This window comes from Euphorbia lathyris, chromosome 1, assembly GCF_963576675.1.
Source record: "Euphorbia lathyris chromosome 1, ddEupLath1.1, whole genome shotgun sequence".
NCBI classification, from domain to species: Eukaryota; Viridiplantae; Streptophyta; class Magnoliopsida; order Malpighiales; family Euphorbiaceae; genus Euphorbia; species Euphorbia lathyris.
The window spans coordinates 74,185,018-74,257,106 of NC_088910.1; the positions used below are offsets into that span (position 1 = coordinate 74,185,018).

At 36.2% G+C, this 72,089-nt stretch overlaps 4 protein-coding genes and 1 long non-coding RNA gene across 7 annotated transcripts; 1 reads left to right on the top strand and 4 right to left on the bottom strand.

Moving 5' to 3' along the window:
- The first annotated feature begins 7,266 nt into the window (after positions 1 to 7,266).
- LOC136202165 (NADH dehydrogenase [ubiquinone] iron-sulfur protein 1, mitochondrial) lies at positions 7,267 to 12,897 on the top strand. Its single transcript, XM_065992671.1, has 5 exons — positions 7,267 to 7,862; positions 8,761 to 9,007; positions 10,157 to 10,451; positions 11,175 to 11,549; positions 11,791 to 12,897. The coding sequence occupies exons 1-5, from the start codon at positions 7,463 to 7,465 to the stop codon at positions 12,688 to 12,690; spliced, it is 2,217 nt and encodes a 738-aa protein (XP_065848743.1). The 5' UTR covers positions 7,267 to 7,462; the 3' UTR covers positions 12,691 to 12,897.
- A 526-nt stretch (positions 12,898 to 13,423) lies between these two features.
- On the bottom strand, positions 13,424 to 14,371 carry LOC136210563 (chaperone protein dnaJ 11, chloroplastic-like). The gene has a single exon (XM_066001889.1). It carries the CDS (start codon positions 14,234 to 14,236, stop codon positions 13,709 to 13,711), a length of 528 nt encoding a protein of 175 aa, XP_065857961.1. The 5' UTR covers positions 14,237 to 14,371; the 3' UTR covers positions 13,424 to 13,708.
- A 1,537-nt stretch (positions 14,372 to 15,908) lies between these two features.
- On the bottom strand, positions 15,909 to 17,740 carry LOC136202175 (UDP-glycosyltransferase 73C25-like). The gene has a single exon (XM_065992679.1). The coding sequence runs from the start codon at positions 17,624 to 17,626 to the stop codon at positions 16,160 to 16,162; it is 1,467 nt and encodes a 488-aa protein (XP_065848751.1). The 5' UTR covers positions 17,627 to 17,740; the 3' UTR covers positions 15,909 to 16,159.
- Positions 17,741 to 19,359: 1,619 nt separating this feature from the next.
- Positions 19,360 to 20,936, bottom strand: LOC136210573 (uncharacterized). 2 transcript variants are annotated; one of them, XM_066001901.1, is made up of 2 exons: positions 20,873 to 20,936; positions 19,360 to 20,074 (listed from the first exon to the last, which is right to left on the bottom strand). In XM_066001901.1, exon 2 carries the CDS (start codon positions 20,071 to 20,073, stop codon positions 19,642 to 19,644), a length of 432 nt encoding a protein of 143 aa, XP_065857973.1. In that variant the 5' UTR covers position 20,074; positions 20,873 to 20,936; the 3' UTR covers positions 19,360 to 19,641. The 2 variants fall into 2 exon arrangements, with proteins under 2 accessions (XP_065857973.1, XP_065857976.1); XM_066001904.1 differs by lacking the exon at positions 20,873 to 20,936 and adding an exon at positions 20,706 to 20,859.
- Positions 20,937 to 53,798: 32,862 nt separating this feature from the next.
- LOC136202194 (uncharacterized) lies at positions 53,799 to 56,154 on the bottom strand. 2 transcript variants are annotated; one of them, XR_010674352.1, is made up of 6 exons: positions 55,906 to 56,154; positions 55,601 to 55,821; positions 55,426 to 55,514; positions 54,247 to 54,323; positions 53,981 to 54,160; positions 53,799 to 53,854 (listed from the first exon to the last, which is right to left on the bottom strand). It is a non-coding gene; the product is annotated as an uncharacterized lncRNA (long non-coding RNA). The 2 variants fall into 2 exon arrangements; XR_010674353.1 differs by having other exon boundaries at positions 53,810 to 53,903; positions 54,247 to 55,514.
- Between the last annotated feature and the right edge of the window lie 15,935 nt (positions 56,155 to 72,089).

A 72,089-nucleotide genomic window follows, 5' to 3' on the forward strand; every position in this document is an offset into this window, starting at 1 on the left:
CGGTCAGCGGCAGATATCTTCCTGCAGGGTTAGTTTCGTCGAACTCAACATGTACTGGCTCTTCTAAAACTTGAGTTCGTTTATTGAAAACTCTGTATGCTTTGCTGTTTGTTGAGTAGCCTAAAAAGATAGCTTCATCAGCTTTTGAGTCAAATTTAGCTAGGCTATCTTTAGTGTTTAAAATAAAACATTTACAGCCAAAGGCACGAAAGTATCCAATGTTGGGCTTTCGTCCTTTCCAAAGCTCATAGGGGGTTTTCTTTAGTATAGGTCTAACAAGAGCCCTATTAAGAATATAGCATGCTGTGTTAACAGCTTCTCCCCAAAAGTACTTTGGAAGCCTATGCTCACTCAGCATTGTCCTGGCTATTTCAACCAGTGTTCTGTTCTTCCTTTCAACAACCCCATTTTGTTGAGGCGTTCTAGGAGCAAAAAAGTTATGGTCAATGCCGCTGGCTTCACAGAATTCAACAAACTGTTGGTTTTTGAATTCTCCACCATTATCACTTCGGATGTGAGCTAGTTTTAGGTCTTTATCATTTTCAAATTTTCTAACCAAATTTGAAAATGTCTCAAAGGTCTCATCCTTGCTACTCAGCAAGATGACCCAAGTGTACCGAGAGAAGTCATCTACAATGACCAAGGAAAATCTTCTTCCACCCAGACTCAGCGGCTGGACTGGACCGAAGAGATCCAAGTGTAGTAATTCTAACGGACGCTTAGTTGAGACAATGTTTTTGCTATAAAAAGATTGTTTGGTTTGTTTTCCAGCTTGGCAAGCGTGGCATAATTGATCTTTTTCAAATTTAAGTTCAAGCAGTCCCTCAACCAATTGCTTTCTTGCTAATTTGGCCAGGAGGTCCATGCTTACATGACCAAGTCTCCTGTGCTATAGCCAGGAATTTTCTTCCTTTGATACTAAGCATACAGTTTTTGAAAACTTTTTCTCTAAGTCTAGCATAAAGACATTATCTATGCGAGGGGCAGTTAAAATTAACTTATTTGATTTACCCTCGTATATTTTACATCCAGTATCATCAAATATAACTTTTCTCCCATTGTCACATAGTTGAGCTACGCTGAGTAAGTTATATTTGAGTCCGCTGACTAGGGAGACAGATTCAATAGTAGGATTACCTCCAATGGTTCCTGACCCTACTATCTTACCCTTCTTGTTGTCTCCAAAACTTACGCTTCCTCCTCGTTTATGCTCAAACATGATGAATTGAGTTTCATCACCAGTCATATGCCTCGAGCATGCGCTGTCAATATACCACATCTTTGACTTCTCAGCACACCTCAGGCTTACCTGCATTGTAACTAGTTGCTTTTAGGTACCCAATTCTTTTTGGGTCCTGGCTTGTTAGGTTTAACAGGTAAAGCATCATATTTTATTTTATGGCGGCATACTTCGACAGTATGGCCATTCTTTCCACAGAAGTCACAGCTGACCTTCTATTTAGGTTGTCTCACTAACTGGTCAGCACCCCAGTGCTGAGCATGCCAGCACACCTTTGTGGTGTGACCTTTCTTCCCACAGAAGTCACACTGGACATTCCGCTGGGGATTCCATCTCTGCTGAGTACCTTGGTACTGAGTTCTCAGAGGAATGTTTCTTTTATTTGGAACCTTTAATTGGTTCTGGATAGTTGTGACGTCCTTTCTCAGTTTCTTTGAAACTGATTGGACTTCAGAGACAGACTCATGTATGATCTTCATGTTGTCATGCAAAGTTGAGTTGTCCTGAAGAAGGTATCTGAGGTCACTCAGCTTGACCTCTTCAACCTCGTCACATCGCCTGCTGAGTGCTCTAATTTTCTTATTACACTTTTTGACAAGTGTATAGAGATCACTCAGGGCATTACCCATTTCGTTTCTGAGCTGGGAAAGTGGTATTACCTCATTTGATTGCTCCTCATCGTCAGATACAACGGAGGGGTCAGCATACTCAGAGACGCACGGCTCAGCAAGTTCGTCAGCCATGAAGCATATCTTCGCTGACTCGGTGGCCTCAGCTTCTGTTGATGAAGACTCATCACTATCGCTCCATGTAGCCACCATTGCCTTTTTGCCGTTCTTCTTATCTTTCCTCAGCGTGGGGCAGCTTGACTTTATGTGGCCAGTTTGATGACATTCAAAGCATGTAATGGGCTTTGAGTTGTCTTTCTTGTATTTGCTGTCGCTGGACTCAGCTTTATACTTATCAAACTTTCTATAAGGCTTTTTAGAATATTTGTCATTTTTCCTGAACAGCCTTTTCATCTTCCTTGTGAACATAGCCATCTCTTCATCATCTGTTGAGCTCCCATCAGTGGAGTCAGCTTTCATGACAAGAGATTTCTGCTTCTTGTCTTCAGACTTTTCCTTCACCTCGAAGTTTTTCATTGATATCTCATAGGTCAGCAACGAGCCGATGAGTTCGTCATATTTGTAGGTGGTTAAGTCCTGAGCTTCCTCAACAGCGGTCTTCTTTGCTTGCCAGTCTTTAGGAAGACTCCTGAGTATCTTTTTTACTTGTTCTTCCTCAGTGAAGATTTTTCCAAGTCTCTTGAGCTCATTTATAATGTTGGTAAACCTTGCATTCATGTCAGATATGCCCTCATCATTGTTCATCTCGAACAACTTGTACAGTCTCATCTGCTGGTTCACCTTGGACTCCTTTACTTTATTAGTTCCTTCGTAGGTGACCTCCAGCTTCTTCCAGATCTCTTGTGCCGACTCACAACCTGAAATTTTATTATATTCTGCAGCATCGAGCGCACAGTGAAGCATATTAATAGCCGAAGCGTGATTTTGAAGCTTCTTGAGATCATCCTCTGTCCATTTGGCCTCAGCTTTTACAACTGTTTGGCCAGCCACAACTTCGACAGGTACAAATGGGCCTTGCACTATAGATAGCCAGGCACTCATATTTGTAGCCTGAATGAAATTTTTCATCCTATTCTTCTAGAAGGTATAGTTAGACCCGAAGAATATGGGAGGTCGAGTGATGGACAGCCCCTCAGGCAATATCTGAGTTGTTTGGTTTCCTGGGAGAAACCGAGTACTGTTTTCGCCCATAGTGGGGATCAGCTCAAGGTTGTTAAACCTTTTACAGTGAGCTTTTAGGCTCTGATACCACTTGTTGGTCCCTTATAATGTTACAAGTATAGTTCCAAGGGGGGGGTTAGGAACTATTTAAACTTTTTAAGGTTTAGGGCAGACTTCTTTTCTTAAGAGAAAAGGTTTTAACAGCGGCGCTGAGTAAACAGCAAGATACTGGCTTAGTCAACTGGTGACTAGGTCAGTTTCTTAACTTGAGTTAGGAGATAGCACTTAGAGTCTATTCCTGAGCTCAGATGTTTGATGCGCACAACTCAGCTTGACCTCTTTACTTGGTCAGTTTTTGGTTATTTAAGCAAGCAATATATATAAGGAGTTTAAGGTAAGAAATGCGTTACTCAGCAGATTTATCCAGGTTCGGCTTCTAAGCCTACGTCCTGTCCCCGGAACACGTTCCGAGCTTTCAAATCCTCTACTGAGCTCTTTAAAGGTAGAGCCTCAAACCTTTTACAATCTTAGCAACTGAGTATAACAAGAGTACCTTCCTCTATACCTCTACTCAATCCTAATCTCTCGCTGAGTACTATAACCGAGTACTCAACCTCTCCTTTCTAATCTCTAGAAATGATAAGTGTTTGTCCTAAAAAATGATTGCTAAGACACCTTAGATGATTGAATAATCACTCTAGACTTTTACACAAAAGATATGAAATTTAGTGTAAGATTGCTTTGCTTTTTGCTTGCAGAACTTGCGTAGAAATTTGGTCAGCGTAATGGCTTGATCAAGTTCTGTGTGGAATAAAGCAACTGATGACACTATTTATAGAGACGTCTTGAGGCATCGATCATTTCGAATTTCGAAATAACCGTTGGAGGGAAACAGCTTCCTGTCGTTGTCATCCTGACTTGCTCAGAGCTCTCGGCCAATCAGATTTGAGTATCTTCTGTCCTCGATCAGCTTTTGGTCAGCTCGGCAGAATGTCTCTCCTTTTATGGTAAAGTCAACTGGACAGCATACTGTGTCGTCTGAACTTTACCCAAAGTGGAAACACTTTGTCTGGAAGTTTTCCTTAGCCAGCTGCTGTCTTGTACGCTTTGTCGAATCAACTCAGCAGCTTCGTTCCGAAGTTGTTCCCTGAAGGTCTTCTAGATCCTTCTTCCGCTGAGTTGTGTTTTGTCCATAACGACAACGTTTTGACATACGCGGGCCGAGTTGCTTTAAACTGTTTGACTTGGGCTTTGACTTCCGTATTGGGCTTGGGCCTTTTAATCCTTGTGTCTTATAAACAATTTAACTCAACATTGAACAAACACATTAGTAAAATAAATCAAAGCATTTAAACTTAGTGTATTTAGAATATTATACTTAAACAATTTTGTCAAATCAAAATTATGTGGAAAGGTGTTTCAACAAGTGAAAGTCACTAATCCTGGAAGTATGGTGAAGATGAAGACAGAATTAACTCTAATACATGGGGACAGAAATGAGATGACGGATGCATCAGATATAGGCAATCTTCCTAGAGAAATAGTTATGTTTAATTATTTGTATTACAGGTTGGCCGCACAAAAACAAGGATATTTCTCTGGTATTAGACCTTTAATTTGTCTTGATGGTTGCCATTTGAAGAGCTATATGGGAGGACATATACTGTCTGCTATAGCAAAAGATGGGAATGAGAACATGTTCCCTCTTGCTTTGGCTGTTATGGGTTCAGAATGCAAAGAATCATGGTCTTGGTTCTTAGGATTACTTCAAGATGATTTTGGAAATGTGAAAGAGACTGGCTGGGTTTTTATGTCTGATCAACAAAAGGTGATATTTATACTTGTTTCATTCATGCATATTATTCATTACTACTGAATACGAACACGAGTTGATTAATGTTGTTATTGGTTTTTTTATTTGCAGGGCTTGGTTGAGTCATTCAAGGAGTTGATGCCTAATGTTGAACACAGACATTGTGTAATATGTACGAGAACATGAAGAAGTTATTCAAAGGTTTGGAATACAAGACATTTTTGTGGGATGCCGCTTCTGCTGGAACGGTCAAGCTTTGGGAGCATCATATGAGCAAATTGAAGGAGTTTGACCAACAAGCTTATGATTGGGTCATGCAACATGATCCTAAAACATGGGCCAGGTGCAATTTCAGTCTGAGGGCGAAGTCAGATGCACTTCAAAACAATATGTGTGAGTCCTTCAATGCATATATTAAAGATGCTAGATGTCTGCCTATTATTTCAATGGTAGAAAGTGTTAGGAAAAATTTAATGAAGAGACATTATATAAAATTTCTTGGTATGCAAAGGTATAGTGGGGAAATATGCCCTAAGATTCAAGAAAAGTTAGAACAATTGAAATTATCAAGTAGGACTTGTTCTAGTACATCTGCTGGTCCTAAATTATATGAAGTCTCAAGCTTCAATAAATGTGTTTCAGTAGATTTAAATTCTAGGACATGCACATGTAGAATGTGGGATTTGTCAGGTATGTGGACAAGTACTTCCATAAGTCCACATACTTAGATGTATACAGCCATACATTCAAGCATGTACCTTCTAAGGAAGAGTGGGAGAGGACTCAATACCCAGATATCCACCCCTGGATTGTTCAAAAGCCACCTGGTAGGCCTAAAAAGAGAAGAATTAGACAGCCAAATGAGCCTAGGAACCCCTATAAGGTTTCTAGGGCAGAGGGTGCTATCAAATGTGGTAAATGCAATCAATATGGACATAATGCAAGGGGATGCAAAGCTGGTATAACTGAGGAAACTCCATCGCAAAGAAGGAGGCGCAAAAGGGCTTGTCAAAATGTACAGGTTATGCCATTTATAGTTTGTGCTAATAAAGTTGAATTTGTGCCCATAAAATACTGCTCTTAGTGAATAATTCATGTTTTTTTTCTCATTCTTAACACTTTAAACTGTATTCACAGATGAATGCTACTACTTCTCAGCCTACACCAATGCACAATGCTATTGCTTCTCAACCTACACCAATGCACAATGTTACTGTTTCTGCTAAAACGCGAAGGGTACAAAGCCAACCGATGGCATTGGTTTCGTTTGATGCAATTTAATTTCAGTTTTGGATTAAGGACCCATTTCTTTTACATAGCTCTTTATTTATGTGGTATTTTGTTATACAGCGCATGAGAGGAGGAGGTAGCAGAAAAACCAGATGTAGAAGTTCTGGAAATCAAGCTAGAGGTTCTGGAAATCTAGGTAGAGGTTCTTCGAATCCAAGTATGCCATCAACCTCATCGTTGCCTTCACAACAATTCAGACCTCCTAGTAGAGTATCTTGTCTTGAAGGATTATCTGAAAGATTTGGGCTTCCGAGGCCATCAGAAAATTAGTGGCTAAAGTTGTAGTGTTTTTTTGTGTGATTGAAGTTGTAATCTTTTTTTTTGGACAAGGTAGCACTTTATGGCAAACACCATACATCAGTTGCCAATTTGTTTATCTTTTTTTTTGGGACAAAGTAGCAATCAGGAGCTCAAACAATTATGCCTTTGCCAATTATTTAAGCAAAGTTTTGGGTAGATTAACATTTTGGAACATAATGTATTCATATTTTGATATGCGATTTGGGAAGTTTATGAAATCTAATGAATTCATATTTTGATATTTTTATGCCTAATTGCATATTATTCTCAGTTTTCACAATTTGGGTTGAGGAAGAATCTGGAGAATGTGGAGTTAGGGTTCACAATTTAGATCATATGTTCTTAAAAAAGAAAAGAATATGGAGATTAAGGTTCATGAATTTGAGGGAGAAGGTGGAGTTAGGATTCATGATTTTGTGCCTCTTCCTTAATTTTGCAAACGGAGAAAAGTACAATCCTTTATTTGCTAAAAACACAAAGCACAAGAATCTACTTACAAAAAAGTGAAACCACATGCACTTATATGAAATTAACCTTTTAAATTTATATACCGATTTTTTAAAATGGCAAAATTACCCTTGGACACGTTATCGATTCTGACTCCGTTTGTGTCTCTTCCTTAATTCCGCAAACGGAGAAAAATATAGTCCTTTATTTGCTTAAAAACAAAACACAAGAACCTATCTGCAAAAAAGTGAAACCACGGGACACTCATATGAAATTAACCCAAATAAATAAATGAAGATAAAATATGAAAATACATGTGAGAAATAACTAATGTAATTATTTACTTGTTCAAAAACCAATGATAAGAAGCCGCATACATTTAGGAAATCGGGTCGGCCAAAACCGAAAACAAACAAACATAGGCCCATCCATCCATGCGGACAACACACGCCTGAATTTGATCTCTCCTCCACAGTCATCACTCATCAGAGCTCCATCCTCCGTCTTCGTCTTCCTCTTCATCAGATCTTCAATTTCTCATTCATCCTTCAAAAACCTGACTTCTTTTGTACAGTTAAAGAGATGGGCCTAGGGTTATTAGCTTCAAGGGTCATCAGACCTCACACTAACCCTAGAAACCTTTTCCTTCTTCGCTCCATCGTCACCAAGCCCGAGCTTCAATCCCCTGAAGCTGCCGCTGCTGCTGCTTCCTCACCTGACCCCACTCCTCGATCCCCTCTTGCTGGTGCCCGCGTTCATTTCCCTAATCCCGATGATGCCATCGAGGTCTTTGTTGATGGTTACCCTGTCAAAATTCCCAAGGGCTTCACCGTTTTACAAGCCTGTGAAGTCGCTGGCGTTGACATTCCTCGCTTTTGCTACCATAGTCGTCTCTCCATCGCCGGAAACTGCCGTATGTGCCTTGTTGAGGTCGAGAAGTCGCCTAAGCCTGTTGCGTCTTGTGCCATGCCTGCTCTTCCTGGTTAGGTTTCTCGGCTTATGATTCAATTCGGTTTAGATTATAGCTTCGTATTGGGATCATGAATTTTCACTCCATATTTGACTCTCTCTCTATTTCTCTATGTGTGTGTATATATTTCGGATGTGTTAGTTTTTCTTTTTCACCTCTTGCTCTTAATGCTGTACACTTCCATGCACATATGTTGTTTGGTGATATACTTGATCCATAATTAGTCATCTATCTGGTAATTTCAGTTTCTGTTTCTACCAACGACTGAATCATGTCTTTTTCATTCTTACCCTCAACTCATTAAAATTTGTATTTTTTTTTTAATTATCTCGTCATTTGTATGATTCAGACTTTAGTTCGAAATCTCACTTATCAGATTCCATTGTGGAAGACACAATTTTTTCTGAAGAATTAGCCATGATATATCTGCGTAAACTTAGCTAACCTCTTTTTTCCCAGCTTAGCTTCTAAAGGTCGTGGCATTTGGTTATGATTTCTTTAGTGTTTTTTGTTTAAGATTTGTGGATGAATGTTGTAGCATTTTCAAAATTTCTGATCAATTGCTACTGCATACCAAATCCTCTAGAGCTTATACTCTAAATCTGTTTCAGTTTTAATTCCACATTCTGATGGCTAACTATATTTTTCTTTACACTTTATGACATGTTAATCTGTTAAGCTGGCAGCTTCCCTTGTTTATGAAGCGGTAGTTTGTCCTCCTTTTAATTTCCCTCTGCTTTTTCCCACCTCCTGGTTTCTTTTGTGTTTTAATAATGTCCTATTTTGATTTAGTATATAACTACTTATATTTAGATTTTATGGTTACCCATTATAATATATTTTATATTCCTTGTATTTTGATTAGTTCTTTTGATACTGATACAAGACGTTTTTTTTAATTGCATTTTAGGGATGAAAATTAAGACAGACACACCTGTGGCAAAGAAGGCACGGGAAGGGGTGATGGAGTTTTTGCTAATGAATCATCCCTTGGACTGTCCAATTTGTGATCAAGGTGGAGAGTGTGATCTTCAGGATCAGTCGATGGCATTTGGTTCTGATCGTGGCCGGTTTACTGAAATGAAGCGGTCTGTGGTTGATAAGAATCTTGGTCCCTTGGTGAAGACTGTGATGACTCGGTGTATCCAGTGCACAAGGTCTGCATCATAACATTTTTTTTTCCTCATAAAATAAATCTGATGTTTTTTTTTGGTGCTAAATAATTGTTTTAGTAAAAGAGTACAAAGATTCTGTTTGTAGTTTTTGTTGAATCATGAAAACTATTTTATATAAAAAAAAAAACCTACAGGCTGATCATTGCCAATCATTTTTCTTCACCTTTGGACTTTTTTTTATAACAGCATCCTTCCTTAGCATTGGCATTCCTTTTGTACACTGTTGACTAATGTTCCATATCAATAACCATTGCCTTATTTATGTAGTGGATATTATTTCTAGAATTACGAGTATATTAGATGATCATTATGTTCCAATATGAAAGATATTTGAAAGAAAAAACTCTTTTTGTTAACAAGGTAGCTCATAAATTTTATAAGAGCATTGTGGAGCTCTTTTGTAAAAAATATGCTTTTGTGTGGATGCTTATGTGCTGAGATTATCTTTTCATCTAGGGTTAAATGCCTTAACTTGGACATACAAACACATTTTTTTCCTTCCCATTCTTTATGTATGAGATTGCAATTTAGCTTTCTTGATGCTATTTTGATTCTTCTAATTTCTCCAAGTCCCCAACTTATTGAGAAATCCAACATTTTAAATTTAATTTTATACTTTATTATTATTTTCCGATTACCTTGCCAAATTTGTTGTCTTTTTTGTTTGATTTTATTTTTATAGATAACATCCTATGTGGTTTTTCCAATTCAGTTTTATAATTTGCATCAATGTATTGTTTTTTAGGAATTGGGATTTGATGTTTGCTTTTGCTCGAGTGCTATATTATGGTCGATTATCTACGCTATATAATCGTGTGTAGGAATTGTATCGTTGCTTATAATGAGATTACGGTAAATGATTTCATTTGTAAGTTTGGCTGAGGTTCATTTTCTTTCTTCATCTTATTTGGTCAACCTTTTGGATTTCCTGATGGGCATTGTAATTTAGGGATTGTAATCATGTTCTCGAAATTTGTGATAATCAAGTTTAGCCAAGCGTACTGGAATATTTTATGATTGCTGATTTTGGTAGTGTTGCTATTTGGGTCTAATCCAGTCAAGTATAATAATGCACAGAACAAGTCTTGGACTGAACTGCACTTGTTTGTTTATGAATTTTGTGTCCAATAGGTGTGTCAGATTTGCAAGTGAAGTTGCTGGTGTCCAGGATCTTGGCATGTTAGGTCGTGGAAGTGGAGAAGAGATTGGGACTTACGTAGAAAAGCTCATGACTAGTGAACTTTCTGGAAATGTGATAGATATCTGTCCTGTTGGGGCCCTTACCTCAAAACCTTTTGCATTTAAGGCCCGAAATTGGGAGTTGAAAGGGACAGAGAGCATTGATGTTACAGATGCAGTTGGATCCAATATTAAGATTGATAGCAGAGGTCCAGAGGTCTTGCGGATTACTCCACGACTCAACGAGGTATACTTAGCAGGCATCATCAATTTCATTACTTGCTTATTTCTTGGTTTTGTCGGTCAAAGCATCAAATAAATGCCTATCTAAATGCAGTTTTCTATGTACTAGCTGGAATTATCTGAGGAGGTGGCTATATTGCTTTATATTCTATAAAGGAAATATAACTGTTTATTGTCGAATGCTTGGATAGGTGATAAAATTCTATTAGCTGATAAAGTTCTACGAACTTGGTTGCTTATGACAGCACTGGGCCATCGATGATTTGGCATTTGTTATATTTTATTGAATGGTAACACTATGATGGACAAAATGAATGATAACTTAGGATTTTAGATTTTTTTTTTCCTGAAGTTTGCTAGATAATTATCTTAAGTTTCTACATCAGACACTAGTTGTAGCCAAAACTCCCTGTTGATTTGGGTGTTCAAGGAGAGAGTATCATTTGGTAGGAAGTTCTGTTTTGTGATTGACTGCGAAGCATGTTGAATAGAAGCTTCTAAGCTAAATCCTTTCTTTACTAAAATTCAATGCTTTTCAAAATGCAACTAATATTCAAATGCGCCTCTATTTGGAACTGTGTATATTACTAAATTTCAACTTGGATGGCAATGGATGGTTGACTGGGAATAAAGATACAAATATTTAATATATTTTTTTGTTATTTTATTCTTTTAAGCATCTTTCTCGGATGAGTTCATAATTCATCCTTGGATTGCTCTTTTTCAGGACATAAATGAAGAATGGATCTCCGACAAGACTCGGTTTTGTTATGATGGTCTGAAGAGACAGAGATTAAGTGATCCTATGGTCCGTGGATCTGATGGGCGCTTTAAGGTTGTGAGCTGGCGTGATGCCTTAGCTATAGTTGCTGAGATCATACACCAAGTTAAACCAGAGGAAATTGTTGGAATTGCTGGAAAGCTGTCTGATGCTGAGTCCATGATGGCACTGAAAGATTTCTTGAATAAGATGGGGTCAAATAATGTGCTGTGCGAAGGCAATGGCGCTAGCCCAAATGCTGATCTTCGATCTGGTTATATCATGAATAGTGGGATTAGTGGTCTTGAGAAGGCAGATGTGTTCCTCTTGGTTGGTACGCAGGTATGCATTAACATGTTTAATTTTGTTATGTTACTTTTCCTTTTGTCTCAGAACTCATTTCATACAATGAATACTTCTATTGCTTGATTACAAATCTTCTTATAATATGTAAAATGCTTGTTTTGTGGGGAAGTTTTAGTCAGGATAATGGAAAGGTCGCATGGTAGTTACGATAACTATTCTGATGATGTGTGGATACTAAGCTGGTTATATTATCTAAAGTTTTCTAATGAATTGCCAGCCAAGAGTAGAAGCTGCCATGGTAAACGCCAGAATTCGCAAGACAGTTCGTGCAAATAATGCTAAGGTTGGCTACGTGGGGCCAGCCACTGATTTCAACTACGACTGTGAGCATCTTGGCACTGACCCACAGACTCTTGTTGAAATTGCTGAGGGCCGCCATCCCTTTTCTTCAGCGATCTTAAATGCCAAAAACCCAGCAATAATTATTGGTGCTGGAATATTTGAGAGAGCAGACAAGGATGCAATTTTTTCTGCTGCAGAGACAATCGCTAAGAAAGGAAATGTTGTGAGATCTGACTGGAATGGTTTCAATGTGTTGCTTCTCAATGCCGCCCAAGCCGCAGCACTTGACCTCGGACTTGTTCCAGAATCCAGTGAGAGTGTCAAGTCAGCCAAGTTTGTGTATTTGATGGGTGCTGATGATGTGGATTTGGAGAAGCTGCCAAAAGATGCCTTCGTGATATATCAGGGGCACCATGGGGATCGTGGTGTACATCGTGCTAATGTCATTTTACCAGCATCAGCATTCAGCGAAAAGGAAGGAACTTATGTGAATACAGAAGGGTGTGCACAACAGACTTTACCTGCAGTTCCAACAGTGGGCGACTCCAGAGATGACTGGAAAATAATCCGAGCTCTCTCTGAAGTAGTAGGAATACGCTTGCCCTATGATACAGTTGGGGCAATCCGCTCTCGGATTAGGAACGTAGCGCCAAACCTTTTGAGTGTAGATGAGAGAGAACCAGCTACTTTTGACGCTTCACTGAAGCCGGAGTGTACCCAGAAGATAAGTTCGACGCCATTCAAAGCTGTGATAGAGAATTTTTACATGACCGATCCCATTACCAGGGCATCAAAGATAATGGCACAATGCAGTGCACTGCTATCAAAGAAGTGAATGCTGTGTTTTTAATCTTTTTAATAAACTTGCAGATATATGCTTTTATTTGATTCTTCATTAAGTAGATGTGAGGCTCTGGTTTGGTAAGGGCCAAAACTTTTGGAACATTGGGAGCAAAAATAAAGTTTTTAGGTTTCCGTTATTTCCCTGTAACAACCCTGTAATTGTAAAACAATTTTTCCTGTAAGCTGCATTTTGCTCGGCTTTTTTTTTTTTTTTTTTTTTGTAGAAAATGCTCAAGTATGCAGCAGAATCTGCATCTGTTACAGATTTTTGTTGTTTATAAAGATGTTGAACTCTTGAAGAAATGAGATGTACCTTGGTACAAGTTAGAAGAAAAGATCAGTTATTGGACAACCTTTGTATGAAATAAACTATAGTTTTTAGAAGTTTCAACATTATTTTTTAGGTAATTTACAACTAAAGTTTTGGTCTTGATCATACTATTCTTTTAAATAGGTTATAGGGAAAAGTACAAAAATAAACCTTGTGGTTTGGCCCATTTTCGAAGTGCACCCCTGTGGTTTAAAAGTTTGCAAGTCGGTATCTTGAACTTCATTCCGTTAGCAAAGAGGGGTAAAATTGACTAACGGTGTTAAAAGTCAAAGGGAAAATAGTTAATTTGGTCTTTATATTTAATAATTTTATAAATTAAGCATCCTTATTATCTAACTATCACAAACAAATCCCAAAATAAAAAATAAAAATTCAATTATACCATCTTCTCCGTTACTCTTTAATTTTTTTCTTTCTCTCTCATCTTTTTTTAATTTTTTTCTTTCTAAAATCAAGTTTCTCCCCCTAAAATTGAAGGACTTAATTTTGTAATTCAAACAGGCTATAAAATGGCGCCTGCTTCCATCATACAACACTACTCTGGCTGGACTAAAATGCATTAATACTCACAAATCAGACCACGCTGAATTAATTAATCTAAGCTATCCTAATCTATTGATCAACACTAATCAATTACAATTCTATCAAAACCAGATTGTTTAATTTCCCCCAATTTTCTCTACCAGCACTGATCGGTTTCCCATCCCCTCCTTGGAGATCGGAAAAATCCAGAAGCTGCTGCATAACTCGCTACTGTGGCTGCACTCGCTGATTTCATATACGGAGAACTACTCATCGGCCGTGCTTCCCGGAACAGTGAGCGATCATACTCAGATCGTTTCTCCGGATCGGAAAGAGTTTCATAAGCTTCCTGTATTTTCATGAACTCGTAAGCTCTGTTCTCCTTTTGATCTTCAGCTGCGACGTCGGGATGTAAAACTCTCGCCAGTTTCCGATATGCAGATTTGATCTCTCCAAAAGAGGCGCCATTCTCAATCCCTAAAACTTCATACAACGATCCAGGCGATGCAATGCGGGAGGAGGAGGATGTTCTCTCGGCGGTGCTATTGGCGGAACCGGCAGAGACACGGATTGGACGGAAATTGACACGAGAGGGGAGATAATGGAGTTCGTCGGAGGGAAATTTTAAGCCGGAGAAACTAGCGGCGGAGGAAGTGAGAGAGGGAATAGAAGAAATGGAAGCCATGGTGATATTTTCTGTTGGATAAAGGATGAATTGGAATATATAGGAAGATTGGGGATTTATTTAACCATGGACTTATCTTCAATATCAATTTGAACTTATTGAACTGTGATTCCAGAGATTATTGAACTCTTAATGTTAGTTGATTTATTATGATTGTTTAATGGGAAGAAATTATTGAACTTTGATTGTAGAGAGAGAAACTTGATTTTAGAGAGAGAAAAATTAAAAAAGATGAGAGAGAAAGAAAAAAATTAAAAAGTAATGGAGAAGATGGTATAATTGAATTTTTATTTTTTATTTTGGGGTTTGTTTGTGATAGTTAGATAATAAGGATGCTTAATTTATAAAATTATTAAATATAAGGACCAAATTAACTATTTTCTCTTTGACTTTTAACACCGTTAATCAATTTTACCCCTCTTTGCTAACGGAATGAAGTTCAAGACACCGACTTGCAAACTTTTAAACCACAGGGGTGTACTTCGAAAATGGGCCAAACCACATGGTTTATTTTTGTACTTTTCCCTAGGTTATATATTAAATACATGCCAATTATATACTGGTGTGTTATTTTTATTGTTTCTGAAATGTTTGTTGGCCTATTATTTTTTTTTTTTGAAACCAACCGAAGGATATATTAATCAATATGAACCGAATCAATACAAAGCGCACCACCTAACCAACTAGGGGCGGTAAAGGAATGAAAAACGTGAGCATTGGAACGGGCTTGACGTGCTATAACATGAGCAGCCCCATTCGCTACACGCGGAGTAAACGAAACTACAAAGTCGTTCCTATTTGCAAGCAGATACTTACAATCAGAGATAATGCCTCCAAACTCGGACCTATCGTCTTTTCCGACGTTAAAACTATCAACAACATTTTTGGCGTCACTCTCAAAAATCACGTTACAACAGTTCATCGAGAGAACCCAAATAATAGCACTCCGCAGCGAAAGTACTTCAGCAATCCGAGGATCAGCAGACAAGGAAAACAGCTCGCTACGCAAGGCCATAAACGAACCATCTGAACTGCGCAAAAGAGCACCAGCCCCGCACTGCTGCTGTTCGGTGAAAATGGCTCCATCCACGTTGCACTTAATCCAACCAGGAGGAGGCCGCTGCCAGGAAACCGTGCTCGAGCTTCTACTGCTACGGACCAAACCAGCAGAACGACGCTGCTGTTGCTGCTGCCGACGCCAATCGCTCACGAAGAATTCTGCATTTGTAATTGCAGGAACAGGAAGTTGAAATTTTTGCTTCCAAACCAAATCGTTGCGCTGATTCCAAATAGACCACAGGGTTAAACCAACTTTTACACCCAACTCCATATCAGAAACTGCAAAAATCTGCAGCAAAGCCTCATCTTCCACAGAAAGGATTTAATTTTTGGGGGCAGATCTGTCTCCCAAATCCGCTTCCAACCTGTGTTTATAACTGAACTCACCACACTGTTGTCTGTAAGTACCCTGTACCCAGATTTACTAGAGTAGATACCAGATCGCGTGAAATGCCATATCTGTTTATCTTCCACAGCACGAAACGGTATGATGCAACCCCAATAACAGCAGCTTCAGATGGTAAAAGTAAAAATAATCTAGTAAGTTTAGGCCTATTATTAATCTAGGCCGATCTTACATTTTAGCTTCTTAATTTTATTTTGTTCTATGATAAGAAAAGTAAAGTAGTCAGATTTTATTGAAGAAAAATACAATTATGCTTGATCTCATATTGTGTAGCTTATAATCTCTCATCACAAAATACATATTTTTGTGCTTAATATGCTTTATCCTTGATATAAAAAGAGAGATTTATGTTAAATTGTAAAGTAAAAGGTTTTTAATAAAAACAGGGGAGATACTATTTTGGTATTGATTGTGTTAATATTTATGTAAATTGGCTGTAAAATGAATATTTTACATCATCAGTTTGGTTGGTGAATCTGATGCATGATGTCTTGGATTAAGAGTTGTATATCAATATAAGAAGAGCCTCCTTCTTGTGTTGCCCTGTTTGCCATTTCCCCAAGTTGTTTAGCTCTTCTTCTTCTCCCTTCCTTTTCTTCTCCTCCTTCCATTAACATATTAATACCCTTTACTATATCTTCCTTCTTCACCAACACCTCAAGCTGCTCTTCTTCTCCCAATTTCTGAGCCCCAACAACACTGACACCAATCTTAATCACTTGAACAACAACCTTCTCATTACAAAATTGGTCTGCAAAAAGTGGCCAAGTAACCATAGGCAACCCTGCACTTATTCCCTCTAATGTTGAATTCCACCCACAATGTGTCAAAAAACCTCCAATTGCAGGGTGTGACAGAATCAGTACTTGTGGTGCCCAACCTTTGATCACCATTCCTCTTTCTTTTATTCTCTCTTCAAATCCACTTTCTGATATCCATTTCTCTATTTCTTTTGATTTTTCACCTCCTCTTAAAACCCATATAAATGGTCTATTTGATTCCTCTAACCCTAGCCCAAGCTCCACCATTTGTGGAGTCATTAGATTACTAATGCTTCCAAGACAAACATATATTACAGTTTGTTTCTCCCAAGAATCAAGCCATTTGATGCATTCTTGTTCATTGTATGATGTCCTGTTACCTCTTTCAGCTTTGTCCAACATATCTTTATTACATAAGGAAACAGGACCAATACACCAAACCCTTTTGTTCCCCTTTGCTTTTTTGTATTCTTTGATATATGCTGATTCCAGTTCTTCAAATGTGTTTATAATTAAGCCATATGACTTCTCTTCTGCTTCCTTCATAGAATTATTGAACTCTTCCATATCCTGATTATTGGGAGGAGGAAGAGGAAGTTGCAGTTTTGTGAGCTGAATACTGTCAGTGTCAGGCAATCCAGGAACTGTGAAACATTCAGTTTCAGAAGTTATGGTCTCTAAAACATTAGAAACCATTACATTGTGGATACATAACATACAAAAGCAGGAAAATCCAATGAAAGAAATTCTTGGAATTGCCCATTTCTTGGCTATGTTAATAGTCCAAGGCAGAAGCATGTCGGAAATTATGCAGCTGGGCCGGGGATTTAGCTCTTGAAAGAGTTGGAATGCTTGCTGCTCAAGCTCACAGGCTGCTGTCAAAAAGATGTGGCTCTTGTCTAGTGATGGAAGCATGTCGACGTTTTCGCATCCTTGAGGCAATCCTGGTTTTCCTGAAGGAAACTGAAGCTGGAAAAGTCGAATTTTGAGGCCGGATTTTGTGGCTCGATCCAGGATTGGTTTGAATCTAGCAGCATTGAGAGGTGTGGTGAGTATGGTGACAAATGAGTTGTGTTGTGCTAATAGTCTAGCAATGTCTATAAGGGGAATCATATGGCCCTGTGCCATCAAAGGGAACAGCACGAAATGAAGTTGAGACCCCATTGAAATGTGAAAAAGGAAGAAGATACTACAGTTGAAGTATATTTTGAAATGGTTGTGGATACTGTATCTATATGTATGTGGTCAAGAAGGAGAAGCAATTTTATGTGGATAATCAATACACAAAAAATTCTCAAGTTTAGAGTATATGTACGACGGCGAAGGCAAAAGTTGTCATCCTCTTGTTTGGACTCCAAAATAGATTGAATATCATCTTCTTGTTTGGGATTAGATTCTCTCAACTTATCTTGTTATCTAATCTCAACCATTCCATCCATGCAAAATAATTACTTCATATTTAATGCTCCAATATATATACATTACTAATTCCTATAGTTTAAATATTTAAACTCACTTTTCATTAATATTTGACATCACAATAACTATTATCTTTTCCATTTTTATTGAATAACTTATCATTTTACCCCTAACGTCTAAAATGGTGCAATTTTCCTCTAATGTTTCCGAAAAAGAGCAAATTTACCCCTAATGTGCGTCATTTTATCACTAATTAGTAACATATTACAACCATATGAATAGACATTAATTTTTTTAACAAAAAGAAAAATTAAAAAATTATACTTATTCTGTACGACTTAGACAAAAAAAAAGACAAGTATTTCAGGAAATTTAAAAATATTAATCTCTAATTCTATTATTAAATCATAAAAAAATATGAATCTTTTTTTTAGAACCAATTGAATTGATAGGCAACTGATGCAAAATAATGAGCAAAATATTTGTTTTTGATATCTGAAATTGATCTAACTGTCAACGTTAGGGACAAATTTGCTTTTGGCTGCCAATGTTAGAAGTAAAATTGCACCATTTTAGATGTTAGGAATTGCTCTTAACTATCAACGTTAGAGGTATTTTTGCACATATCACTTTATTATAAAGACACACCATCTCCATATTTACTATGAAAATTATTTGTGAATATCAATGTCTTTTAAGTGCACTACTCCTTTTAATTTACATTTGATATATATATCGCATTTGTTTCATATTATTTGTCACATTCGGCAATCACACATTTAAAAATGGTTGATTTGTATTAAATTATAAAAAATATACTAAAATATCAATTGACCTCTCCTTATTAATAATCCTTATTTTCTGTAACATTCAGCAAGTTACACCACTCTTCATACATCAAAAACTTAAAATAACAAAAAGAGTAATTAATGCTAAATTCATTAACAAGGGTTTATAGAATAAATTTCCATTGAAAACTTACTGGCACATGATATGAAACAAACAAATCTCTATTTTACAAATAATATGGAACAGAATGAGTATTTAACAATTTAAAAGCAATTATTTTTATATGTCCAATGTGGTGTTAAAAGTATAAAACTCATTTTGAATTATAAAAAAAAAAAACAGTTTCAACGAAGAAGACAATTGTCTTCGTAGTTCATGCAATCCCTTCGCAATGTATGAGATTGCAAAGGTACTCCTTCATTCAATTGTTTTCGCAGTCATGAAAAACCTTCCGCAGTCAATTGTGTAGTTGCTTTCAGTGCAGAAGGTTTTTAATGACTGCGAAACTATCGAGCTGTTAAAATAAGAGGATTTCTAACACATTCAATCATGCAAACACATCTCAAATAAGTTTCCAATGCATAAACATGTTACTAAACATAACTCTAACCCTAATGAGACCTTAGATGTAATTTATCATGATGAGTAAAGGCTAATTAGTATTTTAAATAGACAGATGGACTAAACTGTTGAATAAAACAAAAGTTAAAAATCATATAATGTATTATTGTAAATACAAGGATTAAACAATACATTAGGTAAAAAGTAAAAGACTAATAAATAATTTTCCCTAAAAAATATTTTAATAATAATGATATAAGTTAGATGGAAAAAGAAGTAGAAAGGTACAAGACGTTATAAACACAATCCAATGTCATTTTGTTTTTCCGAAGAAAACCAACAAGTACAGTATTTAAATAGGTTGTGCATCAGAGAACACACACAACTTTCACATAATGCAAAATCATTCATTATTTATCAAGTGCCTCCTTCAACAGTTTGTTTGAAAATGAAGCAATATTTGTGTGAGCATAAGAGGTTTCCCAATTTTGGCCATCATATTGCTTAATTTCAACATGGGAGAGTGTTCCTGGATCCACACATGTTAATGTAACTGCAACTCCATCAGGATTTGATCGTGGTATATAGAAGGAAGTTATGCCGCAAACCTTACAGAAGGTATGCTTAGCTGTATGTGTACCAAAAGTATAGGTATTGAGGTACTGTTTGGAATCTCCTGAAAGTTGAAACATTTCACAAGGAACAATGAAGTGGATGTTGCCTCTCATGGAACAATCAGAGCAGTTGCATTTCCAACCTGTAACACTATTTGCTGCTTTAACTCTCCATCTTACTCTCCTACAATGACATCCACCATTGTGCAATACCACTTCTGAATCCATTCTACAAAATCATACATCCATATACTTCTTCAGATATATTACTAGAAACATATCTAAGTCATTTGAGGTCTCCATTGAAACCAACCACAATGGTATAATCAAAAGCATTTATCCACATGCAAAGACAAGAAGCACGGAAAACTCTTCTCAAAACATATCAATTTAATTTAGGAGATCATGACAAAGGAGCACAAGTAATTGATCATGCTTAGCTCTACATCAAACATGCTAATGCTAAAGTTTTATCAACAAATAATTAGATAAAGCTGTAATCCTAAAAGGGGTGAAATTTATATCAGGTCTGCTCAAACAGAGGTTGAGCAGAGCCTAATCCCAATTTGAAGGCTTTAGTCAGGTTTCATTAATTACATATAATCAAATTGCATTCTTCCAGGTCTATACTATATCATCCAATTCCAAGGATATTTATTACCAAAATAGAGTTTCACTTCTGTTCTGTTGGAAACCCTAAAATCAAAGTAAAAATTCCAAGCAGTAGCTAGATGCAAGATTGAACTTCGAGAACTCCATTTTGTTTCTTCTTCAATAATAAAAATAAATAATTAAAAACAAATGGAAAGACAAATTTAACAAGTCGAACGCAAAACAGAAATAGATGTAGCAATTATCACCATGAGCAAGAACTGAAAACGCAATTTACTAAAATACTGGGGACAAATGATCCATCATCAATGCTTGGATCAAGAAAGATAACACCCTTTAGTCGATTGACCAGAGATGAAAATAGAGGAGGAAAAAGATTTCATATTTAAGTAAAAAGTTTAAGAGAAGATTATACCTCCAATACTGGAAGGGTAAAGAGAGAAGAAAATGGAAATCTAAGGAAAATAGTTGTACCCCATTCAGCGATGATGCTACAATTCTAAGGAAAATAGTTATATATATACTAGTCAAAACCGGTACGGAATACGAAACTTTTATATAATTTAAATAAATAAATAAATTAACATATTTACTTTTAAGTAAATTTATATCATGTTATGAATTTTTTTTATATTATGTATATTTAAAATTAATATATATATTTTTTATTGATAATTCAAATTAAATTAATTTTAAAAATAATTGATTAATTTTTTTATAGAATTTTAATTAAAGGTGAATGATTTATTTATTTTTATAAAATTCAATGATTTGTACTTTTTAATAATTTTAATATATTTTCATATTTTGAAATTCTATGAAACAATAATAATAAAATAGAAGATTAATTAAGAAATATATTAGAATATAATGAAAAACCAAAAATTGAATTAAACTATAATTAAAATTAAATATTATATTTACGATACAAAAGACAATTAAAATTAAATATTATATCTACGATACAAGAGAATTACAATCTATGTTAAAATGAAAGCAACATCAATATATTATTATGATATAAACTATTACAATCAATATTTTTCTAATGTTGCATATGAAGAAACTTTATTAATTCAATATGTTACATATAAAAAAAATAAAATTTATAAGAATTAGTCACAAATTCATCTTGATGATAATCATCTTGCTTGATGGAATTTCATGATCATCAAGTATTCGAATTCAATTATTCATTCTGCTACAATAACCCAATATATCCAATTGAATCAGCTTAAGGTGATGATTTCTCCGATTTTCATCTCGTAATATCTCATCTAGACATTCAATCAATTTTTTCTTCATTCTTTCACTATATCGCTTATTAGATTTCATTAATATTTTTTAATAATTATATATTCTTGAATTTTGTAAGCAAGAAAAACAAATAAAAGAATAAAAAACAAAAATAAATGGACAAAAAAGATAATTAGGAGAGAACTATCTTTTTCTCGTTTTTTTTCGAAAATAAGAGAGAATGTTAAGATATAAGCATATAAATAGGAGAGTGGAAATATTTTTTGCCCATTAATTAAAATTTTTATTTTTTCTTAATGAAGTATTAAGTCCACTCAGTACCAAAAAAAACGTTTCATAATTAATATGTGAAATTAATTCTATTAATTAGAATTATTATGCTTAACATTTGAGAATTTGAAGAGATTCAAATAATAATATTTTTTTAGTTAATATTTTCCAACAACTTGTCATATGACCATGTTTCATTTTCATCTGTTAAAACTCTTGAAATACTAACAATTTTGTAAAAACCATAATATAATAGTTAAAACTAGTTTTTCACCCGTGCGTTGCACGGTTTTTTCTATATTTTCATCGATATTATATATAGGTCTATAATTTTGTATAAATTAAAATTTAATGAATATATGATTATTATAATTTAACATGATGAATAATGAATGATGAATAGTTCAATCAATATTATTAAATACTTCTTTGAAAACTACATTTTGAATAGAGTTACATAGTTTTCCATCATCATCAGAAATGAGAATTTTTAATCCTTTTTTGCTAGTAACTCTTGAGACTGCTACATACATTTGACCATGGCTGAAAACCGGACGTGGAAGATATAATCCAACATGTGCTAGTGATTGTCCTTGACTTTTATTTATTGTAATTGCAAAACATACAACCAAAGGATACGATCTTCTTTGAAATCTGAAAGGTAATTTGATATCTGATGGAGTCAAAGCAAGTCGAGGAATGTATATCTTCTGTCCAATGTTACATCCGGTAATTTTTTATGCTTCAATCACGTGTTCTCCTAATCGAGTAACAATTAATCGAGTGACGTTACATAACTCAGAGGTTTGATCTATATTACGCAGTAACATGATAGGTATTCCAATCTTTAATATCAATTTGTGATTTGGCAATCCCGATGAATTTATACTATTCAAAAATTCCGGAGTGTACACGTCTTCGTTGTTGTGTGATGCATTTTCAACTTTGCAGATAGTATCTGAACTTAAGTAACATTTTTCTTCCCCCGACCATGGAGACAACATAAATTCATTGACTTTGTTCACAATATCCAATGTTGGTGCAAGAACGACACGCTCTTGTAAGTAGGTTGGATCCCGATTGTTTTCCATTAATTTAGGATACGTGTGTTTGACCATTGCTTCTATAGGATTACCACTATCTTGGATCAATAAATCTTCAGGTACATAAAATGTACTTTCTCCGTCATTTGCTCCACCAATTGTTCCATCCCCAATACTTAAGATCCATTTTGAAAACAATTTTAATTCCTCATTGTTTTCATTTCCACTGTCACTTTGAAGCCTCATATTCTTGGTTGATTTAAGAACTTTGCAGTATTTCCACAAATGAGATGCATTTATATGGCTGAAACAATGTTTTGTCTACTGCCTTTAGGAATGACAGGTAGTATCTGCTTGAAATCTCCACCAAAAATAACAACTTTTCCACCAAATGGCAAACTCATGCTATTAGCATTTTGGAACCGCATAATATCTCTTAAAGTTCTGTCAAATGCTTCAAAACAATGTTTATGTACCATTGGTGCCTTATCCCATATAATAAGTCTTGCCTTAATGATTAACTCAACTAAATCACTTCCTTGTTTGATGTTGCATGTTGAGTCTTTATTTACAACTATTGGTATACCAAATCGAGAATGTGTAGTTCTCCCCCCAGGCATAAGAAGAGAAGCTATTCCACTTGATGCTACAGTGAGTACAATATCTCCTTTGGATCTCAGAAATGATGTTAAAGTTTTCCATACAGATGTTTTTCCCGTTCCACCAAATCCATAAACAAAGAAAACTCCACCATTTTCTTTTTTATAGCATCTATAAATGTTTGGTACACAATTGTTTGGTCGCAATTTAATGACTGAATAAGCTGCTTGCTTTCTTCTGCCAATAACTTTCTTTCATAACACAATTCATCTCGAATAAGACTATTTCTACCTTCATCAATTCGTGCAACATCTGGGTAAGGTAAAGAATCATAATCTTTCAAGATTCTACCGTTTCTTTTCAACAACTTTTCTATCTCAAAAAGTGTGTAGTTCTTCAATTGTTCATCAGTCATTCTTAGATCTATTAAAAAAATTGAAATGGGAATTGCATTAATAAATTAACTAATGAAATTGCAAAGGTGTTAATGTATTATACCAAATTATGTATGGATCACTAACTCAAAAATTGTAACACTATATAATGTATTTAAAGATAAATATTGAAATATAAAGTAGTACCTTTGTTATTGAGGAGCTTCTGTTGAAAATGTTGAATATCATCACAAAGAAGGTGCCATGTTTGATTCCACAATTCATTTGGCATTGAAATGCAATTCGAGAACAACAAAGTAGCAAACAATACACGTAAAAAATGACCTATTCCCCAAAAGGATGCTTCTTGTATAGCAGATACATATTCTTTGTCATCGTCAAGTAATCCCAATGCAAAACATGCTTCTTTGAAAGTAGGATATACAATACCATTCACAGTTTTGATATCATCATATTTAGTTGGACCCTTGACAATGTTTAACAAAATTCTGAGATAATATAATTCGCCAACACCTGGATGGATGTAAAATATCCTGCCAACAGAAAATCCTCTTTGTCTTGGGCACCATTTCTTAATTGTTTTTGTCGTGTAAGCAGATGCATCAATCACTTCAACTTCTTTCCACACAAACTTATTTGGAAATTCAACGTAAGTCAATTCTCTAGCTTCAGGATATACTTCATTTTCTTTCATCCACTCTAGGAACATAGTTCCTGTTGAAACACCTTTCCACAGGATTTTGATTTGACAAAATTAATTAAGTGAAAGTAAATATTCTACAACACACTAAGTTTAAATGCTTTGATTTAAGTGTTACTAATGTGTTTATTCAATGTTGAGTTTATAATTTATCATAAGACATAAAGATCATAAGGCTCAAGCCCTATATGGAAATCAAGGCCCAAGTCAAACGAGCCAAAGACCACTCAGCCGCGTATCTCCAAAACGTCGCCATTGAAGTGATGAAACGCATGCTGAGTAAAGAAGGATCGAGAAGATCCACGTAGACAACTTCGGTATGAAGCTGCTGAGCTGTCTCGACAAAACATACAGGACAGCTACTGACCATAAGACAGCTTCCAGACAAAGTATTTCCTCATTAGGTAAAGGTCAGAAGACACAACAAGCTGTCTGGTTGACATTACCCAAAATGGTGGAACATACTGACTCACTGACCGAAGAACAGAAGACGCTGGAATCTGATTGGCTAACAAGAACTGCTGGCAGACTCAGTGAAAGCGACCTGTAGCCGTTTGTCTCCAACGGTTATTTTGAAATTTGAAATAACCAGAAGCTCTCATAGCTCTCTATAAATAGAGCATTCAGAATCCACATTCTTCAGAGAACTTTGAGCAAGAGCCGCTACGCTGGCCAAACGTATACAAAAGTTCTCCATCAAAAGCAAAGCAAAGTTCTTACACTACAAAGTCTATTCATTTGTGTAAAAGTCTAGAGTGATTGTTTTTCAATCATCTAAGGTGTTCTAGCAATTGTTGTTTAGGACAAAATCTTTATCATTTCTAGAAGTAGAAAGGAGAGGCTGGGTACTCGGTTTTAAGTACTCAGCGGAGAGATTAGGATTGAGTAGAAGTATAGAGGAAGGTACTCTTGTCATACTCAATTGCTGATATTGTAAAAGGTTTGAGGCTCTACCTTTAAAGAGCTCAGTAGAGGATTTGAAATCTCGGAGGTGTTCCGGGGACAGGACGTAGGCTTAGAAGAAGCCGAACCTGGATAAATCTGCTGAGTGAAGTATTTCTAAACCTTAACTCCTTATTCATATTGCTTGCTTAAAACAAACTAAAACTGACCAAGTAAAAGAGGTCAAGCTGAGTTGTGCGCTACAAACGAGCAGGTTCAGGAATAGACTCTAAGTGCTATTTCCTGACCTAAGCAACGAAGCTGTCCTAGTCACTAGTTGACTAAGCCAGTGTCTTGCTGAGTGTTAAGTGCCGCTGTTTTATAAACTTTTCTTAAAGAAAAGAAATCTGCCCAAATTATTTAAAAAAGGTAAAATAGTTCCTAACCCCCCCCTTGGAACTATATTTGCAACCTTACAAGGGACCAATAAGTGGTATCAGAGCCTAAAAGCTCATTACTAAAGGTCTAACAACCTTGAGTTGATCCATACCATGGGCGAAAACAGCACTCGGTTTCTCCCTGGAAACCAGACAACTCAGATATTACCTGAGGGGCTGTCCATTACCAGGCCTCCCCTATTCTTCGGGTCAAACTATACCTTTTGGAAGAATAGGATGAAAAACTTCATTCAAGCTACAAACATGAGTGCCTGGCTATCTATAGTCCAAGGCCCGTTTGTACCTGTGAAAGTTGTTGATGACCAGTCAGTTGTTAAAGCTGAGGTTGAATGGACAGAGGATGATCTTAAGAAGCTTCAAAACCATGCTTCGGCTATCAATATGCTTCACTGTGCGCTCGATGCTGCTGAATATAACAAAATCTCAGGTTGTGAGTCGGCACAAGAGATCTGGAAAAAGCTGGAAGTCACCTACGAGGGAACAAACAAAGTAAAAGAATCCAAGGTGAATCAGCAGATGAGACTGTACGAGCTGTTCGAGATGAACAATGATGAGGGCATTTCAGACATGAACGCAAGGTTCACCAACATCATTAATGAGCTCAAGAGACTTGGGAAAATCTTCACTGAGGAAGAACAAGTCAAAAAGATACTCAGGAGTCTTCCAAAAGACTGGCAAGCAAAGAAGACAGCAGTTGAGGAAGCTCAGGATTTAACCACCTACAAATATGACGAACTCATCGGTTCATTGCTGACCCATGAGATATCAATGAAGAACTTTGAGGTGAAGGAAAAATCTGATGACAAGAAGCAGAAGTCACTTGTCATGAAGGCTGACTCCACTGACGGGAGTTCAACTGATGATGAGGAGATGGCTATGTTTACAAGAAAGATGAAGAGGCTGTTCAGGAAGAACGACAAATATTCCAAAAAGCCTTACAAAAAGTTTGATAAGTATAAGGCTGACTCAAGCGACAGCAAATATAGAAAGGACAGCTCAAAGCCCATTACATGCTTTGAGTGCCACCAAGATGGCCATATTAAGTCAAACTGCCCCACGCTGAGGAAAGACAAGAAAAGTGGGAAGAAGGCAATGGTGGCTACTTGGAGTGACAGTGATGAATCTTCATCAACAGAAACTGAGGCCACCGAGTCAGCGAAGATATGCTTTATGGCTGACGAACTTGCTGAGCCATGCATTTCTGAGCATGCTGACCAATCTGATGAGTCAGATAATGAAGAGAAATCTAATAAGGCAATCTCACTCTCTCAACTCAGAAATGAAATGGGTAACGCCCTGAGTGATCTCTATACACTTGTTAAAAAGTGTAATAGGAAGATTAAAGCACTCAACCGGCGCTGTGATGAAGTAGAAGAGGTCAAACTGAGTGACCTCAGATACCTTCTTCAAGACAACTCAGTTTTGCATGAAAATATGAAAATCATTCATGAGTCTGTCTCTGAAGTCCAGTCAGTTTCAAAGAAACTGAGGAAGGATGTCACAACCATTCAGAACCAATTAAAGGTTCCAAACAAAAAAAAATTTCCGCTGAGAACTCAGTATCAAGGTACACAGTACCAAGGTACTCAGCAGAGAAGAAATCCCCAGCGAAAAGTCCAATGTGATTTTTGTGGGAAGTTAGGACACACTATTAAAGTGTGCTGGCACGCTCAGCACTGGGGTGCTGACAAGTCAGTAAAAAATCCTAAACAGAAGGTCAGTTGTGACTTCTGTGGAAAGAATAGCCATACTGTCCATGTATGCCGCCATAAAATAAAATATGATGCTATACCTGTTGCACCTAACAAGTCAGGACCCAAAAAGAGTTGGGTACCTAAAAGTAACTAGTTACAATGCAGGTAAGCCTGAGATGTGCCGAGAAGTCAAAGATGTGGTATATTGACAGCGCATGCTCAAGGCATATGACGAGTGATGAAACTCAGTTCATCACGTTTGAACGTAAACGAGGAGGGAGTGTAAGTTTTGGAGACAACAAGAAGGGTAAGATAGTAGGCTCAGGAACCGTCGGAGGTAACCCTACTATTGAATCTGTCTCCCTAGTCAGCGGACTCAAATATAACTTACTCAGTGTAGCTCAGCTATGTGACAATGGGAGAAAAGTTATATTTGATGCTACTGGATGTAAAATATACGAGGGTAAAACTAATGAGTTAATCTTAACTGCCCCTCGGATAGACAATGTCTTTATGCTAAACCTCGAAAAGAAGTTTTCAAAAACTGTATGCTTAGTCACAAAGGAAGAAAATTCCTGGCTATGGCACAGGAGACTTGGTCATGTAAGCATGGACCTCCTGGCCAAATTCGCAAGAAAGCAATTGGTTGAGGGACTGCCTGAACTTAAATTTCAAAAAGATCAATTATGCCATGCCTGCCAAGCTGGAAAACAAACCAAGCAATCTTTTCAAAGTAAAAACATTGTCTCAACTAAGCGTCCGTTAGAAATGCTACACTTGGATCTCTTTGGTCCAGTCCAGCCGCTGAGTCTGGGTGGAAGAAGGTTTTCCTTGGTTATTGTAGATGATTTCTCTCGGTACACATGGGTTATCCTGCTGACCAGTAAGGATGAGACTTTTGAGACATTTTCAAACTTGGTTAGAAAAATTGAAAATGAGAAAGACCTAAAATTAGCTCATATCCGTAGTGATAATGGTGGAGAATTCAAAAACCAGAAATTTGTTGAATTCTGTGAAGCCAGCGGCATTGACCACAATTTCTCTGCTCCTAGAACGCCTCAGCAAAATGGGGTTGTTGAAAGGAAGAACAGAACTCTGGTTGAGATTGCCAGGACAATGCTGGATGAGCATAGGCTTCCAAAGTATTTTTGGGGAGAAGCTGTCAACACAGCATGCTATATTCTGAATAGTGCTTTAGTTAGACCTATACTTAAGAAAACCCCATATGAACTTTGGAAAGGACGAAAGCCCAACATTGGATACTTTCGTGCCTTTGGCTGTAGGTGTTTTATTTTAAATACCAAAGATAGCTTAGCCAAATTTGATTCAAAAGCTGATGAGGCTATCTTTCTAGGCTACTCAACAAACAGCAAAGCATACAAAGTTTTTAATAAGAGAACTCAAGCATTAGAAGAATCTATACATGTGCAATTCGATGAAACTAACCCTGCAGGAAGATACCAGCCGCTGACAGAAGATGAACCAAACTCAGCACCTGCTGATCAAGAACCAGCTACTGAGTCCTTCATAAAACGGCTGACCAAGAGTAAGAGTGAACCTAAAATTACTTTCACTGACCTATCTACTTCTGTAGAGAATGTTGAAACACAGATAGAACAAGACACAAGTCTACCAAAGGAGACAAGAGTCCCAAGAGGGCATTCAGAAAATGCAATTCTTGACTCAGCTGGAAATACGCTGATGACAAGAAATCAACTAAGGAAGTATCTTGGCAATGTAGCTTTTATCTCAGTACTTGAGCCGAAGAACTTTGCCGAAGCTGAGGATGACGAATTCTGGATGAATGCCATGCAAGAGGAACTCAATCAGTTCAGGAGAAATAATGTATGGGAGCTAGTGCCACATCCTAGGAGCCAAAAGATCATTGGAACGAGATGGGTCTTCAGGAACAAGATGGACGAACAAGGAAACGTAGTCAGGAACAAAGCAAGGCTTGTAGCTCAGGGCTACAGTCAGCAAGAAGGTATAAACTACGGTGAGACCTTTGCCCCAGTGGCAAGGCTGGAGGCAATTAGAATATTATGTGCATATGCATCTTACATGAATTTTAAATTATTCCAAATGGATGTCAAAAGTGCATTTCTTAATGGAGTTATAAACGAGGAGGTTTATGTAAATCAACCTCCAGGTTTTGAGGACCCTAAGTTCCCAAACCATGTTTACAAACTCAAAAAGGCTCTGTACGGCCTCAAGCAAGCACCACGTGCTTGGTACGAGAGGCTGACCAGTTTCCTGCTGACTAGAAATTACGTCAGGGGCAAAGCTGATACAACCTTATTCATTAAGAAAAAGGGTAAAGATACCCTGCTGGCCCAAATTTATGTTGATGATATAATATTTGGTGCTACTAATGAATCTATGTGCAAGGAATTTAGCAAACAAATGCAGACTGAATTCGAAATGTCAATGATGGGAGAACTCAACTTCTTCCTCGGACTTCAAATCAAGCAAGGAAAGAATGGCATATTCATAAGTCAAGCTAAATATGCCAAGGAGATATTAAAGAAATATGAACTAGAACATTGTAAGCCAATATCCACTCCTATGGGCACTGACACTGTCCTTTGTGCTGATGAGAATGGTAAGTCAGTAGACAGCAAGTTATACCGAGGTATGATTGGCTCTTTACTTTACTTAACAGCAAGTAGACCGGACATTCAGTTCTCAGTATGTTATTGTTCTAGATATCAAGCTAACCCTAAGGAATCCCATTACATAGCCGTAAAAAGGATCCTTAGATATTTGCAAAGCTCAGTAAATGCAGGTCTGTGGTATCCAAACACTCATGACTTTACACTCATCGGATACACTGACGCTGACTATGGACGAGACAAGCTGGAAAGAAAAAGCACCTCTGGAGGATGCCAATTCCTAGGAAGCTGTCTTGTATCTTGGTTCAGCAAGAAGCAGGCGTCAGTAGCCCTGTCCACAACTGAAGCTGAGTACATTGCTGCTGGAAGCTGTGTTGCTCAGGTCCTTTGGATTAAGCAACAACTTGAAGATTATGGTGTTCAAACAAAGACAATTGAAGTCAAATGCGACAACAAAAGTGCAATTGACCTCTCAAAGAACCCAATTCAACACAGCAGGATGAAACATGTCAGTATACGACATCACTTCATCAGAGATCATGTACTCAAGAAAGAAATCAAGCTGACGTACGTACCAACAGACGAGCAGCTTGCTGATATCTTTACAAAGCCTCTAGCACGAGAGCAATTTAGCATACTGAGAGAAGCAATTGGTATGTTTAATCCTCTTCAGTAAATTCCTGTGCTAAATGAATATTGAATGCTGAATGATTTATTGTTTGCTGAGTATGTCATTGAAACTGACTGAATATACAATACTGAGTAATCTTGCACACTGAGTAAATTAGTTTTCGAACTTGAACTAAAAACCATCCTTAAAGAATGCACTGACTACTTAGAATATGAAACGTTTATATCAACAAACGCTAAGTAAAAGCACTTATTAGCATTTAATGTCACTACACGCGAAGTGACACCTATACTGCGCATGCGTCGAATAACGTCTTAATAGTGTCATAAGTGTCAGGGTTTCTGTCGATTGGACAACCCAGAGCAAAACTGGATAAAATTCAAACGGAACCCTACACCATAAAATCTATAAATAGTAAATACTAACCCACTACCCTCGTCACATATACATTGGACCCTAAGAAAGCTTCTAAATTTTCCAAAGAGCTTCAAAACTTCAAAAATGTCTTATAACGAAAGTTATTTCTCTCCAACTCTCAAATCCTCTGACCAGGCTGGTCCTTCAACTAGCCTAATGAGAAAAATGATTAAAGTACACTCTTGGGCTAAGAATCAAGAGGTATTAAGAAGTCGATTCTTCCACCCTGACTTCATCTCTTCAGAGACTCCATTCTGTGAATGGATCAAAAACAACAAATGGACAGGTCTCTTCTCTCTGTCCGGGCAAACCTATCCTACAATGGTAAGAGAGTTCTACTCCAACCTGCATGTTGATGCAGATGACTCTGACTATCTGGAGACCACAGTCAAGGGTCAAAAGATAGTGATAACCCCTGAATATCTAGCTACATTGCTAGAGATACCAAATACAGGGATCCAGTTCAGAACCACAAAGGAGCCGATACCGAAAGCCATCGCAGAGAAGATGAAGGGATTCTGTAAACCCAGAAACTACAAGGGAGAAGTACCCAGCACCTGCATGGGCAAAAATCAGAAGATGGCCCACTTCTTGCTGACCAACTTTATCTTCCCTAAACTCAGCTCTCCCTCATCTGCCTCTAATTTTGAACAATGTTTCATCTGGCATATGCTGACCAGCACTCCTTTCAACATGCCTGTATTTTTGGTCGGGGCTTTCCAAAGAAGCGGAAGGAAGCTCCGTTTAGGTTCTCTCATCACCCGGATAATACAAGACCAGAACATAGAAACTGTTGATGAAATAAGTTCAACAGGAACTGCTATCACAGCACGTCTGCTGAATGGACTCTCACATAGCCAACCTCTTAGAGGATATGATGAGAATGAAACCTCTGAGGAGGAGGATCCTATGGCTGAGGGTGAGCAGCCCATTGGAGAAATGGAAAATCTGGCTAACCTGGATGCCATTATAGATGATGTTATGGCTGAAGCCGCTCACACTGCTGAGGGTACGGAACCAATCAATGAACCTCCAACTGAGAATCCGTCCACTGTGCCATCTGAGGTTGCTGAAGCTGAGAAGAAGAAGAAAAGGGGAGCATGCTCGAAGGATATTCATACTGTCCCGTGAAAGATAAGGCTTATAGAAAGCAACAAGAGGAAAGCTGATCAAGACCTAGCTGAGTCAGCTGAGAAGAAGCTGCGAACAGCTGAAGAACCTGTTCTTGAGGGCCATGTTGCTCAAGAGGGGTCTCCACAAAATCAAGCCTCTGTTCCTCTTGTAGAGAAACAAGACAAGATCCCTGTAAGTCCAAAAGAAGCTCCACTCCCACCTCAAACTCAAAGCAATTCAGCACCTGAGGTCAACCCGCCTCGTAGTCCTGTCACTACACAAGGCCCTCAGTGTGAACCCACTTCTGCCAAATATGCACACCTTGGTGCCACTGAGTCAGGTCGGCGTGTCATCGCCTCAGCAAGCACTCTGCTTCAAGAACAAGCACCTACTCTATCGACTCCTGCTCAGTCCTCTCATCCACCTGTCACTCACCATATTCTGCGTGAACTTTATCTTGTTTTGTTTTGTAATGTTTGTTTTTGTGTTGTTTTATTTTATGCCTAACTTCTGTTACTCCTGAAATACTTGCATTCATATTTTAACTGTTGATTATTCATCCTTTAAATGCCAAGTATTATATAAATGCATGCTGCATATAGATGTTTGAACTTGTCAAATATAAACCATTGAACAAATGATTTGCTCAGCGCTCTGTCACTATACATTACTTCCGCTGAATACTGAGTAAAATAGAATATGTCCCATAAGCTGACCTATATCTGAAAACTGACCTTAGACTTATTCAATTAAACCTTAGAATGTTTAGAATAAAACTAAGTCAGTAGCTCAGCCCTGACGGGGGAGTTCACTTAATCAAAAAGGTCAACTATCATAGGGGAGCTCAACGCTGAGTTCCTTACTGATTAGTTTTGCCAACATCAAAATGGGGGAGTTTGTTGAAACACCTTTCCACAGGATTTTGATTTGACAAAATTAATTAAGTGAAAGTAAATATTCTACAACACACTAAGTTTAAATGCTTTGATTTAGTGTTACTAATGTGTTTGTTCAATGTTGAGTTTATAATTTATCATAAGATATAAAGATCATAAGGCTCAAGCCCTATATGGAAATCAAGGCCCAAGTCAAACGAGCCAAAGACCACTCAGCCCGCGTATCTCCAAAACGTCGTTGTTGAAGTGATGAAACGCATGCTGAGTAAAGAAGGATCGAGAAGATCCACGTAGACAACTTCGGTATGAAGCTGCTGAGCTGTCTCGACAAAACGTACAGGACAGCTACTGACCATAAGACAGCTTCCAGACAAAGTATTTCCTCATTAGGTAAAGGTCAGAAGACACAACAAGCTGTCTGGTTGACATTACCCAAAATGGTGGAACATACTGACTCACTGACCGAAGAACAGAAGACGCTGGAATCTGATTGGCTAACGAGAACTGCTGGCAGACTCAGTGAAAGCGACCTGCAGCCGTTTGTCTCCAACGGTTATTTCGAAATTCGAAATAACCAGAAGCTCTCATAGCTCTCTATAAATAGAGCATTCAGAATCCACATTCTTCAGAGAACTTTGAGCAAGAGCCGCTACGCTGGCCAAACGTATACAAAAGTTCTCCATCAAAAGCAAAGCAAAGTTCTTACACTACAAAGTCTATTCATTTGTGTAAAAGTCTAGAGTGATTGTTTTTCAATCATCTAAGGTGTTCTAGCAATTGTTGTTTAGGACAAAATCTTTATCATTTCTAGAAGTAGAAAGGAGAGGCTGGGTACTCGGTTTTAAGTACTCAGCGGAGAGATTAGGATTGAGTAGAAGTATAGAGGAAGGTACTCTTGTCATACTCAATTGCTGATATTGTAAAAGGTTTGAGGCTCTACCTTTAAAGAGCTCAGTAGAGGATTTGAAATCTCGGAGGTGTTCCGGGGACAGGACGTAGGCTTAGAAGAAGCCGAACCTGGATAAATCTGCTGAGTGAAGTATTTCTAAACCTTAACTCCTTATTCATATTGCTTGCTTAAAACAAACTAAAACTGACCAAGTAAAAGAGGTCAAGCTGAGTTGTGCGCTACAAACGAGCAGGTTCAGGAATAGACTCTAAGTGCTATTTCCTGACCTAAGCAACGAAGCTGTCCTAGTCACTAGTTGACTAAGCCAGTGTCTTGCTGAGTGTTAAATGCCGCTGTTTTATAAACTTTTCTTAAAGAAAAGAAATCTGCCCAAATTATTTAAAAAAGGTAAAATAGTTCCTAACCCCCCCCCCCTTGGAACTATATTTGCAACCTTACAAGGGACCAACAGTTCCTACTTGAAAATTTCTTTCGACAACATTTTCAATGGGTTCATCATCACGAAATACAATGCATTGTTCATTTGGAAGATGGAAACTTAGCCTTTCAACTGGTGGTTCTCGATGACTTATTGAAAATGCAAAAATTCTCCAAGCCGCCTCACATGTAGAAATGTATCTGCAATCATAATACATTTTTATTTCATCCTCAATCTCACCATTAACGCTATCTCCCTTAGGCCTGTAAAATGTTGTAGTGATTCTATCATTGCCTTTGTTAATGTATTTGAAAAGATACTTGATAGCCCTTTGTTGATTGCACCATTCTACATTAATATGCGCATCATACTTCAATAACAATTCACAATTGTATGGCACCACAAATCGGTTGTCAAGTAGAGTGTGATTTTTCTCTATTGTTCGCCCATTATCTCTTCTTATATACATTGGATATCCAAATTCATCCACAGTTGTCTCCCTAGTGAATTTCTTAGGGAAGTGCTTTGAACATTTCCCATCTTTCATGCATGGTGATTTTGTATTTGAAACCCCACACGGACCATGTAACATGAATTTCTTCACTGTCTCATATAATTGTGGATTTTCAATGGAATCAGGTATCTCAGCTGAAATAATTTTATCGATATTCTTACCATTTGGATGTTTGTCTTGTGGTTGTAAGAATAACAATATATGTGCATGAGGTAGACCACGTTTTTGGAACTCGATTGTATACATAACTGTCAAAATAAATTAAAAAGGGATGTATTAGGTGAAAATAAATTTTCATTAGATAAAAAAACGGTAACTTTAAATATTACTTACTTACGTGCTATGATTCTTCCAAATATTTTCCCAGATTTCAAGTCACGAATCAACATGTCCAACTTCATTTTGAATACTCTTGTTATTATATCTGGTCTATCTTCTGCTCGTAGGCTATATTTATCAAGAAACCTTTGTATTTCAGACCATTTTGAGTTGCATGTGAACGTAATGAAAAGATCTGGATATCCACACCATCTACATATGGCCATTGTATCTTGATAGTTTTGTATCATGTACCTTTAAAAAGGTAGCAATCTAATTAAGTAGGTGAAGAAATGAAACAATATTTTAAATTTCTATTGTAAATAGTTAGTTAATTTAATAGGACAACTCTTAATTTTATACAAAACATACCTGGCACCGCCAACATATGATGAAGGTAAAATTATTCGTTTTCCACTTGATGATGGATTTGTGTCGCCTTTAAGTACTGCATCCGATAAACCTTTATATAAATCAGCCCTGAGATTTGTTTGGTTGTGTTTGATATATGACAATCTTTCAGCTTCAATCATTGTGTAAGAATCAACCAGGAATTGTTGGAATAATTTTTGAGCACTCAAAATTACAGATCGATCATTATTTCTTTGTTGCATTCTGAAGGAAAAAAAATTGACGCATGCTAATGGTTTCCCTTTTTCCATTCTTATCATCATTGAACAAAATGTCTCTACGATATCCATCTTGACGCGGCCTTCCGCGGTTGTGGAGGAAGGCCGATCTTAGGGATAAGTGTACCCCGTCGTTATCAAGTAATAAATCTGGAAAGTCCAGGTATCGAATCCACAGGACTTATTTACTACAAGTATCGAGCTACTTGGTCTCAGGTGTTATCTAGGCTTTGTGGGTTTTGAGTTTGTTTGTTTAAGTTAATCTACTCCTAGGTTGAATTACGCTACTCCTAGCTAAATTATACTAATTCTAACTAAGTTATTCTACGCATAATTAAGTTAAACTACTCCTAATTAAGTTATACTACTCCTAGGTGATCTTTCACTAATGCAATTACCCGAAGGAACATGGTGTGAACGATAATAATGAAGTTAGGTTATTAGGTCTATTGATTAAAAACCTAATCTAAGTCACTTGTATTCAAGGCGATTAACCCTACTTACCCTCTTGAAGTTCCTAGTGCGTGATTCCCTTGTAAGGCCGAAACTAGGTCTAAGGCTCAGCAATTTGGGCTTAATCAACTAAGAGGTCGTCAATCTCCTAGGCCCTGACTAGGTCAGATTCAGCTCACAATATGTGCCTACTAGATTTTGGGGCTTTTGAATGAGTTAAATCAATTGAATAAAGCGTAAGACAAAGATTAAACAAATAAGTATAGAACAAAATAAGAGCTAAAATATTATTAAAGATGAAGAATAATATCACAGGATACAGTTAGCCTAGGATTCATAGACTGTATCAAAGAGTACAAACAAGGAAAGGTAAAAGGAGATACGAAAATCCCTTTCAAGGAACCTGTCTACTCTGCAGCCGACTTCCTAGGTCTTAAGGACGGACCTTGAATATTCCTCGATGAACATCTTTGAAGGAGCTTCAATGGAGGTTGAAGAAGATGGAGGAGATGGAGAGGAATTTCAAGGGGAAAGCTAGAGTAATTTACAATTAATGAAAAGATATATAATTTACATTGGAAAAATCCTATTTATAGACGCGGTTCAGGCCCTCTTCTTGACCTATTTCGTGTCCTTATGCAGGTGGGAAGTCGTGGGACCGGTCGTGGAGTTGTGGGGGCAGAATTGGTCTTTTTGACCAATTCCCGCAGGTCTGCTCGCCGAGCAGGGCGAGCTGCTCGGCGAGCAGGCGTTGCTCGTCGCGAGCAGGCTCCCTGCTCGGCGAGCAGGCACAGCCTGCTCGGCGAGCTGGCCTACGAAGGCCAGCTCGCCCGAGCAGTCTTGCCCGGCACGCCTCTGCGCGGTCGCTGAATGCCAAAAATGTGTTTTTCGCCCGAACTTATCCCTGCGCATGCACAAAAACTCCAGATAGCATTAGTCCAAAGGCTAAATTGACCCGCCAATCGCTTATTTTGAGCAAACGCTTCGTTTGGTGCGACTTTTGACGGATCAATTAGTTTCAAAAGATAACGGAATTATAATATGCATGCCATTTTGGTTGTATTTGCCCAAATTGATCATAAAACGAGCCTAAACAATGAAAAGTAAATAAAACATTTCCAATTTCTAACTAACTCACACAAAAGCATTTAAATGCGAGAATTGCTCGCTTATTAACTAAATATCGCTAAAAACCGTACCCAAAGATAGGGTTTTTTGACCCCTATCACATCTTCACCACGAGGAAAAAGGAGAGGATACTGTAGTGGAAGATAGAATGGATGCAATTCATTGATGCGTTTTAACAGACCTGACTTAGTCTCTATTATGATGTCTCTACAACTTTCAGAGGTATCAAAAACTCCCACAATTAAACCTGCAACTTCCGAAGCACTGGGCATATTGTATCTTCTTCCATCTGTTTTTCTACCTCCAATTAGCCTTAGATTTAAATCTGTACACCCATAAGTTGTCAATCTGTCTCTTTCCAGTCTGAATGATTGTGCTAAAACATTGTAGTCATCAAGCATGGTTTTTAGGTCTTCAATTATCGAATGATCAATTCCTTTATTGTAATTCTGTGAGCTGTTAGGAAAAAAATTCAAATATTAAATATGTCTAGTAGAATTTACTTTAACTCATAAAATTATAAATTGTATAAAAACATACCTAATTGATCCTGCTCTATTTGTAATCTCATTTTCTGTATCATAGGTATATAGTTGTGCAAACTTGGCTTGTGATTCATGTTGAGGCAGCAGACTACCAATCAAATGATAATTTTGACCGTTTAATCTAAATACATAAGGTCCACTCCCGTTGTTCAATGAGTAGTCAACTTTTCCCCCCCATTGATGTAAAAGAGAACATCATATTGTAAGCCCTGATATTTTCTAAAAAATATTTACTTCGAACGTCCATTCCAAATAGAAGATTATTTAGGATAGTTGGAGGGTCTTTTAGTAAAGGTAGTTTAACTTTTCCAACTCCACAACACATTGAAAACTCTGATATGTTGCAATTTCTTTTTTTTTTGGATTCTCTCCTCATACCACATCAATGCTCCACAAAACGAATACATATATTCTGGATCTCCCAAATCAAACATATCTACATTGATAAAACAATTATCTAACTAACAATAGTGTAAACAATTTTAAATTGTTATAAAAATATAATGGATAATGAAAAAAGAAAATAAGTATATATTGTATTAATTACCGATTTGGAGCTTAATACGTTCGTGGACAGATCTGGTATTCCGTTTTTCACACAACTTGATTAACCTATTCATTCTTGCCAATCGACTTTGCATTCGATAATTCTCTGTTTGCATTGAACCTTGTAAAGAATAAAAATTACCTACTTTATATTAATGCAATATATATCACAAAAAATATTTCAGTGACTAACAATATTTAATTATTTAAAGATATACTTGATAATGAAAAATGAAAATAAGTAAATATTATATTAATTACCGATTGGGAGCTTAATAGGTTCGTGGACAGATCTCTTATTACGTTTTTCACGCAACTTGAATAGCCTATTCATTCTTGCCAACCGACTTTGCATTCGGTTATTCTCCCCTTGCATTGAACCTTGTACAGTATCGTCCACCTTCAAAGAGAAAACTAAATATTTATTTTAAATATTTATAAGAAAGGTTATTTTATATTAAAATATTGAATTTTAATATATTCTTACTTGTGGAAATGATGAACAATCTCTAGGATAGTGTAAACCTGCAAATCATTTTTTTTTAAAAGATTAACACAATTTCATTATGTTTGATATCAATATGCTATTTGATGTAATTAATAACAATTATCTACTTTATATTAATATAAAAATATAAAAATTGCAAATGGAAATTTACATATTTACCTATTTGAAAGTCATTAGAATGCCGGGTTTTTTGGGCATTCGTGTCTCTATCAACTTGTTTTTCCTCTTCATTCTTGCTGGTTAAATTTACAAATAATAACGATGGTTTTTTGTGTTATTTTTATTTGTCGTCAAATGTAAATAAAGTAAATAATATTAAATATTTTATTTTTAAAAAATAAATATGTATAATTAAAATCAAGTCTTTATAAATTAGGAGAATTTGACATGAAAGTTTCAATGTCACTACTTAATACATATCTAATAGTGGTAACAAATTTTATAAAATAGTAAAATTAAAAACAAAAGATATCACAAAGATATTTAATATAATTTTTATTGTAAGGTAGAACGAAATTATTGGAATAAATAGGAACACACATTAAGAAAATAAACAACAATAAATATTTGATGTATGGTTTAGTACACATACCTTTTCTGTATATAAGTTTTAACAAAATAACGAAATGTCTATAAAAATAAAACTCCATAGGAACCATTATGAAAACCGGCTGTGCATAAATTCAATGCTTTTATTAGCCTTTGCTTCAATAGAATGGACAACACAAAGTTAATTTTTATTATACCGATTTGCATAAAAAAGCAAAAAAAAAAAAAAAAAAAAAAATTAAACTGGGCTAACCTCGTTCTCTGATCATAATATGTGCAAAAGAACAAATTCAATTATAAAATATTAGAAGAATTTAAACCTTTAAAAGTGGCCATAACCTTTAAGGAATAACTATTTAGGTAATGTTAGTTAATGAATAACTAATAATTTTGTAACTAATAAAAAAGTGGTATTAAAAATCTCTAATAATTTAGTATTTTCATAATATATTTTAGTGGTTCAAATTTACATGTAAAGTACATTAACCTACACAAAAAAAAAGTAAGGTAAAAATCTAATTCACTTCCAAAGTACAATTAACACAGGAAAATGTTAAACCTATAAATTGAAAGAGTAAATGGTAATGAATCCAAATGAAGTTAAAGGTGAATTGCTATCTTACCATATGCAGAATTTACCGAATTATGCTTTGGCAAGAAATAAAGAGAAGCATTGTATGTTAAATAAATTAGAAGGTGGGAGGAGTAGCATACCTATAAAAGGGAGTGAGAGAAAATGAAAGGGTTCTGATTAGTTGATAAATTCTAATGAAAACAAATCACAACATACCCATTTGTTAAATATGAGTTCATATGTGCAAAAGATATGATTAAATGTTTATTGGATAAGTACTGTGAGGTTAAGTGAAGTCATTAATTTACATGTTTGTATTTAAAAAGGGTAAAAATCGCACCCAATTAGAGAGACCACAAAAATGGTAACAAACATTTTACCTGTATATATGATCTATACATTGACAGTATGAATAAAAATAGTATAAATCAAAGACAGATAGAAGGGACAGATTCAGATGAAAAGAACTCAAAAGAATGAATGTAGTTTGTGTTTAAGTAAAATTGATTTTGTTTGGAAACTTTTAGAATAAAATTTTATGGTTTTCTACATTAAGAATAAATTTGCACCATTAAAAAAAATAGTTATTCTTACAAAATATGAAAACTAAAGACATGTAAATTGTATAGAAACATGAATTCCAATCTGTATACAACAGATGCAAAATAACAGTAATGGAAAGAACCTTATATATCATTCAAATTTCAGAAACATTACCTGAAAACCAAAATAACTATAAGATTAATCACCGAATCAACCCGTATTTTAGTGAGAATGCACACATATCATAATTACTATTATCATGAAAAATACAACTGCATTAAGGTTAATCAAACTGAAATAAAATACAGTATTGCAAAATCTTTTATCAATTCCAAAGCAAATGTGAAACTATTTGTTCAAGCCCATGATTCTATAAAAAAATAATTGTGTTAATAACTAAATTTCAAGAAATAAAAACTAAAACATACCTCCAAATGCCCTATACTGTACAACAAAAATGGGAAGAACCTTCTCCATCAGGTTGGCAACAAAAGCAACAAAAAAATAAGAAATCATCATTTAGCACCCTTAAATAGAATACGTAAATCAACCTAAAGCAAAGAAAGAGCTATTACCACCATAGTTCGAGCAGTTGTGACATGTAATGAGAATGAAAATAAAATCTCAATCCAAACTATTATGAAAATCCAGAGCCAATTAATTGAGGTTGCTAAACTGAGTTTTGGCAAAAAATGGGAAATAGGGAAAGAAGATGCTTGCAAAAGTGAACAATTCTTGAGTTTTTATCCTAACTTTATATAGAGAAAGAGAATAATTAAATTTGAAAGAGATGTTGAGTGGTTTTATCTACGTTGGGAAAAACCAAAAAACATAGTGGGGTTTATGGACTAAAAAACGTGAGATTAGTGAGAGGAAATGTGAAGATTGACATCATGTGGTAGCTTAACTGTAGAAATATAAACAGTTAAGTAATTATCTAAAGTCAATAAACAATAAAAGTTGTTTAAAAGATATTTCAAATAAAAGCTGTTTTTCTTCAAAAAAAAATAAAAGCTGTTTAATTTTAAGATTAATATGTTACGGTCCTTTTATTAACGTTTACAAAATATATACAATAGTGTTAAATTCGTATTATTTTGTAAACGTTAAACCTATATTGGTGCTATTTTGTACGTGAGACCTAAATTGATGCTATATTGTAAACGTTAAGCTTAAATTGATATTATGTTGTAAACGTTAAGCCTATATTGGTGCTATTTTGAACGTTGAGCCTAAATTGGTACTTTCCCAAAAACCTTAAGCCTATTTTGGTACCTTATCCCATTAATTTTTAGAATAAAAGTTGTTTAGTTTATCTAAAATCTTTTAAACAGTATAATATCTAAAAGGTTGATATTACGTTATTAAAAGTTGTTTAACCAATTATGTTATATTAAAATTGATAAAATATATATTAAAAATAGATATATAATGGCAATTAGAAAACAATATAATCATTAATGAAAAAATATAATAAGATCCGAAACAAAATAAAGGAAGCAAACATGTTTAATGGATATTATATTAAAAGTTGTTTAAACATTATGTTTTTGGTTATTATGCATTCATAAACAAAGCAAATAAAATATATATTAAAAACTATTTCTAATTAATTAAAATACCAATTGAGGACAATGAACTTTAAATTAAACTTAACTGTTTCAAAAATAAAAATTATCCGATAACATAAATAATAAAGAAATTTCAAATTTTCAAAATGTAATATTGTTGAAATCAGCAAATAAATTAGAAATTTAAATGAATGAAGTTTAATCTTCTGACTTTAATCTTTTTGGAGCTCACTTTGGAGGTTGAAAATTCATCTTCAGCGCTACTGCTTTCATCCGATTCTTGAACATGCATCACTCGCTTCTTCTTACAACTCGTAGGAGTTATTGGATTGTCTACTTCTTGATTATCACCTACACCACCTATTGATTCCTGAATTTACAATAAAAATTTCTTTTAACATTTAAATTTTTTTAACAGTGAAAAAATTGAATTAAAAACAATTAAATTATTTACAAATGGTAAAAAAATAACAACATTATCTGATTATCTTCTTTTTTGGTTAATTCAGCAATTAACGTGGCATCATCCGATATATTAGCTATTGTCAAAGTTGAGCTTTCATGTTTTAAATTGTAGTTATTAATCCGAATCTTGAAAGCAAATTTCTTTTCTAGCAGCACGTTTAATGATTCTGGATATTCTTCATTTGAATTTTCCTGCACATTTTATCTTATTTCATATGTAAAAATATATGATCACAAATTTTTTAAATTAAAAAAAGATTATAAGATATGATTGACAAACCTCATCTTTGATTGCTTTGAGATCAGAAGCAGTTTTTCCAATTATTTTAAAAGCTTCACGATCAAACAAAACAAATGAAGCACTTGATGTTTCATCGATCACACGAACTTGGAGCTTATATCTAAAAATTATATATAGAAACTAATTTAAAAAATCTTTGTATAAATAATAAATTATTATAGTCAATCTAATGAATTAATATCTTATTAAAAGATAAAAATATACAAATAATAGTATACACTTATAATTAATAATTAATTTCTAATAATTATAAAACGAAAGTACCTCAAAACGGTAAAATTTTTGGATTCCTTACAATTCAAACAAATGTATTTGTTGTCCTTTAGATGGACTTTTTTCTTACATTTGCTACATGAAATGTAACACCAGTTGTATTTTGGTTCAATGGAAACAATAGTTCCTAAAAAATTAAAGAGACATTTAGGTTATTTTAATTATTTTAGATTAGAATTCAAGAACCCAATATAAAAAAGAAAAACAATATATTAAAATAAAGGTAAAGAATGACAATTTTTTTATAGGAAAAACCATTATAGGAATTGTTTCAAAAAAAACCCATTATAGGAATTATGTTTGTAGCTCTTTTGATTCTTGAAATTCTTCTAGTGTTTTTGGTAGACAATTGGAGAAATCATTGGAACAATTAGATTGAGTGCTAAGAGAATGCAAACTTACATGAGTTGATTCATGATCAGCCAAAACCAAACTTTCACATTATTTAGATAGAATTATTTATCTAAATATTTAAAAAGGTAATAAAAAAATATATTAACATATATAAATCATGATACCTTTCTTTGAATTCCACAATCTCAGCATATACTCATCGCCATGTAAAATTTGGGAAGTGAAAAAAGAATTTGAAAGTTGTGCATAACCTTAAAATTAAATTAAACATATTAAAAAAATCATAAATTTTGAACACGTAATTTAATTGTTAATATAGGTAATACAATTATAAATTTACCATTAAACTCTCCAATCTTTGCATATCGGAGAATGATTACGATTGGAGCATTATTCAAAGTAGCATCAGATGCTATGTCCATAATTTCATTTGCATAGTCATCAAAAAGCGTGCACGAAATTATATTTTTGCTACAAATTAAACGTGAAAATAGAATATATTAACAATAGAATATATTAAATCATAAAGATGATTTTCTAAACATGTAAATATTAACAAAATCAATAATTATAATAAATGTACATATTTAGGATTAAATCAGATATTAAGAAAATCATAATAATTTTAATAAATGTACAAAATACAGATAAAATTACAAATAAATTTAATTTACATTAATAAGTTTTTTTTTGTTAAGCAGATACCGACTTACTTTTGGTCACTCAGTTTAATTATCCGTCTTCTCGAATCTTTTCCATTCCTATTGATATAGTTGACCAGATGTCCGACATCTGATACTTCGCCTATTATATCTGTCAAGTAAAAAAATAATGTTACCAAATATAAATTAAGTTCAATATAATAATGTTACAAAATATAAATGAACTTTATGATTTATTTTTAAACTTGCTAACCAAGAAATTGGTGTCAACAGATTTTGCAAGAATGGCATCTATAGATACAATTGCAATTTTTTGCCTCTGAATTGATGGACAATCTATCTCCTTTACACATGTTTTTGACATAAATTTCAATAGATATCGGTGTTTTGATGCCCGATACTTTCCTCCATTTTTTGCCACAAAAAAAAAAAAAAACTCAAATGCATATGTTTTCCCCTCTTCCAGTTCATTTGAAAACTTCATGAGACAATTTTCTCGAACTTGGGCTTCAATAGTTGTTCCCTACAATTCATGTCCAAAAAAACGTTATTATTAATACTTCAAATTTTTAATTTCATTCATTCATTAAAAATAAAATCATAATAAAATAATTAGATGTAAAAACCACCTTTTCATCTAAGAAAACCATGCCAATGTTTTTATACGGATTATTCCATAATCGAATAATTCTTGCTTTAATTCTCCATTGCTCTTTTGTTGCATTAATGTCCGATATAAAATCGTATTTCCGAGACATCATTAACTTTCACAAATCAATAAAAAAAGTATTATTAATATATAAAAAAATAGAGTAAATAGTATATAGATTTAGCAAGGACAAAATAAAAGTTACAGATTAAGAGAGAATATATAGACGTAGAAACATTAGACAATTATTTTTCATGAAGAAAGTAATAATAATTAAATCAAAAATCAAAAGAACTTACAGTGATAGAGAGATGGAATACAAAGTTTATTTAAAACAATCAAGATGACTACTATTTATATTGAAGAACTATAATGAAGAAATAATTTTATTATTTAAAATTATGGATATTTATTAGAATCCGTATCTCTATGAAGTGGATTCTATTAAAATCAGTTTCTATCTACAATTAAAATTCAAAGTGGACTCTAAGTCCTATATTCGAACTATAATCATTAAAGAGTACAAACTGGACTCTTTATCTATCATATTTTCATCTTAATTTTAAATTATTTTTTTTTTTGGTAGGACAAGGAAAAAAAAAACAAACAAACAAAACGAAAGCCTAACCCGGAATCAGCCTAGGGTGGCTGACCCCAACCCTATCCTCAAGCAGAAGGGACAAAATAGAAGAAGGAGGAATAGAAAGGGTAGAAACACCTAACATCCCCCCATGCCCAGCCGCAGCCAAGCAATCCGCCACACGGTTTTGCTCCCTAAAAATATGGGAGAACCTAATAACCTCAAAAGCAGGACGAAGCCTCAAAATGGCTTTGATAAGGTTCTGGCAAGAGAGATAAGAAACTTGGGAAGCAGAAATCCTATTGATAGCCTCCAAATTGTCAGATTCCACCACCAGCTTCTTAATTCCCATGCGAATGGCAAGCTTAATACCTGACAGAATCCCCCAGAGCTCTGCAGAAAAGGCCGAGCCCAATCCCAAGTTATGGGTAAACCCAGCCAGCCAAGCTCCACCAGCATCCCGAAGAACTCCTCCAGCAGCAATTCTGCCATTGCTAAGGCAGGAGCCATCCGTATTCAACTTCACTACCCCTTCAATAGGCTTACTCCAACCAACCAAGTGGACCACCTTAGCCGGGGAGGGATTACCCAGGGGCTCCCCTTTAGAACTTTGCAAAATAACCGAAAGTTTTTTGGAAAAGAAGTTTAATAAATCAGGAATAAAGGTAGTTTTCTTAGCAAATAACTCATCATTCCTCCATTTCCAAATATGGTGACAGATAAGAGCAAAGAAAATGTCACCGTGCTCCATATTGGCCAATAACTTCCCCTTAGCGCCCTCAGAGAACCAGTCAATTGCAGAATGAGCCATGAAGGGAGGAAGGGTATGGGCAGGAAGAACCCCCTCCCAAATCTTCTGACTATTAGGGCAATCCCTCAGAGCATGGCAAAGTGTCTCCATATGACCCCTGCATCTACTACAGGTTCCTGATTCAGTCAAGTGCCTCCTCTGTCTATCCACATTGGTGAGCAGCCTGTCTTTAACTCCTAACCACAAAAAACTCCTAATTTGATAAGGGATTTTAAGGGCCCAAATAGTCTTCCAAATCTCCAAAGGAGGATACTCCCTACTAGAGGAAAAGGCTTCATAGGCCGATTTACAAGAATAGATGCCATTATTAGACAAAGCCCAACAATGTTTGTCTTTATCCTCCTCGAGGTTGCTGACCTTAACTCCTCTAATTTTCAGGAGGGTTTCCAGACTAAGGAAAGAGTCAAACTTAGACCAGATCCAATCACCCTCTGAATCCACCACATCAGCAACCTTCCAGTGACGGATATTACTAGGCGGAGGGGATCTACACACATCAATAAGGGGTTTGTCACCAATCCAGGTGTCCTCCCAGAAGCTAATGGATCTACCATTGCCCACCTCCAGCCCAATCCCCGTACAGAACTCAGCAAAAACTTCACTAAGCCCTTTCCAGAGGAAGGAGCAGCTGACAACCCTCTCCTTCGGACCACCGAAGATTTTGTCTTTCCGATATTTGCCGTACAGAAGACGGACCCAAAGAGAGGAAGGGAATTGCCACATCCTCCAAAGGAGCTTCATTAAGAGGACTTTATTATTATCCTTTGCATGCCTTATACCAAGCCCCCCCTGTTTTTAGGCTGGCAGGCCTCTTTCCAAGGAACCAGGTGGACCTTTTTTCCCTCACCTGACTCTCCCCACAAGAACCGCCGGTTAATCTTATCAAAGTCGTTAAGAATCGGCTCAGGAAGTTTACAGGCTTGCATGATGTGGTTAGGGGCTGCGCAGTTGACAGATTGGATAAGGGTAAGGCGACCAGCAAGGGAAAGAGAATTAGCTTTCCAGCTAGCGCACAAACCGTTAGTTTTATCCAAAATGTCTTTAAAAGAGGCTTTAGAGACCCTCTCACTATGAAGAGGAACCCCGAGATACTTACCCAAAGATTGGGTCAGGGGGATGCCAGAGACTTCACTAAGTCTTCTGCACAAGCCGTTATCCATGTTATTAGAACAAAGCATACAGGACTTTTGAATGTTAATCTTCTGGCCAGAGACTTCACAAAAGCACTTGAGGATATCCATCACAATCTTAATTTGCTCCACACTCCCCTCCACAAAAAGCATCACATCATCAGCAAAGAACAAATGAGTAATAGGAGGGCAATGTCTATTGATGGAGACAGGGTGGAGACTCCCCTTGTTAACTGCTTCTTGAATCAGGTGAGAGAGTCTTTCCATGGCAATGACAAACAGGAAAGGGCTCATAGGATCCCCTTGTCGAATACCCCTGGAGGGAGAGAACTCTTCAGACATGTCCCCATTAATCATAACCTGGAAAACAGGGGAGGAGATACACTTCTCAATCAAATTCCTCCAGCTCTCCGGGATACCAGCTTTGGCTAAACTATCCAGAAGAAAGTTCCAGTTAAGCCTATCGTAGGCTTTCTCCAGATCTAGTTTAAGAGCCACAATCCCTCTCTTCCCTTTCTTAATCTTCATAGAATGGACAACCTCCTGGGCAATCACAACGTTATCCATCATTTGTCTGCCAGGAACAAAGCTCCCTTGGTTCTGGCTGATAATGTCTGGCAGGATCATCCGGATCCGGTTCGCCACAATCTTGGTAATAGCTTTATACAAAACATTACAGAGGCTGATAGGTCTCATCTGAAGGAAGGAGGAGGGCTTATCAACCTTAGGAATCAGAACAAGGAGGGTTTTATTAACCAACCTAATATCATTAGAACCAGCAAAAATTCCTAACACAAAACTGTAAATCCCCTCTTTTACAGTATCCCAATGCTTATGAAAAAAACTAGCAGGGATGCCATCAATCCCAGGAGCCTTAGTGGAACCAATACTGGCAAAGGCCAAATCAATTTCCTTGAGATCAATTGGATGGAAAGCTTCCCTAATAGCATCCTCCCCTAACTGAGGAAAGGACGTCTCAGAGAAGGCACTCTCCAAGAACACCTCTTCTTCTCTGAACAGATCTTGGTAGAAGTCAAGAGCAAGGCGCCGAATGTCCTCCTCCTCAAAAACCCAACTACCATTAGTATCCTTGATAGCATCGATCCTATTCCTCTGTCTTCTAATGATAGTGGAGAGGTGGAAGAATCTGGTATTCCGGTCCCCGTCTTTAATCCAAGCCTTCCTTGATTTCTGGAACCAAAGAAGCTCTTCCTGTCTAAGCACAGCCTCCAACTCGTTTTGGAGAGATCTAAGTTGACCACTCAAGCTATGGTCGAAACGGGCCTCCAAGCAACGCTGAATGCCCTCCATTCTTCTTAAAAGCTTGTTTTTCCTTCTGATAATGTGGCCAAAGGTGTTTTTATTCCACCCAGCCACATTCCTCCTGAACTCCTCAGCAGCAAGAAGGACATCCGAGTGAGGTTGCCAATTATCTTTAACGAACTTCTTAAACTCAGGGTGAGAGTCCCAAGCCACGAGGTACCTAAAAGGTCTGTTACCTTTAAGACGATTCCCTTTAACCATCCTAATGAGGATGGGGCAATGGTCAGAGTGGCGAAAAGGGAGATTAAGCACACTAACCTCAGGAAACCTACAGATAGCCGCAACATTGGCGTACACCTTATCCAGCCGGACAAACACACTATTTCTTTTCCAAGTAAACTTATGACCGGCAGCTCCCAGGTCCGAAAGACCACAAAGATCCATGTTTTGCTTGTGATTCAGGCACCGGTTAACATAATGATTTCCCCCTCCTCTCTGATCGCTCAAAAGGGCAATGTCATTAAAGTCCCCAGCCACCAACCACGCCTCCACCATAATAGAGCTAACAGAATGAAGAATCTCCCACAGTCTTTTCCGATTAGATAAAACAGGATCGGCATAAACAAAGGTAACAAAGAAAGGTCTATTCCCAAGGAAGCAAACCTTACAATGGATGAATTGTCTGTCCAATGTAATAATATCAATCATGATTCGACCTGGCTTCCAAAAAAGCCAAATCCCCCCAGCCCGGCCAGTAGCCTCCGATCTGACACAATTCCAACTCTTAAACTTTCTAACCACCTCATCTGCTTTAGGACCACTGACTTTGGTTTCTAAAAGAACAAAGCAAGAGGGGCTAAATTGTCTAATGAGATCAATAACATGAATGCGGGTTGCCTTGCTCGCCGCACCTCTAACATTCCAAACAAAGAAATCCATCAGAAAGGAAAGCAACCGACACAAGCCCATACCCTAATTCAGGTACTTATTCGGGGCTCCGGAGAGCCTAGCAGAAGAACCAGAAGGCCCCCTTTTGTCCCAAGAATCAACCCTACTAGGGAACTTCCTAGATTTAGCTTTAGGTTTGGGTTTCTTCATATTCATCTTAATCACACCTATAGTATTACCAATAGGGACCTCCGTAGGAGGAGTCAGACTACTACCCTTTTTAAACAATCCCTTCCCTTTTGAAAGAAGAGACTGGCCTCCACTTTCATCCTCAGCATTGGGAACAAAGAGGGGATTAGAAGCCTTACCCAGACTAGAAGCAGGCTCAGCAGATTCCAGACCTGGCATACTTAAATCAATTCGCTCATCAGAAGGATCCGAGCCTTGTTCTTCCTCCATGGCCAGAGCACCAAACCTAGACCCCGAACCAGAAGCTGACACCACACCAATCTCACTCCCCTTTTTGGTATCCGGTGGCTTGACCTTGATCTCAGGAACAATCTGGAGAGCAGTCATCTTCTGACTGATATCTGGAGACTGACTGGAACTAGCATTAGCACGTGGCTTCCTTCTCCCATTCCTCCTGGCCAGCATCCAAGGGCCAAAACTCCTTTCTTCGCCCAGGTTCTTCTCAACGCTACCCATATTAGGTTGCACTAACTCTGCCCCCACCATCCTTTTCCTAGGGCACCCCTCAAAGGTATGGCCATAAATACCGCATTCATAGCATATATTGTGTATACCTCCATACTCAATATGAAAAACCTTATTCTGAACACAGAATTGAGATAGAAGAGGCTTAGCGAGGTCAATATCTATACAGACCTTGGCAAATTTGTCCCTAACTGCCCCAATAGTAGTCTTATCAACATGGTGCACCTTTCCAACCAGGCTAACGATCTTGTTCAAGAATCTCTCACTATAATATTCCAGCGGAAGGCCTGGGAATCTGACCCAAGTAAGGATCCGATTCACCGAGCAATCATGGGGATCGAAGTTAGGGACCCAAGGTCTCAGAGCCAACACATGATTGGAGATAATATAGGGACCCCCATTAACAACAGCATTAAAATCCTCCGCCTTTGTAAATTTGATGACATAATAATCATTCTCAAGATCTGTGATGGTCACTTTCCCAACCTTAGCCCATTGGGCTTGGATTCTCTGGGCAAAGTAATTAAAACTGATCCTTTTTCCCAGAACAGTGACAATTAGAGCCAGTTTCCACTATGACCTGAGAACACGCTTGTCCTCCGAGGAGAGACGAATTCTAGGACACAACGGGTTCTCTGGCTCTCCATCCTCCACATCAGAGTCGGAAAGGAAGTCATCAGAATTCTCCTCTAAAGTGTCTTCATCCATCAAGGGGTCCTCCTCAACCACCCCTAACACCTTATCCCTCCAGGAGGTGGATCCCCCATTCTTCAGAGGAGCTAGGGTTTGTTGGCCAACAGAACCCGAGATAGGAACTGTCGAGGAGAAATCTTTCTGAGCAGAATGCTCAGCAAGTAAAACCGCCAATGCGTGAATGTCCTGTGAGGATAGACTGGCCGGAGCCGTCGACATGGAAGGATCCGCCGGATGCAAACCAGACCCAGGCGCCACAGGACCCGGCGCCACAGGGCTCCACCGCACCGACGCCAACCCGCTGGGTATCCAGATCAGACCCAAGCTGCCGATCTGGCACACCCGCAACCAAAACCGGATCCCCGCCTGAAACTACCGGAACCCTAGCCCTAACCCGCTCAGCCTCTCCCTCGACGCCGCCCCCAATGCCCAAACCCTCACCGAACCAGCTCCCGTCCACCGGCCGAGACCGATCAGTCGATCGATCCCGCCTCCTCTCTCCACTCCGACGGCGGTAGCGGGCAAGCCCAACCGCCACCCCGTCGCTGCCCTCAACCCCCAGCCTAGGATCGGCAGAAACCATCTGCCCCGCCGTCCGAACACCATCCTCACCAGCCGACTCCCCCGCCGCACATCCCTTCCCTGCCGCCAGACCACTCGCTCGTTCCCGTTCTCTCCCTTTCGCCATCCCTTGATTTGCACTCTTACCACCTACACAGGCCGAACCTTAATTTCTACATATTTTTTTATATTTTTAAATTAAAAATTATGATAATAACAAATAGTATAAAACAGTAGTACAAACTGAACCCTTTATTCTTTAAGATTCTATTGTAATTTTAAATTAAAAATCAAAGATATTATATCTTCAAAAATAAATATTATATCATTAAATCTTATATAACAATAAAAATTAAATATCATAGATATTATATATTAAAAAATAAATATTATATTAATAAACATCTATATATATATATATATATATACTAAATATTATTATATTATGATTTTTCCTCTAACACTTTTCTCTCTTCTTCCGACTGTAGTTCACCATAAAAAACAAAAAGAGTTAGAATAATATATATCCCATCTTTCAATTCTCATGATTTGGGATTTCTACACTTAAATTGAACTTCACCCAACAAATTTAGCAAAGCATAAAAGATAACGAAGGAAATCATCATAAACAACTATACAATAATAAAAAAATGCTAACATGCACCAAGATATTCAGAGGCCATCAGTAAAACTGCACTTTTAGTTCGAAGGATGAATTATGAGTAAAAGGTATGCCAGACTAAAATTTGTGTTATATCCAGAATTATTATCATTTCCTTGGGCAGCAGTCTAAGGAACTTTAAGAAAATAAATTCAGATCACAATGACCTCTATTTCCCAATACAGATGATAAAAAAAAGTAAGGGACTTATACAGTACTTGCCTTGAATTTGGCCTCCATAGCATCATCTTCCTCTTTCTAGAGGCTCTTTTCTTGGAGTCTTTAACATTTAGAATTGCTCGTTCCAGTTGAGAAGTAGTATTGCTAGCTCCGGACTGAGAGTACCACTTTGAACCATCTCATCCAAAGTCTCTGTCAGACACATGACAATTGTAGATCTTCTATACAACTCAAATGTTGCCATTTTCCAAAACTGCAAACAAACAAAGAGAACATATCAAAACCATTAACACCAAAAGAGTACGCAAGGAAGAAGAGTTAGAGAGGAGCAACAGGAAAGGAGACTCATTATGTAAAGAATATCTGCAAACATCAGGTAAAGAAAGATTATTTATGAAAAAATGTAAGAATGGAAAGTGAAATTAGAGAGCCTAATCCAAGTTATGAACCCAATCCAACCAAATCAATTAGTTTGGAAATTCAAGTTATGAACCCAATCCAACCAAATCAATTATGAAGGACATTGAAACTAAACAAATTATGAAAATCAAATTAAAAGAAAGATCATCATTTCATTTCAAATGTAATATGAGAAGCGATGAAGATGATATTCAAAGTCATGAACGGGATTCAAGCAATGAAGATGATATTCAAAAAATTCTCTCTTCTCAAAGTGCTACTGCTAAAACTAAACGTAATCATACTACTTTATTTTCTTTGAATTTTGTAATTTAATAACATAAGAGCCTCTTAATCTTTGAGCATTTTGATAGTATGTAACTTTCTATTACAGAGCATGAAAAAATTTTAAATTTGAAAAATAAAAATAGCAAAAACATCAACCACTTGCCACAAAAAGTAAGATCCTAAGCAAAGTAAGGAGCAGATTTTCCTTAATTGATGTTGAGTAGTTTAAATCAGATATGAACCAAAAGAAGAGGGCCAAAAAGTAGATAGAAGTTGAAGAAACTGAAATTTTTACCCCAAAAATTGTTTTACTGTTTGAAGCACTGTTTTATCCAGATCAAGTGCTGATGCCTTCAAGAACCATAGATCATACTCAGCATAGCAGTTAAATGTAAAAGAACTACAATGAACCAAAAGAGAAAGTGACAGGAGAATAAGATTAAATTAGATGGCATTTAATTGATAAAAGTAGCATACCTGGTTTTGCTCAAAATAGTTGGGTAACACATTATGCTCCCCAAGTACAATTTCACCTGCACTTGGCATCTCTAATCCAATGATAAGTTTCAGTAAAGTACTCTTTCCACATCCATTTGGGCCAATAATGGCGATCTTTTCACCTTTTTCTATTGTAAGATTTGACTTATTAAACAACACCTGCCACACAAAGCATTCAATGAGTAGAAAATCATTTGAAAGCAGATAACTCAACAATAAGCAGCCTCTCCTGTGATGTACAGTACCTTATCTTCATAACTGAATTCCAAATTCTTATGAAGATAACTCAACAATAAGCAGCCTCAACAATAAGCAGCCTCTCCTGTTTGAAGTCATTAATTTACATGTTTGTATTTAAAAAGGTACAAATCGCACCCAATTAGAGAGACCACAAAAATGGTAACAAATATTTTGCCTGTATATATGATCTATACATTGACAGTATGGATAAAAATAGTATAAATCAAAGACAGGTAGAAGGGACAGATTCAGATGAAAAGAACTCAAAAGAATGAATGTAGTTTGTGTTTAAGTAAAATTGATTTTGTTTGGAAACTTTTAGAATAAATTAAATTTTATGGTTTTCTACATTAAGAATAAATTTGCACCATTAAAAAAAATAGTATGGTTTCTCTATTTGATCCTCTTCCAGAAGTTTCTCCAGTTTCTGTTATTAGCAACATTTCAAAAAGAAAAAAAGGAAAGGTTTAGTAACCAATTGAAGCGGAAAAAAAATAAAGAGAAGATGCCAAACCATGGCTACATCATAAAATTTCAACTGATAAAGTTACAAAATTCATACTTCTGCAAATGATTTAACTTAGACAAAGATAACAATAACACCTAATTGCAAAGATCGCCAGGGAAAAAAGTATTTCCCTCAGAAAAATTGACCCTACATCCATACTTTAGACAGCTTATGTTAGTAGATGTCAAAGGAGATGGAGATTCAGCCTCAATAAATCAATAAATCCCACATTCACATCCACTACTGGAGCCTCATCATATTTTATCCTCTGGACTTGTCTTTAAATTCCTGAAAATTGTGATTTTTGAAGGCAATATGACATTAAGCTTTTCAAGGGTTAAAAAGGGACCAGTTGCAGATGGCATCAACCGTATTGACAATATAAACATCAGCAAAGAAGGTCTTAAAATACGACACATCAGCAATATTTTCTACAGATTTAGTATATATATAGATAGATAGATAATATTGCAGATTAAATAAAATTTGAAGAGTCGCAGAATACAATTAGTTTGGAAATTCAAGTTATGAACCCAATCCAGCCAAATCAATTATGAAGGACATTAAAACTAAACAAATTATGAAAATCAAATTAAAAGAAAGATCATCATTTCATTTCAAATGGTTACTTTCTTAATAATGCCATGACTGTCATAAGAGTGAGACCGAATTTTACCAAATCGGTTCTTCTGTTAATATTAGAAGCGTTGCCCAGATACTAATTTGGCCAAATCACCTCCAACAATTCCACTGAACCCAAAATTCCTATGGAAACAGATTGCAATAGATTAGGGAAACGAGAAAGATAGAGCAAAAAGAGGAATGGAGAAGAAATTAGCAGAAATTCTTACCAAATCGAAAAAAGTGAGACCGAGTTTTACCAAATCGGTTCTTCTGTTCTTCCTATCTCCATTTTTACCAAATCGAAAAGAGTGAAACCGAGTTTTCCCAAATCGGTTCTTCTGTTCTTCCTATCTCCATTTTTACCAAATCGAAAAGAGTGAAACCGAGTTTTCCCAAATCTGTTCTTCTGTTCTCCATTTCTTCATTTTTAGCTTTATGAATTCATCACCTGGAAACAGATTGCAATAGATTAGGGAACGGGAAAAGACAGAGCAAAAAGAGGAATGGAGAAGAAATTAGCAGAAATTTTTACCAAATCGAAAAGAGTGAGACCGAGTTTTTCCAAATCGGTTATTCTGTTCTTCCTATCTCCATTTTTACCAAGAGAAGGTATAAAGCTGTCAAGAAACCGTGTTAAAATAATTACCGAGTTTTCCCAAATCGGTTCTTCTGTTCTTCCTATCTCCATTTCTTACCGAGTTTTCCCAAATCGAGTCACCTGGAAACAGATTGCAAAACACCGATTGAGAGAAGGTATGCTTTAGGAAAATGACACGTCAGCAAAGATAGTCTTAAAATACGGCACATCAGCAATATTATTTACAGATTTAGTATATATATAGATAGATAGATAGATTGTTCGCTGCTTACCCTTTCTCGCTAACCAATCATTAATAAAAAAAATAAAAATAAAATAGTTAAAAATTACATATGCTAATGTTGCAAAAACAATTATCTCAATATCTCATTATTAATGTACATTTTTAGGATTTTAAGCATTAAAATTTATTTTTATTTACCTTTATTTTGAATTCATATCTAGCATAATCCAAATTCTTCAAAAATAAACATATTATCAAGTGAATTAGACGCTTACAATCCCTTTGTCTAGAGAATTGGGAAAAAATAACTTGTTGATAATAATAATAATAATATGACATAATTTATAATTGAAATAAACTTCACTGTAAGTATAACATTTCAATACTTTTTAATATTTTATTCAATATGTCTCAAACTTCAATGAACAACTATTGTGTGAAACTTTATATCTATTTGTACCAAAATGCATAAAAAAAAATACAATCCATATCAGTTAGATAAACTCAAACTAAAAAAATGAGTGGATTTCAACAGGTTTTGAATTAGAAAAATTAATCTAACTTCAATTAAAGCTAAAATTTGAGTTCATCTAAAGCCGAAAATCTAAATTTAGTTAGAGTTAACAATCGAAACGATAACACCTAGCAACATATACTAAAAAGAATGTAAATATATAAAATCTTTATTTTAGTCATTTTGAATAAAAAAGACAAATAAAAAATAAAACATTGATAAGGTAGCGGGAGGTATGGAATCTTAGTAACGATAGAAATGGAATTTTATCTCTGAAAGATGAAACTATAACCACTATTGTTTAATAAAAATAAAACAATAACACAATTGAGAACAGAAATAACTCCAACATATGAAAAAAATCAAATAATTACCTTGAGAAACGTAAAATTTCTTGTGATTTTTGATACTTTTGTGTTTTTCGATTTTAGTTGTTCATGCATCTTCTATTTTTATCGGATTTCTTCAATTGGAGATATCAGTTAAAAAAAAGACAAATAAAAAAGAAAAACATGGATAAGGTAGCGAGAGGTATAGAACCTAGGTAACGACAGAAATTGATCTGAAAGATGAAACTATAACAGCTATTGTTTAATAAAAATAAAACAACAACACAATTGAAAACAAAATAACTACAACATATGAAAAAATCTATCATGACAAATGAATATAATGACGAAATACTACTTATCATGCTTTATATAGAAGTTTATTTGTGACTTTTGGATTTCATTTGCTTTGTGTTTTTTCATTTTCCCGTAACCCTTACTTTCTTTTATTATTTTAATTAATGGGCTAGTAATTGTTTAATTTATTATAAATATAATTATGTTATTTTTTATTAATTAAATCTTTTTAATCTTGATTTTTTACTACGTTGACAACTCATCAAAAAGGTCTCTAAAACACTCCTCTTTATTTTTCTCTGCTTCCGCTATTATATATAGTATAAATTAGGGATAAAATATTATTAATAACTAGTATATTAAAATAAAAATATGTATATCCTATCAAAAAAAAAGTATACCTTTATTTAAAAATATTATAATAATATTTTCAAAAAAATATTATAATAATAAATTTAAAATATTAAAATTATACTATTTTTTATTAAAATTAGATAAGAAAGAAAAAGAAATGAGAAATAAAATAAAATAAAATATAAAATAGGCATAAAGTCTAATTTAGTCCTCAAACTATATACTCAAAATCAATTAGATCCTCATTTTTTCAAAATCATCAATCAACCTCCTATTATGCTTTTAAATCACCAATCAACCCCCTCTCATCAAATACCTTTCCCACTTAATATTATTTTAAGGGTTTGTTACTTATGTATACATACATGGGAGATAAGTTTCATGATTTAAAACTTAGTAAAATTGCAGTAAAATATAGTGATAGAAATAATTCCAAAGTAATGCTTAAAAAGCTCTTATCCATCTTCGTTCTCAGACTGGGTAAATAGTATTGGTGTTTACAAAAGTTTGAACAATGTCCTCAAAATGTTACAAAAATTTAATTTGTTTCAATAAACTCATTCAAATTTATTTTTGTCCCAATAAAGTTAATTTGGAAGTTTTCCAATCATTTTTTTTGCCGGAATTGATTACGTGTTATCTAATCAATTGTCTCGACGTCATGTGACATAATAAAAAAAACATTAACCACAAATTAACCTAACTAAATAAGAATTGTTAATTAAAATTTTAACCATAAATTAACTCACATGGTATATCGATTGCTAATTAAAATGTATAGTTATATTTTTTTAATATGTAAGGTGGTGCTGAGATGTTACGTACTAAAAAACATTCAAAATGATTTTATTGAGACAAAAACAAACTTAAATAATTTTATTGAGATAAATTGAATACTTATGACTTTTGAGTATATTGTCCAAACTTTAGTCAACCCAAATACTAATTACCCTCTTAGACTTGGTGTAATTGTGGATGGTAAACAGAAAAAGCATATTTGAATATTGTTGAACTATAGATAAATGCAACTTATTTTTACAATTGTTTTGATTTTCTTAGGTCTCACACACCCTTCAAATAATATTAAGTGAGAAGGGTATCCGAGGGGAGGGGTTTGATTGGTGATTTAAAAACGGGAAAATTACAAAACTAGGTCAAATGGGAGGCCCATTTACATATTTAACCCATTTACTCAACCTATTACATATCTAGATTCATTTTATGTGACTTTCCAAAAATACCCCCAATATTTACGCGCGGCTCGCCCCATCCCGTCTGACTTCGCATATTCCATACTATGCGAAGTCTGCGAAGTAAATGTTTGGGTTTGCTTGATGAATTTAGTTCGCATATGCGAAGCCTGGATGTGTTTTGAAGCTAATTCGCGAAGTAGTATATAACAAAAAAGGGCAAACAACAACGGATTCTAACATTCAAATCATAACATTATCAAAATTTACAAAAAGATTGCCACAATAACAACATTCAAATCATAACATTATCAAAATTTACAACAAGATTGCCACAATAACTAATCCGGTACCAATTTTGAAACGAAGATTACTCATCCGCTTTAAAATTGGCACCGGATTAAGTTAGGTCCACTTTGAAGATTGGCACCATAGGACGGACGTGTCCCATGGTGCACCCCGAGATTGACACAATCTCTCCTAACGAATCATTTCAGGAGTGAATGTGTCAATCTTGGGGAAGTTCATCCCTATACATGAAGGAAAATCATCTTCCCTGCAGCCCAGTACGCCGCCTTCCAGAAAGGGATGTTACGTATTCAACCATCTACAGAAAAAATTAACCATGTTAGTTATGAAAAAGGACGATTTTGGATTCGCGAAATGAAAATTAGCGAAGCATGCGAATGTAAATGTGCATGGGAAGAGGTGATTTTACTTCGCATAACGATTCTTTCGCGAAGTCTGCGAGGTCTGAAATGTGACTATCTACGTCGCATATCGATGCTTTCGCGAAGTCTGCGAGGTCTGAAACGTAAGAATCTATTCGCAGACTTCGCGAACTAATAGATTCGCGAGGTAGATCCATACGTTTCAGACTCTTTCTCTTCGCAGAACGTCGCGAATTCATCGATTCGCGAAGTAGATCATCAAGTTTCAGGCTCGTTCTCTTCGCAGATCTCCGCGAATTCATCGACTACGCGAAGTGAATTCATGGAAAACGCAGGAAAAACAGCAGATACTTACATTTTTCGCTCCTAACAGTATGATAAACTGGGAAGAACGACGGAAATAACGTAGAATAACCATTTCTGGAATGGTAACAAGAAGAAAGAAACCAATTAACGAACAGGAAGATGAAGAACCATGGCTTCGTTTTCTAGGGTGAGGAAGTTGCAGAATCAAGAGATGAAAAGAGAACTTCATTGTGATTTGGAAACATGGTGCAGATTTCATGCAATTTAAAGGCAAATAGGAAGATCAAAAGTCTTCAAATCATTAATGGAGGAGCCAAACCGTTTTCGCGCACCAAGGAGAACAGGGGAGAGAAACCGATAGAGTGAGGGGAAGTGGGAAGGGTAGGGGTATTACGGAAAAGTCACACAAAATGAGTCTAGATATGTAATAGGTTGAGTAAATGGGTTAAATATGTAAATGGGCCTCCCATTTGACCTAGTTTTGTAATTTTCCCTTTAAAAACATAATAGAGGTTAATAGAGGTTGATTAGTGATTTTGAAAGAATGAGGATCCAATTGATTTTGAGTATATAGTTTGAAGGCTAAATTAGGCTTTATGCCTATAAAATATATAAAAAGTTTTTTTTAATAATTAAAATAATAGTATTTTTCTTAAATAAAATTAAGGCTCAAGAATCAAAATGTATAGTATATTATGTTGGTCCCTTATAATGTGACAAGTTAGTTCCAAGGGGGGGATAGGAACTATTTAAAATTTTGTCCGTTAAGGCTGACTTCTTTTCTTATGAAAAGGTTTACACAGCATGACTAAGCAGTTTGAAGACACAAGCTTAGTCAACTTGTGACTAAGTCTGTTTCTTTCCTTGAGTCAGGAAATATCACTTAGAGTCTATTCCTGAACTCAGCTTGTTAGTACACTTAACTCAGCGTGAGCTCGTTACTTAGTCAGTTTTATAGCAAGCAATATGTAAAGGAGTTTTAAGGGTTAGAAAGATATTACTCAGCAGACTTATCCTGGTTCGGCCTCTCCGCCTACGTCCAGTCCCCGGAACTCGTTCCGAGCTTTTTGAATTCTCTACTGAGCTCTTTAAAGGTAGAGCATGAAACCTTTTACAAATAGAAGCTGATTATAACAAGAGTACCTTCCTCTATACCTCTACTCACTCCTATATCTACCGCTAAGTACTATAACCGAGTACTCAGCCTCTCCTTTCTATTCTTCTAGAAATGATAAAATGTTTGCCCTAAACAACAATTGCTAAGACACTTTAGATGATTGAAAATCACTCTAGACTTTTACACAATAATATAGAAATTGGTGTAAGGTATTTGCTTTGCTTTTCTCACAGAAACTTCAAGTATGAATTTGGTCAGCGTTTCGACTAATTGAAGATTTGCATCGATTGAAGCAAATGGATGGCCTTTATATAGTGACACTTGAGGCACCTGGTTATTTCGAATTTTGAAATAACCGTTTGAGGAAAACGGCTTCCTGTCGTTGTCACTCTGGGCGTGCTCAGAGTCGTTGGCCAATAGGATTCTTGCATCTTCTGTCTTCGTCAGTCCTCGGCAGAATGTTTCGACATTTAAGGAAAAGTCCACGAGACAGCTTCCTGCGCCTTCTGAACTTTTCCCAAAGTAGAAATACTTTGTATAGAAGTTGATCGTTGTCTGCCTCTGTCCAGACTGCATTGTCGTCCAACTCAGCAGCTTCCACTTGAAGCTTTTGCTTCGAAGGCTTCTCGATCCTTCTTCCGCTGAGTTGTCGTTTTACTTGATACGGCTTCGTTTTGAACTCTTGGGCCAAATGGTCTTGATGTGTTGACTTTGGGCTTGACTTCCACTTTAAGGGCCTTTGGGCTTTTTAATCTTAATGTCTTGTAAACAATTAAACTCAACATTGAACAAACACATTAGTATAATAAATCAAAGCATTTAAATTTAATGTGTTAGAATATTTTTATCATTACTTAAATAATTTCGTCAAATCAAAATCATGTGGAAAGGTGTTTCAACATATTAAAGCTCAGGTAATTATTAATAAAATATATCAGATGTTCCCCTTTCGGTCACTCAAAGTTTTTTAAGACTTCGGATTTAAGCGAGCTATCACTTGAATCTGGGAACACCAGAAAATGTGAAGCCATATACTTTAGTTTGTGAGGCAACCGAAAGCTCTAAGGGATTAATCATCTTGAAAGATGCTGAAGGTGTTTGGATGTTTGCTATAGTTTATTTTTATACTGAAGATGGATACACCATTTAGCGCGTATTTCTCAATTTCCTCAATCGGGAGTGCGTAAGGTCGAAATGTGGAAAGGTTATTTTTGTCTACCAGGTCACGTGTTGCAGATGCCTCTTGATTTTGACTGCTCCATCTCTAATATGTTGCCACATGCGGCGAGGCGTGCCACCTTTTTCTTAGGGTAAGAAGCGGAAAGGTTTAGCATTTAAGTGGCTTATGTAGCATAGGGATCTTCGAACAAAGCTAATACGATAATGCTGCTAAAAAATCATTGTTTCTCATCTCCTTACATATTTATAAAAGGGGAAAGGATCTTACCTTTCACCCTTATTCTCGTTTTAGCTATTTTGGTGTATGGGCACTTTGATTAGGAAGAACTCTTGCAAATTGTGTGAATTAAAACCTGTAGAAACTTCACCTTCTAGTCATTCTTCCAAAATGGCTCTGAAGAAGCAACAGAAAGTTACTGACCCTCTAAGGAACCGACTACTTCAAACAAACCCAATCCTAAAGTTTGTGATCAACATTATACCCTGTACGAGGCGAACTTCCTAAGTTTGGTTGAGAAATACATAGAGCTCATGCGGATGGAGGTTGCCCTCCCTTCCCTTAAACATTGTGCTGACTCTGGCATGACTAGTTATCTGGGCATTTTTTAGTTAATGCTAGAGTAGGGCATGAGGTTTTTCTTACCCGATAGAGTTGTTGATATGCTGAAGGAATTTAACCTCTGTCTTAGCCAAATTTCCTCGAATGCATGGCTAGACCTACTAGTAGTGGTTAAAATATGCAATTACTTGGTCCTTCCCGTGAACAGGGCCATATTCCGATGGTTTTGGCAGTCATAGAGGAGGAGGCCTTAGAATATATCCTTCAGTTTGATTACAATTTAATTATCTATAGTTCTCGTTCTTGATCAAGGATGGAGAGCTCGATTCCCTCTGTAGTGAAGATGGAAAAATATATTGTATAGGGAGAAAAGCCTTCAATAGGAGTTATAAAGGTTCTAAATTTATCTATTTTCTTTCTTTTGGGTGTAGGAAAGGACCATAACCCTAAGATTTGTGATGGTATGTTAGCTAGAAGGAGACTACTGAAAGTAGGCAAAGTCGCAGGGGCTAACACCAGGGTCAAAGCTTCTACTTGGACCACTACAAGGGTAGTTGTAGAGTAGAATGTTCCATTACTTTCTGACCAAGATGGAACATCTTGAGGTCGTCGGATGCCATCAAAAGGAGGACTACAGAAGGATCGACTGCAGAAATGTATCAGATTCAAAGAGTCAAAACACGTACTTCAGGACTCTATCAAGGAGATTATGGAGCCAACGAAGGAGGAAAGGCATTAACCTGGTGAATCTAGTTACATGGGTTTTATTAGCCTTTACTAACTTTAGATGCCATGGTGTATGTTAAAAAATGCAACGCATGTCAAAAAATTTCACCTGTATTAAGATCCCCTGCTTCGGTCATGAAGGTAATCAACCCAGCTTAGCCATTTGCGACATGGGGAATCGACATCGTCAGGGCCTTCCCGAAGGTCAAAAAACAAAAACAATACCTGATAGTGACAGTTGACTATTTCACCAAGTGGGTCGAGGCTGAAGCCATATCCTCCATTACCACTAACATAGTGATCGATTTTTTGACAGTCTCATCCTTACCAGATATGCAATCCCTCACACTATCATAATAGACAACCACACCCAATTCAACTTAACAACCTTTAAAACCTATTGCTCCAAGCTACAAATCAATCTTCGGTTCACTTATATGTCCTACCCTTAGACCAATGGTATGGCAGAAGTCACAAACCGAACTTTAGTACTTGGGTTGCAAAAGAGGCTAGAGCTCAAAAGCACAGATTGGGTAGATGAGTTACCACAGGTTCTTTGGGCTTACCATACTATGTGTCGAACTATAACATGGGAAACTCCATTTTCTCTATGCTACGGAACATAGGCATTTATCCTTGTGGACATCGATGGGGAAAGCCCAATGATGCTTTTCTACTTAGAAGTCGATAACGACACTAACATGACGAGAATCTTAGATGTGGTGCAAGAAAAAATGGGGGTGGCAGCTATTAAAATGGAAGCTTATCACCAAAGGATGAAGGCCATTTGTGATAAAAAAAAGTAAGGCCCAAACAATTCCAGGAAGGAGAGCTGGTCATGCGTAGCACCGAAGCTTCCCAAGCTCACGAAGGAAAAGGGAAAATGGGTCAAAGGTGGGAAGGTCCATTCCAAATAGTCGAGTGTGTTAGCACACACACTTACAGGCTAACGAAAACGGACGACAAGCTAGTACCCAAAACCTGGAATGCAATAACACTTAGAAAGTACTATTAATAGAAGGTTCGATAAGTATTTTACTCATTATGATTTATTTTAACATAATGTAATGTACTCATTCCCATTTGCTACGACACCTCAATAAAAGACATTTTACAATCATACTATTGAGTAAATTAATAAAGAATTCCTTAATCGGTCATACTAAAGGTTAATCTTGTGCATGCTAAAAGGATTTCGATCAAAGGTCTTAAGTCAAAAATATTCTTCGATCTAATACACTCCCTCTAAAAACAAGGTACATGAGGTACTTTCTCCCAATAACCATTACTTAGAACAATTGAATGAATCGTATGGTTAATAAGGGATGCTTCATACACGCTTGTAAAAGAAAGTAGATGATTAAAAAATGCACTTCATTCGCAAAAACATAGTTCAAATACAAACGCAATAATGAAGTTACAACCAATGGGCCAACAAGAAGATCAATTTAAAGTCCTCGGTTGGGCATCACTTCCTCATCCAGCTCCGAGTCAAATTCATGAGGAAGAAGGGCATTAGCCAAGCCCACAAGTGCTGGAAAAAAGGGTCATATTCAGGATAAGGCTCGCTATCACTTGGCGGCTCCACATTCACCTAAAAATCCATATCGGCATCTGGGTATCTTTTTCTTATTGCCCTTAAAAGCTTCACCCAATAATAGTTAATTCTCACGAAACTAATCCGCACCTCCTTCAAATGGAGCATTTCCTTGGTGGACAGCTTGCTCTTTAGCTGGGAAACGTCAACAACTTGTTTCTCATAAAAGCTTTGGAGCCTCTAGTTCTCGGCATGGACCTCTTGCAAGTCTTCAACACATTTCAACCACTTTTCATTAGACTAAGCAAGTTGAGCATAATATTCTGTTGGATTGTTTTTTTTAAGTGACTCTGCCATTTTCTTTTCCAATTAAATCAACAATATCATGTAGGGAGAATAAGAAACGATATTTAGACTTTTAAATGGATATTAAACACAGTTAAGAAAAACTTGAATAATTCCAAGTGTTTTACGTTTTTGAACACTTAATAAAAACTAAATTGAAAAACTATTTAATTCATGTTTTATTCCAATAGTTTTGAATCAATTTGATCTTAATTATCAAGTTTAAGGATCAGATTGATACCCAAATTTAATTTTTTTAAACTAAATTGTTCTTTAATTCGAATTTTAGTGATATGGTTTTAAAGTTTGAAATTCGGTAAAATGTTATCAAACTTAATATGGGTGATAATTTCAATCCAATATTAGGACAATAAAATAAATTAAAGGCAAAAAGCATTATGACGTTACTAGTCTTTTATTTTTATTTTTATTTTGAAACAAGTCTTTTATTTTTTAGTTGGTTAAGATTTTCACTTTTTGTTTGAATATATTAAACTTCTATTTTTTTTTTTTTTACTTTTGGTCACATCTATTGTGAGTGAGAAAAAAAAAATCCACTTTAAACGTAAGATTTTATTAATATATTGTTTTTTATTTTATTAATATATTGTTTTTTTTATTTTACATATATTTGAAATTTATATATTTTTACCGTTTAAAAGAAATATTAGATATTTGATAAGATGAAAGTTAAAAATGTTAAATGTATGGGTTTTAAGGTGTTATATATAAAAGTTAGAGTGATATAGACATAAATAATGAAAGAATAACAAGTTTGAATGATTTGAAGAAATTAATAATTAAGAATATTCTTAACAGATGATTTGAACATTTAGTAGGCTGAAATTAAATTAATGGAGAGGTAGAGGTTGGTTGTCCTAGTCTAGTCTATATGAAGATGATGGATGTTTCAATCTATGCAAGGATTATCCTACGACAGGACAGGATAGGCATATCAACAACTTAATTATTACTATTATTTTTTAGAATAGAGAAGGAATATTGACATATAAACAATTTGTAATCACAAATACAACAATTAATTAATAATGGCTTGTCAATTTGATTAATATGAATCAAGTATGGGCATGCGCATGCTTCAATTATTAAATGGAAAATTCAAACGGAAGAAGCCATTTATTCAATGAAAGTAACGTCATTTGCATATATATTAAAATAGAGTTGGATGTGTTCATGAACCTTTCTTTGGATGGTATCAGAAAGGTTATTAAAATTAGGTCTAGAGAAAGGTTTTTTAGAACATAAACTCTTTTATTACAAACAAAAATCAGAATCTCGTACAAATAGCTTGAATAAAAAAATGAAGAACCAATTAATGATTAGCATTGAAACATGTTTATCCGGCTAATGTGTGAGTCACCTGTTCCCTAATCTAGGGACATAAACCATAGAAAAATTTGGGTTACAAACTAAAAGACTCTTAACATCGACAAGAACGCTTTCGAGCTCCGAAATATCACTGGAGGATAGCATATCTATAACTTGTTTTGCATCAATTTCAAATAATACATGTTGATAATTAAGAGACTGTACTCAGTGCATGACTTCTTGAAGTGCCAACGCCTTTGCCATTGTCGCTTCAGTGCATCCGGATTCAACCGTACTACAGCAGCCCAGAAACTCCCGCGACTCCCTCTCATTACGCCCCATACACCATATTTATTTGCATCCACAAACGTCATAACATCTATATTGCATTAACTGTGACCATTCGCAGGCGGTTGCCAATGTCCCTGTACGCAGCTCGTACGACTATCAGTTGTCAGTCGTGAACCTGTCTGCACCAATCTTGTTGACCGCCATTCCTCTAGGTAACGAACAGCGTTTCAGACTGCTACACAAGAACTGCAACATTTACCCGTCCAAACCAATTCATTCTCATTCTTCACCGGGACTCGACATCCCCGTTGAGGCCCAACAGTCTGCCGCATATTGATAGGGGTCGAAAACCCCTATCTTTAGGTACAGTTTTTAGAATGGTTTTGTTTAGTTTTCATTCAATAAGCGAGCAATTCTCGCACTTTTATGCATGTGTGCGTGTTAGTTAGTTTTAGTATATGTTTTATTTACTTTTTTAGTTTCTAGCCGTTTTCTGATTGTTTTCAGGCGAATATTGCCAAAATAGCACACACGTGAACTGCCACTTATTTATTTCGGTTAATTGATCCACCAAAGGTCACACCAAATGGAGTTTTTACTCAAATTTGACGACTGGTGGGTCAATTTAGCTTTTGGACTAACGTCGTTTGGAGTTTATGTGCGTGTGCAGGTCAAAACATGATCAATTTCAAGCGAAAATCGCGTCTCGGGAACCCCCCGACAGTCGCTCGGCGAATTGGGCACGTTCAGCCTGCCGAACTGGCCTCTGTAGGCCAACTCGACGAGCTGACGGCCAGGGGACAGCTCGACGAGCTGGCCTGCGGGAATTAGTCCACGACTCCACGGTTGCGTCCCCACTCTTCCACCTGCATCGGGAAACAAATCAGATTAGGTTTAAGCATCAAACTGCAGCTATAAATAGAACATTGTATTTGTATTTTAAGATATCCTTTTATTTTGTAAAGAAACCCTAGCCTCTATCCTTGAAGAATCTTCTCCTTCCTTCTGTCTTCCATTGAAGAACATCCAACCTCCGTGTTCCCCGAAGATTGTTCAAGTCTCCATCCTTCAAGTCCTAGGAAGATGTCTGCATTGGTTGACAGGTTCCCTGAAATGGATTTCTTCTCTTTTATATTCTGTTTGCCTCTGATCCACTATATGAATCTTAGGCTAATTGTATCATCGTGACAAACACATTCTCCATCTTTAATATTAATTCAAGTTCTTGTTTTGTTCAATTGATTGCTTTTATTTATCTGTTTCTTACGCTTTGCTTTTCTGGGTTAACTCATTCATAAATCCAAAGAATTACTTGGCACATATTGCGGTATAAATCCTGTGGATTCAATACCTCGACTTGTCCAGATTATTACTTGATAACGATGGGGTACACTTATCCCTTAGTGAGTCCCGTTGGGCGTTAGCTTCGAGGCGCATCACATATCCACACCAAACCAAAAAATGCCAACCATGCTCTATATCCGCCTCACATGATGCACATGTACAAGTGATACAAAGTTATCGTGCGATCAGCCGAGGTCTTAGTGGCAGGAGCTTGGCGTGTAGTTTCCATAGAAAATAGAGGATCTTAGGAAGAACGTCCAGCTCCCAGAATTGCTTCCAATCCTCACTTACCTGAACATTCGTCCAAATTTTCTCCAGTAGCCGATAACCCGATTTAACCGAACAGACTGTCCTTTGTAAAATGCCACAGAATTGAGTCGTTTCTACCCATTGAATGGAGGACCATCCGAGCAATTTGTTCTACTTCCTCGGGTATAAACCAACCTAAGAACATTGTCATGTCCCAAATCTGAGTCCCTGGAATGAATAAATCTGCCACTATTGCTTCCATGTCCACGCTAAGCGTGACTGATCGTAAAAAATGGCCTTGATCCTTGACAATCCATGGGTCCTTCCATACTAATACCTCCTCCCCCACTTCCCAATCGACGCCTAATGCCATTCTGAATCACCCCAATCAAGCTATATACGCTCCTCCAAATAAAGCTGGGGTTATTGCCTAATTTGGAAAATAGAAAAGTTCCATTTACATAATATTTGGCTTTAAACAATTTACTAACCAATGTATAAGCGTTATCGATGAGTTTCCATCCCTACTTAACAAGTAAAGCCAAATTAAACTCTCATAGGCTACGAGATCCCAATCCTCCACAATCCTTCTGGGTGTTAAGTTTCTCCTAGTTGCACTAGTGTAATTTCCTACTTCCATTCTCACTCGAACCCTACCAAAAGGAGTTCATCATCTTCTGCAGCTCGTCACATATGGATTTAGGAAGTAAAAAGGTACTCATGCAGAAGTTAGATAACGCCCGAGCTATATATTTAAGCAAAACATCCTTACCTGCTGTCGAAATAAACCTGAATGTCCAATTATTAAATCTCTTCAAGAGTCTCTCTTTCAGAAAGCCAAATATATTTTTATTTGATCGACCTATTAATGAAGGTAGCCCTAGGTATCATCATATGTCGAGCAGCGTAATCACCCCTATCAACTCCCAAATAACATTCCTCTCTGATTTTGGAACATTTTAGCTCAAAAAATCCTTGATTTTATGAGATTTACTGCCTGGCCCGAAATCATCTCATATTCTGCAAGAATGTCTGTCATTTTCTTGTATTATGCCTTAGTAGCACTACAAAAACAGAAAGCTATCGCTTGTAAAAAAAGAGATGGGTAATGTTAGGTGCCCCAAAACAAATTTTACATCATTTGAGAGGACCATCAAGCTCTGCATGTGATATTAGCCGAAATAGGACTTCGACACATATTATAAATAAATAAAGGGAGAATGGATCACCCTGATGTGACCCCTCTCAGGCACAATTGGACCTACTAACTCACCATTAACCGAAGCACAATAAGAAATCGTACTAATGCATAACGAATCCACAACATTCATTGCTCACAAAATCCCATTTGCACCATCACTAATTGTAAGAAACCTCAGTCAACCCTATCATACACCTTGATTATATCCATTTTTAAGGCAATCGCCCCTTTCCAACCCATATGTTTGTGTTTCATGTAATGTAAGACCTCAAAAGCTATACGCACACTAACAATTAAAGACCGACTATGTACAAATGCATACTTACTCTAAGAAATCACATCAGGCAGAATAACTTTCTGTCTATTTGCTAACACTTCGATAATGATTTTATATAAGACATTACATAGTGAAATAGATCTCGAATCGGTCATCCTTTTCAGATTATCGCATTTTGGAATCAGGGTAATTATTCTATCATTTAAATTAGCAGGAAATTCATTCCTCTCCAACCACCCCACATAAGCAATAAACACATCATGGCTAATATGGGGCTAAAAACTTAAAAAATGTCGGGTTAAGTCTGTTAGGTCCTAGGGACTTATCTGGGTGCATTTGAAACACAACTTTTTTGAATTCATCATAAGTAAAAAGCGCAATGAAACCCGAGTTCTTCAATTTCGTCACAACCACCGGTATAACCTCTGCAGAATTATGATTTGATACTAACGACACATAGAATATATCATGAAAATAGGATTTAGCAATCAGACACTTACCTTACTTATCAGTACACTCATCCCCCGTAGCATCAATGAGTGAAACAATCGTGTTTACCCTTCTTCTAGTCTTAACCGTAGCGTGAAACTTTTTTGAGTTACGATCCCCCTCCTTCGGCTAAAAAACCTTGGCCCGTTGCTACCAATATAACTCCTCCTGCTCGAGAACCCATTCAGTTGTCGTTTGAACTGCAACACCCATTGAACATCCTCTAGGTTCATCTTATCCGGTAATTCCCCCAATAGCCATTTATACCACCAGATCCTCTTGGAAAACCGACTTTAAAAATTTGCTCCCCACCCTTTCATCATCGAACTACAAGCTTCAAGCCTCGTCATCACTGATCTTCTGTCATTCGCCCGCCAACACCCATATACCAACTCTGAGAAATCTACTGTATTCATCCAAGTCGTTTCAAAGCAAAAATGTCGGCTTCGAATCCAAGTGGGAAAATTGCCATGGCCAGCATCAATGGGGAATGGTCCGAATATGAAGTAACTAGATTTATAACCTATACTCATCAAACCTCAGCATCCACTCAGATGACCCAAACGCACGGTCAAGATTTTCCCAGACCCAGTGATCCGAACTTGTTCCTCATTCCTAGGTGAAGCAGATACCTTCCATTCTTAGCTCATGCAAGTCAGTTGAAGAAATAGTTGCAGTAAAGTGATCAATAAGATACTAAGGGTAAGTACAACCATCTCTCTTCTCATCTTGTTGTAAAAGACAATTAAAATCTCCAATGAAATGGCTAGGTAGGATTGAGCTGTCACATAACTGTTTTAGTAATTCTTGTGATTCCTGTTGTCTATTTTTGTCTACCCATCCAAAGAAGCCACTGAGCATCCAATCTTCATTAATCATATCACTGAAAGAAACTTCGATATGGTGTACTGAAAAACTATTAATACATTAACCATTAGAATTTCCCCATAATACTACCAACCCTCTACTATGTCCCCATACATCCACCGAGAAACAACCATCATACCCAAATTTTCTTCTAAGACCATTTATCTATATTTTATCAATTAGTGTCTCCATAAGGAATACCAAATTCGGCTTGTGAGATTTTAATATCTCACCTAGTGCCCGAACTTCCCGAGGGTTACCGAGTCCCCAACAGTTCCAACTTAAGCAATTTATAATGTTCAACGGCTCTGCTCCTCAAACCTCATCATTTATGTAGTAATGAAACTAGCTTTGTCCTTATTACTTAAAGAAGAAGCAAGATCGTTAGGTAACTCTGTCATTGTTCCACTAGTTGACTGCATCGGGATTCTAAACCTAGTGTCAAACTTTTCTTTCACCAAATACTCGAAAATTTCTTCAGTTTTGCCCACATCAAAAGTATACTATATTGAATTCTTCTTTATATTTACTTCCTTGACTGGTTTAAAATAAGTTGCGCACAATTTTGCTCTTTTATTTGATAGCTTCGTGACAACAGCCTCAGGATTATTAACAACTTGAAAATATGACCTCATTGATGTTTTCTTCCTGTAATTATCCTCTCTTAACCAATCTTCATATTCTGATACCTTAGCTGCCAGCTCGTAGAAATCTTTGCATTCTA

Bases quoted from the DNA above. Each gene is read 5' to 3' on its own strand.
- LOC136210573 (XM_066001901.1), bottom strand. From the start codon at position 20,073: ATGGATTCAGAAGTGGTATTGCACAATGGTGGATGTCATTGTAGGAGA.
- LOC136202175 (XM_065992679.1), bottom strand. From the start codon at position 17,626: ATGGGGTCTCAACTTCATTTCGTGCTGTTCCCTTTGATGGCACAGGGC.
- LOC136210563 (XM_066001889.1), bottom strand. From the start codon at position 14,236: ATGGCTTCCATTTCTTCTATTCCCTCTCTCACTTCCTCCGCCGCTAGT.
- LOC136202165 (XM_065992671.1), top strand. From the start codon at position 7,463: ATGGGCCTAGGGTTATTAGCTTCAAGGGTCATCAGACCTCACACTAAC. The intron at 9,008-10,156 runs GTCTGCATCATA...TGTGTCCAATAG, and splicing joins CGGTGTATCCAGTGCACAAG to GTGTGTCAGATTTGCAAGTG. The intron at 10,452-11,174 runs GTATACTTAGCA...GCTCTTTTTCAG, and splicing joins TTACTCCACGACTCAACGAG to GACATAAATGAAGAATGGAT.